Here is a 72,089-nt window from a genome sequence, read left to right as displayed (position 1 = left end):
TGCTGTGGTTATGATCAGTGGACCATAGTAGTAGGTAGGCACACGCCATGGCAATATTCTAATTCTTCTTAATAATTATGGTATGTTATTGAAACTGATATTATGATACTTTACAGATTGCCGAGGCGTTGTCTGCCGCTGCCCTATGGTTTATTGTCCCTTTTAGTTTAATATGGTTTTGTGTTTGTTTGATTTTTTGTTTATTGTTTAATTTGGCTGCTTCCCACCTGAGCACTGTTTCATCATAACAGAGCATTCCGTTATATTACATCAGTAGCCAATGTATACTGTACTACTATATGCAGCTTGCTGTGACCCAACTGAGTTCTGTGTATAAACTTTATCTAAAGGGTTCGCTGGACTGCCCAGGTTCCTAGTGTTGCTCAATAATTGTCTTGCTATTTTATCTATTGCTCTTCTAACCTCATAGCTTTTATTAAATAAAGATCAGTACTCTGTACTATGATTTTATACACTGTGTTTGTCATTCATTTGACAGCCTGACTGGGGAAACCTTATATGGTGTTTATTGAGTTCCCTTTAACTCAGCCTAACTAAAGGGTGGCGTAGTCTTATCTACCGCTGTGTTACATTTAGATCATTGGTTCTCAAAGTGGGGTACGGGGACCCCCAGGGGTACTTGAGGCGGTTCCAGGGGGTCCCCAGCTAAATGATGGATAGGAACCAAATGGACCCTTATGGTTCTGTCCATTTGGTTCCATTTGTACACTCAGAGTTAAATTAACATTGATTTTATAATATAAATTCGGGTCCCAGAGGTATAAATGCCATTAAATGGGGGTCCGTAGCTTAATACATGTCAAACTGGGGGTCCTTGACATTAAAATGGTTGAGAATCACTGCTAGAAAGCCGTATAAACCTTCTCTTATTGGGGTCCCTGGCTTATCTTTTCAAATGGGGGTCCGCGGGCTAATAAGTGTCAATTTGGGGGTCCTTGACATGAAAAAGTTTGAGAACCACTGCTTTAGATCAGTGGTTCTCAAACTTTTTCATGTCAAGGACCCTCAAATTGACACTCATTAGCCCGTGGAACCCCATTTGAAAAGTTATGCCAGGGACCCCCAGAGACGATCTTTATGGAAGTACAGCAGTGATTTGTGATTTTCAAACATTTTAATTTCAAGGACCCCATGATACCATATCATCAGTGTTAATGAAACTGTGAGTGTACAAATGGAACCAAATGGACCCGTTTGTACACTCTGAGTTACAGCTACATAACATAAGGGTCCATTTTTGTTCATATTCCTAACTATCAGTCATTTGGCTGGGACCCCCTGGAACCACCTCAAGGACCCCTGGGGTCCCTGGACTTTGAGAACCACTGCTTTAGATAACCATTGGCTAGCAATGCATGAGATAATGCAAATTGTCTGGTTGTGTAGCTGACATAAAGCCTTCAGTAACTCATATCATCCCTTTACAGCAGTGGTTCTCAAACTTTTTCATGTCAAGGACCCCCAAATTGACACTTATTAGCCCACGGACCCCCATTTGAAAAGATAGGGGACCCCCATAAGAGATAAGATTTTATGGCATTTATATATCTTGGACCCCAATTTATATTCTAAAATCAATGTTAATTTAACTCTGAGAGTGTACAAATGGAACCAAATGGACCCGTAAGGGTCCATTTGTACACTCTCAGAGTTACAGACCCTAAAGGGTTCATTTGGTTCCTAACCATCATTTAGCTGGGGACCCCCTGGAATCCCCCCAAGGACCCCACTTTGAGAACCAACGCTTTACAGCCATGGTTGTAGTGTTAAATACGTGACGTTTACCCCTCCACACGCCCTGATTGCAACTGTGTTGAGCAGAAAAAGCACCTAAAATGCACAATACATCTATCCTTGAGGCAGATGGTACTTTTGTAGCCGGTTGACTTAACAAAAAAAAAGAAATATCTGGCTAGTATGTACTGTATAACGTTGATACCGGTTAGCTAGTCTGCGCTAGTCAGCGCTAAACTTAGTTTTTCTAAGTATTTCTTCAAATTGAAACTTACCTTATTAACTGCAACCATTTCCTCTTCTTTTTGTCGTTGCATGGAAAGCGGTAGAATGAGACTTTAGTTGTTATTTTAGTCTCAGATCTGTTCAAACACCGAGGGACACAGCACTGTGGCATCTTAGCAAAACAGCACCGGGACCCGGAAGTAGTTCTGACGCGGCTGCATACGTCACGTCTGAATAACCGAATAGTGGGGCACTTGGGAGCTCAGGACGAGTGCTCATAGGCAGTTAAAGAGAATGGGGCTTGTCGGCCCCTGTGGTGGTAGTTCTAAGACCTCCACGTTGTACATCGCAATTCCAATATTCAAGTGTCCATCATCAAGTCCTCCACTCCCGCCTTAGCCCTGCCTCCGAGGGAGGAGGTGAGGAGGCAAGGAGCGTAATTTTTAAGTGACAGCAATCATAACGTGTCACACAGTTGGATTGCTGGACTATTTCGGAGCTCGGAGGGTTGTCATGTGGAGGAGGAGAAATTATACGCCACCACGCATTTCAACAAAGACAGTTCTGCAAACGATACATGAAAGATATACTTGTATCTTGCCATATTTCACTCCAAGTGGCTTAGGGAGCCTGCGCTCACCTGGTTCTCAGCAACTCCAAAAGCAAATTAGCATTTGGGATGCAAACAATTTCTAAGTCACGCTGGAGGACGGAGTGAGGAGGAGGCAGAAATTAAGCTTATGTGTTAGGCTGAGAGGAGTGTCCCTACAGTATGTCGCCTGGCTCACTGGATAGTCCCACTGGTCCCAAGTGGACATCCATGCTGGCTCCTATGCCCGAGATGGGCACTCGTGAGTGGCCATAGTTAGTGAGGAGGGACCCCCCATAGCGGTGGTTGTAAGACCATGTGGTGCATGACTGTGTGTCAGGCAGACAGGGGTGTCCCTATGTCGGACTGGCTCACAGGAGAGTCGGTGTCTGGTTGGTGGCTGACCATTAATATTCCCAGGGGCCCCCAGTGACTTATCATTATGGCTCAGAGCGTCCTTTCCCCTCTCCAGAACAAAAAAAATTGTCTGACCATTAGGTGTATACAGAAAGCAATGCTTGTTTGTTGGATAGCAGCAGGGACACAGCGTGGAGGCCGGTTAGATCGGGATTCTATGGGAGACTGGAGCCCAGGGCGTCATGGGCTGTCTCCTATGCCTTCTTGATGTTAAAAGTATCCAGAAAAAAAAAGATCAAGGTTCAAGGTTATTGCTATAGCAGTACCAATCACAAAATAAAAGACATATGAAATGAATTTTGCACAAAAACCCCACACAACTAGTACAATCTCAGGAATAAGAAGATGTGTGTGAAAAGCAAATCTGAACCCTCTCCGCACCACACTCCTCCACCACCCCTGCCTAGACACCCAAGACAGCAGACACTAGATACATGTTGTGATAGCTCTGTACTGTCTTGCACATCCTCTCCAGGCCCATAAGGGGCCATTTCTCTCCACTGTAATATTTGAGAATTTGGCCAATTTGCTATTAAAAAGGTCTTAAGAGTGATTAAGTTGTCACTTTAGAAATGTGCAGATACACTGTATACACTTATACTGTACTGTATGTTGGATTGTTTACTGTTGAGTGGGAAAACAATGATGCACATTAAGCTAATCATCTGGGGGGAGGGGGGGTGCTGACCCCCAGTTTGGGAACCATTGCCCTAGGGAACTAGGAGTATTATTATTTTTTTGGCAGACAAACAAACAAAATAGTGAAGAAACTTCTCTGTAAGGAATTTCTTCCAAGATTTGTGTAACATTCCCAGTCTGTCAGTTGCAGCCATGTTTTTACAAATGTCACAGTACCACCCAATAATAATGAATGTATTCCTTATTGTTATCAAAAGAAACCTCCTGAAAGCTTCAACAGAATGTGAATTACATGTATAGGTGATGAATTCACCAATCCTGGGCATTATGGCACGTAGAAAAGGGAGAAATGTCCAATTACATTGTTAAATATGCTTATAACCATGCTTATAACCAATTGCTTTATAATTGTATACTTGTAATTACTTGACTATAATTTATATTATGCTAATTAGATCCAAGATCACCAAAACATGGGGTTAGGCAATAAAAAATACTTGTCTAGGATGAATAATGAAGGAGTAATGGTATTTTAAGGATCTGGCGGCGGCCATTTTGAAAATCAGCTTTCTAGTGGTCCGATTTTGGTAAACTTTTGATATGTTATTAAGTACACCTGATACTACAATAAACCATTGAGAAACCTTTTGTTGCATTTTTTTTTGGGTCAAATCATAACTGCAGCCGCCTACTAAGGAAGAGTGGACACCTACTTAGTCATTTTTATGAAGTTTGAAATTAATTGAATGAATTTTTTTAGGAAATTAGAATTAGGCAGTGGTGGGAAAAGTACACATTTTCTACTAAAGTATCAATAATCTGTTAGGGGTCATCCCTATGTTCCCTGGGTTCTATGGGAAAAGTATGTGGGAAAACTGCACAGCATCAAACACAACCACCTGGATTAAAGCAATATGACACTTATGTTTGGGTCTTGTAAATGGTGCATTTATATAGCGCTTTTATCCAAAGCGCTTTACATAGATTGTGCATTACATTCACCCATTGACACACACATTCATACACCGATGGCGGAGGAAACCATGCAAGGCACCGACCTGCTCATCACTTCGACACTAACTCTGGGTGAGCCCCCCCAGCCCGGGATCGAACTCAGAAACCTTGCGGCTTCCAGTTCACTCTACTCTACCCACTCTACTACCCCTGAGCCACTGCCGCCCCTCTAATGTAGTGACTAAATGTAGTGATGTAACTAGTAAACCGGCGAAAAAGTCTGTCATTTGGTGTGCGATCGCTGTTCTAATGTCCAAATTTGCTTGTCTGTCATTACTCTTACTACTCCCGACAGTGTAGATAAAAAAGAAAGGCTAAACAAGATATTATGCGATTATGTTGTGGAACTCCATTGGCGCTAACCAATCACCTCCACATGTTAAGAAAAACTCACACACCTACTTGACTGGCACAGATGGGTGGAACTTCCTGCTGTTAACTGGTTACTGATTGGCTGGAACCAACACATCAATCTATTATGTAATATTACTTGGATATTAGATATGAACTATTAAAATGCTAAACAATAGTAATGTGTATAGTAGGGGACAAAAGTAACAGGGGGCAAAAGTAACTCAATAATTCCAATTAGAAATAAGCTAGAGGGGTGAGACTTCTTGTGCACATGCTCAGTAGGATCCTCTCTGCCTATGGAAGGATAGAATGATCATTTCATCTCAGCAGAAGTTTTCAACAAAAAAACAGATTTTTCAGGTGTAAACGTAATTTTTGGAGTGTGCGGTATTTTTTTGTATTTATGTTGTATCTCTATGTTATTGGTCACAAATTAACGTCATCAGCCTATGCTAGTATAGGTGTTTCTAGCTAGAATATGGGATTTTATCATGGTTGCCCCATCGGGCAATTGTAACACAGTGACCGGGGTCAATTGTTGTAACAATATGTTTTCAATGCAAGCAGATTTTTTTGTCTGGGATTACATACTTTTATGTTAGTAAATGAACACATTTCACTAAATGTCACTACATTTCAAGTCAAAATACATTTAAATAAGAAATAGACATACATTTGTAAAAACTAAATTTAAAAATAAAATAATTCGAATAAAATACAACATAATTGTAATTATGTATATAAAACATTCGTAAGTAAAAATGTTAAATTATAAAAAAATGTATTATTAATTAGGGCACATATATATGTTTCTTATAGCAAAAGATGACTAGGATATTTCAAGTAGTCTGTGAATTATGAAGGCAAATACAAAAAGTGTTACTTTTGTCCCCGGTCTTCCCTATACTTCTTTGGGTCTTCTAAAAAATAAATAAAATCTGCTTCAATTATGAACAATCATTGGAGCACTGGATCACTGTGGATGATCACTGTTACAATGATCAACATTTTGTTTTTTAAGTCTCTCCGACAACAGCATAAACACACACTGAACAACCACACTTGTGTATATACATAGACTTATGCAGTACTTACATAGACTTATGCAGTACCATTAATGAAATATTGAGACTAGTTCAAATAGTTACGGCTCATGGCTTTAATAGAGGTATGGGCCATAATGTTAAACAGATGAATACAAGATGTTGATGTTATTTAGTCATTTGAAATTGCAACATTGATTGTCAAAGAATGGCTAGAAGAAATGATCATTCTGTGCGATAACACCGGTCAGCAAAAAAAAACATTTGTTACTGTTCAATCAACAACTTTCTCCCTGCACGTATTGTCATGTTTCTCAAGCAGTTCAGTTTTACTGAAGTATTTAGCACAAACTGTAAATGCTTTTTTTCTATTGTATGAATCATCATGTTTTACAGATTATTGACCAAATTGTTCATTTGACCAAAACCTTCCCCAAAGTCTGCACAACTAAAGGGGCATCCCTTAAATTAATCCTCATGTGGCTTTTCAGGTGACCTGTTCGAATAAAACATTTGCCACAAACTATGCAACCATAGGGCTTTTCCCCTGTATGAATGATAATGGGTTTCATCAGATCACACGTTTGAACAAAGCCTTTGCTGCAAACTGTGCAACCATATGGATTTCCCCCGTATGACTCATAATGTGTTTCTTCAGATTACACTTATGAGCATTTAGGAGCATATTGTTAGTTCTGCAGTAAGTGAATAAAACATGTGAACCTGCTTGGTTTGGGTGGAGGCCATCCTGCTTAATATGTGAGTCATGTTCAGGAAAGTACTGACATTGTTCACATAGAGAATGTAGTATAGTATTACATAAAGAGTCAGTTGTGCTTCCAGTCGACACCAATCACATAACTGGCCTTGTCTTGGTGGACTATAATGACTGAGTACCTTTTTAGATTTTACATTTATGCAACTTAAAGTGGGGTCAATCATGCGCTTTTAAAAACAAATAGTAATGGTTACATTTTGAAAACTGCAAAAGTATTATGTAAAATATTATAGGAGGGCAGGAGAATTGAGGGAATTAAGACATTTTATGAAACAATATGTTACTCAAAATCTGTACAAAACATATGGTTCTGAATGTAATATAGTCAGTGATGCTATGCTCATTTGAGAAGTGGTTGCTCTCTATTTTAATGACGTGACGTGCACGTCGCTTAACACCTACAGTACAGGTCACACAATGGACAATTGATATGCATATAGGCTAATTCCTATGTTAATGTACCTGGCGTGAGTCGGGAGCCTTTGTAAACTTTGATGAAGTGTGAATTTAAAGTAGTTTTAAATCTATGCGTGTGCCTGCTCGTCCCCCTGGCCAAATAAGTGGTTGCTCGGCGTGCAACCCCGTCCACTGAGCATTGCACCCCTGAATATAGTTGTATACCAATGTAATAGTTTTTTTCTGAACATAATATTGTATTTAGAAAAAATAAATATATAGAGTATTTGTGTACGTTGTTTGTGCAACATGTTGTAGAGCATTATTGTAATGACTGGTACTGCAACACAACAGTAATCCATCATTCTGTACTAAGTTGTAGTACTTACTAACTGAATTGCATCTCAAGTAAACCTATACACGATTCCACAGACGCGCTGCCTGTAGGCAGCCATAGCTGCGGTGTCCGCGCGTCTGTGGATTCGTCTATAGACCAAGCATTCATTACACACTGCTGTTCCATACAGACAAACCCATGTAAACACAACTACAATTACTATGAGTCATCAACCCTTTGTGCCGATTGACTGAATTACATCTGGCACACCTAGCAGGCATACTATATTTACATTAAACATATATATTGTTTGAATTATTGTACCTGCAAATAGAAATGCAATTTGTCAATCTAATTTTATTTTGACCTCTGCTGTGATGTCTTAGAGTCATCTCAATATTCCTTGGTGATTCGATGAAATACCAGCTGAATCACAAACCCTTTCATGTATGGGAATGAGGGAACAGCACCTTTGGGTGATTGGTTGTTGATTTAATACTTTATTATTCAGAAATTAAACAGCACAAGGTACAGTCAGACATTAAGTATAACATAGCAACGCTATACCAATCAATGATGAGGTGTCACAACCCCTAACAATGAATAGGGGTAACTTGGGTCAAGCAATGGTGAAATGGTAGGCGTATACTTATAACACAAAAAAAGTCCTGGGGACGTGTTTCCATTGTGGTCCTGTTCAATTATAACATACTGTTCACAAAACACATGGTTCTGGATTTTCTTTTTAGAATGTTCTATTTATATTATTATTTATTATATCTGTCTATTTCAGTCTAGCAGGAGCATAGTGTTAGTTCTAAGTGAATAAAACATGTGAACCTGCTAGGTTTGGGTGGAGGCCATCCTGCTTAATATGTCAGTCATGTTCAGGAAAGTACTGACATTGTTCACATAGGGAATGTAGTATAGTATTACATAAAAAGTCAGTTGTGCTTACAGTCGACACCAATCACATAACTGGCCTTGTCTTGGTGGATTATAATGACTGAGTATCTTTTTAGATTTGACATTTATGCAACTTAAAGTGGGGTCAATCATGCGTTTTAAAACAAATAGCAATGGTTACATTTTGAAAACTACAAAAGTATTATGTAAAATACTATAGGAGGGCAGGAGGATTGAGGAGGGAAAGAAAATATTTTATGAAACAATATACTCATGTCATAATATAAGGAAGAATAAAACACAACATTTGTCTTGTTTTCAGTCTTTCCAGAGGCACATACAATATTTGAACCCCTTCTGGTATACTACAGAATCTTCACGTTTATTTCTAATGTACCTTGACATAATTGTTTACAACAAATCTGTACATAACATATGGTTCTGAATGTAGTATAGTTGTATACCAATGTAATAGTTTTTTCTGAACATAATATTGTATTTAGACAAAGAAAATATCTAGGGTCTATGTGTTTTTTTTGTGCAACATGCTGTGGAGTATTATTGTAATGATTGGTACTGCACCATAACAATGATCCATCATCACTACTGTTCCATACAGACAAACCCATGTAATACACACCTACAATTACTATGAGGCATCAACCCTTTGCGCCGATTGACTGAATTACATCTGAATTGCAAAGCTATCAAGGTTCAAGGTCTTTATTAATGTCCCAAGAGGGCAATTAGGTTTACATCAAGAGTTAGTGGTTTAAAACATACAAACAGTACAGGACAACAACAGACATGAAACACCATAGCATAAACAGAAACCTGGACACATCTAGTGCAAATATGGAATAGAAAAAAATATTAAAAAAGGCTCAGAAATTCAGAAAAAAGTGCTAGGATATAAAGTGCCGGCATAACGTGCTTGTTCTTTCAACATCGTCATCATCAGCAACATATCATCATCATTTACATGTTACTGCCAGCGTTGACTGTGACAACTGTGACACTGCCACATACATGTGTGAAAGGGTATATTTCCTGTCCACTCATGAGTGTTGAAGGAAGTAGTTTCCCTCTGGTAGACTACATAATCTTCAAGTTAATTTTTTAAGGCACTGTGCACAGAACATAAATAACACATTGTGATATCATCTGTCAAGCAAATATGTTCTCTTAAGAAATCAATTGTTCTGTTCAATTAATACATTTCTTCCTGCATTTATTGTCATGTTTTTTTTCTCTCTCGTATCAATCATCATGTTTTACAGATTTTTCATTTGACCAAAACCTTTGCCACAGTTTGCACAACTAAAGGGTGTATCCCTTGTATGAATCCTCATGTGTGTTTTTTTCAGGTGACCACGCTCCATACAGACAAACCCATGTAAAACGCACCTACAATTACTATGAGTCATCAACCAAATTTGTGCCGATTGACTGAATTACATCTGAATAGCAAAGCTATAGACCAATGAATAAGGTGTCACAACCCCCTAACAATAGACTATTAGCAGGGATACTATATTTACATTAAACATATTGTTTTAATTATTGTGCACTGCAAATACAAATGTAATTTGTCAATCTAAATTCCTTGTTACCTCTGCTGTGATGTCTTCGAGTCATCACAATATTCCTTGGTGATTTGATGAAATACCAGCTGAATCAAAAACCCTTTCATGTATGGGAATGAGGGAACAGCACCTTTGGGTGATTGGTTGTTGATTTAATACTTCATTAGTCAGAAATGCAACTCTATACCCAATCAATGATAAGGTGTCACAACCCCTAACAATGAATAGGGGTAACTTGGGTCAAGCAATGGTGAAATGGTAGGCGTATACTTACACAAAAAAGTCCTGGGGACATGTTTCCATTGTGGTCCTATTCAATTATAACATACTGTACTGTTCACAAAATATATATTTAAAAAACACGCTTCTGCGGTAACCGGTCAGGTGGGCACAAAAAAACAACTGGGCACACCGGACAACTGGGCACACAGCCGTCTGGGCACACAGGTCAACTGGGCACACAGTCAACTGGGCACACAAGACAGCTGGGCACACAGTCAACTGGGAACACTGTCAACTGGGCACACAAGACAACTGGGCACACAAGACAACTGGGCACACAGTCAAGTGGGCACACAAGACAGCTGGGCACTCTGCTTTGATGTGCCCCCCCCCTTTCTATGAAACCCAGAGATTAGTGAACCCCTGCTGTGAATTGTCTGCTCCTGAGTTCCTGAGCAGACGCTCCTGAGTTCCCCCCCTCAGACAGCGTCAGCAGTACTCACCCAGGCCTAGTGTGGACACACACACACACACACACACACACACACACACACACACACACACACACACACACACACACACACACACACACAGAGGATGCTCAATTTTCCTTGGTTTTATAACATTTAAAAATAGCAAATCTATAAGTTTGTGTCATTACACTGTTACTGCCACAATAAAGTTTATTTAATAGCCTCTATCAGTCTACCTACAGTTTACAGTGACTACATGGATTTTTCATGTTCACACATTTTCTGTAAAACATTCTTCCTCTTTTTTTTTGCATTTGTGGACATAGGCGAGACTTATCCACCCTGACATCATCCTTGAAGAATCTCTCTGCTATATATCCCTCGTCAAGCACAAAGTTCAAGTCCTTGGGGTCTTCAGGTCTTTCATTCTGCCGCAGGCGGTTAGCAGATCTGATTAGGTTGGCAGGGTTAACAATCGATGGTGTGTCTGCAGCCAATTCAGTTCTGACCACATCTTCCACTATGCATTGAGCTGACTTGAAGACGTTGTCCTTGGCCAGTGAGTGAACCTTTTTGGTGACCCGCACCTGTAAAATAGAAGTACAAATTAATATAAATATACATGGTGCGTGTGATTATATTAGCAATATCAGTTGGTCAGTTTGGTTTGTCTACACATTATACACACACAAAATCACTAGTTAATTTACCTTAGTGGCAATGCCAGGCGTTCCCCCGTGACTGTGGTCAATTGTGCCTTCAACGAAGGTCTCCCCAACTTGCTTAACTGTGGCTCTGCAAGCTGTACCTTTCTGGCCACGCACACGTACAGAGCAACGCCACACGGTGTATGCAGCATTCTTCCGCAAGCTTTTCTTGGTGTAGGTGTAGCCACGGTTGTCAACCAAAAGCTGCCCGCCACGCTGTGTGCCACCCTGGATAATGCTGTAAGAAACTGCATCTGCCTCTTCGGTGACACTCTCATCTGACTCTTCGCTATCACTTGCATCTATTTGCAGTGTTGGCATTTCAAACTGGTCCATATGGGCCTCTTCAACCAATGATATGTCATTGTTTTCCATTATAGCTTCAGCTATCATGGAAATGGAGTCAGCAGTAAGGGCTGGAATATGCTCTCTTTGGTTCATGTAGCAGCAGGGTTCGGAGGCTTCACTCAGCTGGTGAGACATGTTGACTCCAAACCAAAGTTAACCAAACTGTTTCTACATGACACTTTTTATACACATCTACAGAATGGCCTTGTTGTTGGCCACACCCACAGAGTTGATGGCCCTAGTGGTGGAAAACCCCACAAAGTTGATGGCCGTCGTATGGCCAAAGAGTCAGTGCAGTTGTTCTCAAACTAGGGTTCAAGTACCACCAGTGGTACTTAAGGAATCTCCAAAAAATAAAAAGTCAACTCATAGAATGAAGTAATATAAAAACATAGTTGGCTGCTATTGAAATACCATACATGGTATAGAAATTAAATTAAAATCAAAGTTTTGCTTTCCTGAAGGGTTAAAGTGACAGTTTTAGCCCTATATTCTTTTTTATATTCATATGTGTTGTTCAGAAAGGACACTAACACAATTAACAAAACCAACAACTAAAGAAGACAATAAAGTATGATAAAATAAGGTCTGTTCTTATATTCTTATATTATTAGGACATATTTGGTTCCTGTGTGAACTGCATAGCCAAATAGGGTGACAAATAGGCCCACATTAATGGTACTTGGAGAGACAAATATTTTCTGAGGTGGTAAACAGATTTCCTATAGATTTTCAAACATAAAGATGAAACGTTCCCATAGGAGTCACATACATTACACTCACAAAAGGGTTTAGGCTGAAGCATAGCTTATTACACCTACACTTTATGAAAAAAACAAAAACAAAAAAACAAACAATATGAAAGTCAAGATAGAGAGAAAAGCAACAACAACAAAAATAAAGAATACATAAAACAAAATAGGAGAAACAAACAAAAGCAATTGTCAAGGCACTTTGCTGTGTGACACCGCTGCATTTTACCATGTTTTCATGTCAATGGGGAAATTCATACTTTTAGGTAGAAACTCCGTTCCAACTAAAAAACATTCGGCCTATGTAGGACATCTCGGCTACCATTGGAATTCTTTAAATAATTTTTACTTTTAGAGATATTTCACTTTTAATTGTTTAAAAACTCCCATCACACCGGTGCGTTTTACCATGTTAACTGATTTTCTAGACTTCCAGTTCTGGCCAACAGAAAAGCAGGAGCATTTTTATTATTTCCACTCAACAACTCAAAGGTATATTAATGACTTAGTAAAATGTTGAAAATAAGTGGTTTTCCCCTGTAAGAAAATAAGAAAAAACCTACCTTGTAATTATTTCTTTTTACAAAAACATCAACAATGGCAAATGTGTGTGTGTGTGTGTGTGTGTGTGTGTGTGTGTGTGTGTGTGTGTGTGTGTGTGTGTGTGTGTGTGTGTGTGTGTGTGTGTGTGTGTGCGCGCGCGCCACCCCCCACTGCCCCATTAGCACCTTCCCTATTAGTGACCCATCATCAACACCTTCCTTGATGGTTGTTGAATGGAAGTCCATTTTTATTTAAAGCAACACTGCTATGAACATTAAAATCTCAGGTTTTGTCTTGGCTGTGTTGCCTTGAAGTTGGTTATTTTAGGATGATTAGCCACAAATGCAAAAAAGAAGAAGAATGTTTTACAGAAAATTTGTGAGCATGAAAACCTACCTGTATGTTCATTTTTTTTCCTTGACAAAGTGCTTTGCTTTTCATTTGTAGACTTGTGAATGTCCCATCAATAAGCCAAACCCAAATAGGGCTTGTTGGTAGGATTATTAAAAAAATATCAATAAAATACTAAACAAAACAGATTTATGGATTGTCAAACAAAACAAAATGTCCCAATAGGAGTCACATTCATTCCACTCATAAAAGGTTTAAACTCACATCAGACACAGACTAGCATGATTCACTCACTCTCACACACACACACACACACACACACACACACACACACACACACACACACACACACACACACACACACACACACACACACACACAGTATAGTATTTTATTGATATTTTTTAATAATCCTACCAACAAGCCCTATTTGGGTTTGGCTTATTGATGGGACATTCACAAGTCTACAAATGAAAAGTGGTGTCCACGTGCATCGGGCGGATTTATTTTCTTAATCCTCAAAGGGTATATTTTAAGATTCTGCTAGGTGCCAAGATAAAATAACCATATAATACCCATTAACAACCTATATGCAGGGAAAAAAAAGTTAAAAAAGTTTTTTTTCATGATTCTGAATCCATTAAGCGATCAATTAAGTTTGTTTTGCATGAAAAGCACCCCCCGGGCTAAAAAGTAAATCAGTAAGTAAATCAGTGTTGCAAGTGTCTTATTCCAAATAGTCCTTATGAGTATGAGATAGATTTCAAAACATTTCAATAGTTTAGAATAAAGTATGAATAAGGAAAAAGGCTAAGACCAATGATGAGGGTATAGTAGATAAGACTGGTAACTAACTGGTAACAAACAAAAGACATTTTAAAAGTATGTCTTTAAAAATGTCAATTATGTCCTTCCCTCTCTTAAAAGGTTGCCATAAATGTTCCACTTCCATTCAACAACCATCAAGGAAGGTGTTGATAAGGGAAGGTGCTAATGGGGCAGTGGGGGGTGGCGCGCACGCGCACGCACACACACACACACACACACACACACACACACACACACACACACACACACACACACACACACACACACACACACAGTCACATTTGCTGTTGATGTTTTTGTAAAAATAAATAATTACAAGGTAGGTTTTTTCTTATTTTCTTACAGGGGAAAACCACTCATTTTCAACATTTTACTATGTCATTAATATACCTTTGAGTTGTTGAGTGGAAATAATAAAAATGCTCCTGCTTTTCTGTTGGCCAGAACTGGAAGTCTAGAAAATCAGTTAACATGGTAAAACGCACTGGTGTGATGGGAGTTTTTAAGCAATTCAAAGTGAAATATCTCTAGAAGTATTTTTAAAGAATTCCAATGGTAGCCGAGATGTCCTAGGCCGAACGTTTTTTAGTTGGAACGGAGTTTCTACCTAAAAGTATGAATTTCCCCATTGACATGAAAACATGGTAAAATGCAGCGGTGTCACACCACTGCGTTGTTGATTTTCTAGACCTCCAGTTCTAGTCAACAGAAAAGCGTTGAAAATGTTGAAAATGGGTGGTTTTCCCCCTTTAACTAAGCTTTTAATCCAGTCATTATATGAAGTTATTTTTTTTCCACGCATGTGCACGCACACACACACACACACACACACACACACACACACACACACACACACACACACACACACACACACACACACACACACACACACACACACACACACACACACACACACATGGGAGAGGCAATACACAGCTCACAACAAATGGATGAGGATGCTGTCAGAACTGCAAGGACACACTGCAATACACTATCTCAGTAACAGACATTACACAATGTCTCCCACCGTCTCTCTCTCACAGTGGGGGGGCGGGGGGTACTTAAATATCAAAGAAACACAAAAGTCCTTGGTAGTCATACGGTGTGCCCAGATGTCCATGTGCCCAGTCATCTCGTGTGCCCAGATGTCCATGTGCCCAGTCATCTCGTGTGCCCATATCCATGTGTTATATCTGTCTATTTCAGTCTAGCAGGAGCATAGAGTTAGTTCTAAGTGAATAAAACATGTGAACCTGCTAGGTTTGGGTGGAGGCCATCCTGCTTAATATGTCAGTCATGTTCAGGAAAGTACTGACATTGTTCACATAAGGAATGTTGTATAGTGTTGTATAGTGTTACATATTAAAGAGTCAGTTGTGCTTACTGTCAACACAAATCAAATAACTGGCCTCGTCTTGGTGGACTATAATGACTGAGTACCTTTTTAGATTGTACATTTATGCAACTTAAAGTGGGGAAAATCATGTGCTTTAAAACAAATAGCAATGGTTACATTTTACAAAAGTATTATGTAAAATACTACATGTAGCCGCCCTTGGATACTGAATAATGACGATGATGGATGGTTTCAACAGGTGTATTTATTTTCTTCAACAATGGTGAAGCTCTGGTTCGAACACCGTGAAAACTATAAAAAAGAAATAAATACTGTCATTATCATATCAAATAATTTTCATAGTTTCACTCAACAATAAAATCAGTGCATTTCAAAGCATCACTTTCAAAGTACAATTCGACAATAAAATAGTTCATTTATAGTTGATATAATTCAGTGAATTAATAACCCATTTCAAATGCAAAGTCAAACGAAAAAGTACCATAACCAAATCAAAACACCAAACAAACAAAGAAAGAACCCATACTAAATCAGAAAGAAAATCCAAACAAACAACAAACAAAAGAACACTCCTGTACCTCACTCCGCTATCCAGGGGTGCTATACTGGGCTGGGCTGCTTACAAAGCCACCTTGACTTCAGGTGACATCAAACAATCATTTGTTTGATGTTCAATCGTTGCACCAAATGTCACAACGGGCACTGTGAACAATAAAACAACCTTACTCAAACTGCACAATTAAAGTGCATAATACAGGACTACAGAACGTTAAAGCAGATAAACAAACAAACAATTCGTACCGTGTCGCGCTGGTTAGAACACGTTGGTGCGTGCTACTGTGCGTCTCTGAATGAATGGGAGCTGTGTTCCGTGAGCAGAAATAACGGAGCAGAAATAAGACTTCCGGTTGACGATCTCTTCAGAATAAGAGTACCCTCTAGAGTAAAAATAAACTATTGAAAACCATTGAAAAACGGTTCATTTGCACATTAAAACTATAAATTAAGCATTTAAACGAAGCTATACAACACATATTATGTTTCTGTGTAACAAAAACGTTTTTTAAAATATAAAAAATGTATCTAAATGGATAAATGCTGTTCAAAGGAGTGCATAGCCTATAGAAATTGGACACTGGACCGGAGACGGACACGTGTGCCAACACTTGTGACATATTCACGCGTTCGGGGAGACCCCCTCTACAACGCCACACTCTCCGCTAAGCGGCACAGGTGTAAAAAAAAGTGTGGCGGACCGTCCAGTGAGGTCAGAGGTCGGAAAAGTGCCGTTTACAGTACATAGCCTATACAAATTGAACACTGGACCGGAGACGGACGCGTGTGCCAACACTTGTGACATACTCACGCGTTCGGGGAGACCCCCTCTACAACGCCACACTCTCCGCTAAGCGGCACAGGTGTAAAAAAAAGTGTGGCGGACCGTCCAGTGAGGTCAGAGGTCAGAAAAGTGCCGTTTTCAGTGCATAGCCTATACAAATTGGACACTGGACCGGAGACGGACACGTGTGCCAACACTTGTGACATACTCACGCGTTCGGGGAGACCCCCTCTACAACGCCACACTCTCCGCTAAGCGGCACAGGCGTAGAAAAAAGTGTGGCGGACCGTCCAGTGAGGTCAGAGGTCAGAAAAGTGCCGTTTACAGTGCATAGCCTATACAAATTGGACACTGGACCGGAGACGGACACGTGTGCCAACACTTGTGACATACTCACGCGTTCGGGGAGACCCCTCTACAACGCCACACTCTCCGCTAAGCGGCACAGGTGTAAAAAAAAGTGTGGCGGACCGTCCAGTGAGGTCAGAGGTCAGAAAAGTGCCGTTTTCAGTGCATAGCCTATACAAATTGGACACTGGACCGGAGACGGACACGTGTGCCAACACTTGTGACATACTCACGCGTTCGGGGAGACCCCCTCTACAACGCCACACTCTCCGCTAAGCGGCACAGGTGTAGAAAAAAGTGTGGCGGACCGTCCAGTGAGGTCAGAGGTCAGAAAAGTGCCGTTTACAGTGCATAGCCTATACAAATTGGACACTGGAGTTATTGATAGATATGTGTGGATACTCCCACAAAACAGACATGGCTATGGACAAGCCTTGCTTCTACTTCAGTTTCCCAGTTTGACATCAGTATAAAATTTCAATACCATTAATAAAGGCACACACCAACATCTCGTTCTGTGTCTCTCTCCGTTCCTGAGATATGACTGATGTAACATTGACTGTGACCATGATTGTGAACTTGAGCCATTTTTTTTTTTTAGGGCAGCCTAGAGATCATTTCTACCAAGTTCCATGAAAATCTGCAACTCTCTTCTACACTATTATTTTGTGTTATTGTGCTTGTCATAATTAGAAACAATTGCTGGCTGTATAGGCTATTAAACGCTGACTCAAGTAACAGTCTTGCTCACTCAGAGTCAAAGTCAAATGACGGTGATAGGTATTACTATATAAACTAATGCGAGAACTGCAGTATATTTAACACAACCCCAATTTGACTCCAGTAAACAACACTGTCATTTAACATTAAAGGGATAGTTCACCCCCAAAATGACTTTTTTTCTATTGATTATACACCCCATGGTGACTTGAATTCATGGAGATTTTTTTAGTTTTTGTTGCATTCCTAAGCCAATAATATGATGACCGGCGGCAGCTAATGGCGTCTCCTACCATTAGCATCTTTACGCCGGTTATCAAATTATTGGCTTAGGAATGCAACAAAAACAAAAAAATCTACATGAATTCAAGGCTTTATGGGGTGTGTAATTGATAGAAAATAAGTCATTTTTTGGGTGACCTATCCCTTTACAATAGTGTATACGTTTTGTAAGTGACTATGTAGTGACGTTAGGTAAGTGACTATAGCAGAACCCCACAATTTTTAACATTCACAATTATAAAGAATATAAATAATGAATGAAAATAAACTTTTTAAGTGCATACTTTTAGTGACATGTCTATTACATGTGTACCAGCTTAATATCAATCAGGTAATGGATGTGGAGCCATTTCAAAATGTGTGACATTTTCAAAGAGAACTCAAGAGGTATTTATTTGTCACTTACTCAATACAGGTACAAGCAGTGAAATGTTGGGACCTGTTTCTACAGAGATTGTGCTAACACAACCAATGTCTTTTTAAAATTATAGATAACAGAAATAAAATTAAAGTACAGATGGAATGGTATGTATGATAAACCTCTTAAAACATGTATGATAATCTGTAGCAGCAGTGCCAAATGTGCAAAAATAGAAGACAGCAACGCATTGCAGGCTTGCAGGCTTATGCAAAGGCTAAAATGTAATTAGATACCATGTTATGTAGACAGATGCCAGGCCATTGTTGACCTGCCATCCTATAGTTTGAATAGTTTCAATGTAGAGATTATAGATTTTTTGGGGGGATAGGAAGCTGTTCGACTGATGATTCTTGGTTTACATATGATCCTAGATTACTATTTCTATGCATTTGATGTATTACCTTGCTTACTGTAAATCGCTCTGGATTAAGAGCGTCTGCTAAATGCCTAAATGCCTAAATTGTAAATCGCATTGTGAGCTTGTATCGCCTATTTTAACTATTTTAAAATAGTCCCAGTCCCACACGTACAGTCCCAGTCGGCAAAGTGTCACCTGGTACTACCAGGTGACCAATTGACACTTATTTGCACAATGTGCACTGACAAGTGATTCTGACGTATATCTGTATGCAAATCGTCTATTTTCACTATTTCAAAAATGTTTTAGAGGGGGTCTGAAAATGACTGTTTTCTGACCCCTGACCTCACTGGACGGCCCGCCACTTTTCAAAATACACCTCTCCCGCTTAGCGGAGAGTGTGATGTTGTAGAGGGGGTCTCCCTGAACGCATGTCACAAGTGTTGGCACACGTGTCCGTCTCCAGTCCAGTGTCCACTATTGTCTGAAAACGGCACTTTTCTGACCTCTGACCTCACTGGACGGTCCGCCACACTTTTTTCTAAACCTGTGCCGCTTAGCGGAGAGTGTGGCGTTGTAGAGGGGGTCTCCCTGAACGCGTGAGTATGTCACAAGTGTTGGCACACGTGTCCGTCTCCGGTCCAGTGCCCAATTTGTGAAGTCTATGCACTGAAAAAGGCCCTTTTCTGACCCCTGACCTCACTGGACGGCCCGCCACTTTTCCAAATACACCTGTCTGGCTTAGCGGAGAGTGTGGCGTTGTAGAGGGGGTCTCCCTGAACGTGTGCGTATGTCAAAAATGCTGGCACCAACAGCCGTCTCCTGTCCAGTGTCCAGTATTGTCTGAAAATGGCACTTTTCTTACCTCAGGCCGCACTGGGCGGCCTGCAACTTTCCTTTTTTTACAAATTATCTCTCAAATGTTCACCAACATTCTGTACTGGTCTGTATCCATTTTCTATCAAGTTTAGGGGCGCTCAGTTATGGAGAAGTTCACACACACACACACACACACACACACACACACACACACACACACACACACACACACACACACACACACACACACACACACACACACACACACACACACACACACACACACACTACAAATCTACTAATATTTCTGTCCTCTATCTTTTTTTATGCTGTGTTTCCATGTTGTATATATGTTGTTAAATAATATACATTTTTAATGATTTTTTTCTGATTACATTTGTATTTGTATTGTATTTTAGTTTTTAAATAGGTGAGATCAACTTTATAAACCCCAAATCCTTATTTTTTTTTTAAATCTCACCTGCACTATCTACTATTATGATTTGTAGCATATTTTGTGGTCTCTTTTATCATTGTTTATTTGCTTCTGCAATAAACAATATTATATCATCATCATTTTCCAAGAGTGACCTGGCCTAGAGTCAGCATTATTACAACAATGGACAAACAAAACAAAAACAATACATATATGTAACACACACAAATCAATATCCAGTTAAAGTGCAAAACAGTGCTAAGTGCACATTTAATGGGGGTCAATAGCCAATTTCAAACTGGAACAACCTGGCACTTAGAAGTGATCTAGTATAAGCCATTTAAAAAGACATACTGTACATCATAAATGTATTTTTTAAATACAATTGTGTCTTTTTAAAAAAAAAACTTGCCACTTAGAAGTGTTTTAGTATGAGCCATTTAAAAGGCATACATCATAAATGTATTTTTAAAATAGATTTGTGTCTTTTAAAAAACGTAAAAAATTCACGGTCTTATTTTGAAGGCAGCCGGAAACCTTATTTCTGCTAGCTCGAAAACCGGAAGTCCAATTTCTGCTCACGGAACGGAGCTATGAATGGGTCTGTCTGTGTGTGAAGCTAGCATGTCTCAATAAGACCGCAGGAGTAACCGGAAGTGTCAGAATAAAGGTAGCCCAAAACACACAGGAAGTGTCAAAATAAAGTAAACCAAAATAAGCAAAGTAAATAACTAATTAACTTAAGCAAACTAAAGAAAACAATTAAAGTTAAAAGGAACAAGTGTCACAGACACTTACACTACAGGAGGGCAGGAGGATTGAGGAGGGAATTACTGTTCAATTAACAACTTTCTCCCTGCACGTTTTGTCATGTTTCTTAAGCAGTTCATTTTTACTGAAGTATTTAGCACAATCTGTTTTTTGTTAGTGTTAATTTTGACGACTAAGACTAAAGGTCCTTACACACCCGGGCGATTTTTTCGTGCGAATAATGCGTTTTTAAAAAAAAAAACTTAGAAAGTCAATGGCTCCATACATGGAGCGAAAAGGCGAATAAGCGTCTTTTAATTATTCGGAACGAGTCCGAATTTTGCGTATATTCGCTATATTCGCCGGTATGTAAGGACCTTTAGACTAAAAGTAACGTTTTTTATATTTAGTCGACTAAGAGTAGACTAAACCATTTCAGAAGACTACAATAGGACTAAAACTATACGGTGTGTTATTCAAAGGACTACGACTACATCAGAATGTCCTGCAGTGTAATTGTTTTGACTAAGACTAAAATACTAAGGTTTTTACATTTAGTCGACTAAGACTGGACAAAGACTAAACTAAACTAAAGACTAAAATGGGACTAAAACTAAATGGTGTGTTATTCAAAAAACTAAGACTAAATCATAATTTGCTGTCAAAATGAACACTGATCTTCATGTTTTAAAGATTATTCATTTGACCAAATTGTTCATTTGACCAAAACCTTTCCCACAGTCTGCACAACTAAAGGGGTATCCCTTAAATGAATCCTCATGTGGCTTTTCAGGTGACCTGTTCGAATAAAACATTTGCCACAAACTGTGCAACCATATGGCTTTTCCTCTGTATGAATCATAATGTGTTTCTTCAGATCACACTTTTGAGCATAGCCTTTGCTGCAAACTGTGCAGCTATATGGCTTTTCCCCTGTATGACTCATCATGTGTTTCTTCAGATCACACTTTTGAGCATAGCCTTTGCTGCAAACTGTGCAACTATATGGCTTTTCCCCTGTATGCGTCATAATGTGTTTCTTCAGATCACACTTTTGAACAAAGCCTCTGCTGCAAATTGTGCAGCTATATGGCTTTTCCCCTGTATGAATAAGCATGTGTCGCTTCAACCTACCCAGCTAGCAGATCGGCGTTGCAACCGACGTCAGGCCGGCCTATTAAAGCCCTTGCCACACTCTTTACAACTAAAGGGATCCTCCCCAGTGTGACTCCTCATGGATGTTGTTTGTTTTGACAGTGTATTTGACAATTTGTGGCTCAAAGGCAATATGTCCTCTTCTACGTGTGTTTTGTTTGATTGCAGTGTGTTTAAATCGGGCTGGTCTTCCCTATTCTCCTCCCACTCGTCCCTGTCTTCAGTGTCAGATTCAGAACAATGTGAAGAGAGGAAGTTTACATTAATAGATGGCTGTAATACTCCACTGTTCTCTACATCAGCTTGTCTTTTCATGTGTTCAATCGAAGTGCTGGCTAGGGGCACTGTTTCTTTGGAGATGTTTTCATCTTCATATTCACTTTTCACTGCTAGTAATGTCTGTGGTGACCCATCAGCATCCTCTGGTCTTTGGTGTACGTCCTCCCGTTCCTCTTTAATCTGTGGAGGCTCTGGTACCTCCTGCACCACACTGGAACTCCAGTCTTGTTGTTCAGGGGAAACCTCTTGTTTTACCACAGAGAGGTTCAAGAAATCTAGACAAAAGATGTTATGAGAGTATGGCAAGTGTTTGTATCTTCAAATCATCCAGTTTCAGTCCCCCTAACCTGAATGCTGGCCACTAGTATGGACAGACGTACAATACTTTTGACTTTCAACCTCAATGCATTTACGCAATCAATGTAAATGTATGAGAAACACATGTTATATAATAAACTCAGTTGTAACAGTTTGAAATGTAGTGGATTACCAACCTGATCTGTGTAATTTGATGTGTGGTTTTAAAACCATATCCAGTAGTCTGCGTTGCCTGTCAATTTCCTGTTTGACACAGCTTCGTCCTCGTACTCTGCTATGATTCTTCCAACGATCTCAAATATCTCTTCAGCAGCAGCTGCAGAGAGTCTCTTGTTGAGTCGCTTGTTGACCAGAGACTGCAGTGTTTGTAGTAAAGCCATGTCTCAAAGCTAGCTCACTACAGAAGGAGAACGGGAAAATATTCTATAGCTGAGTGAATAGATGAATAGATGGGAGCTCTTCATTTAGCTCTTAACCAACTCAAGTACAGATTGAGGTGATGGTACCAAACTAAATAGAGCCCTGCTATATACTCACAGAGGATGTGTGCGGTGGCCAATCAGTGTGTGTGTGTGTGTGTGTGTGTGGGGGGGGGGGTGGACACACAAGCTGCAACCTTGTAGATCAGCCATTTTCATCGTTCCTCATACACGAAGTTCACAGGGCTTTAAAGGTTAACTTGTTTGACTCTATGCATTCCATGGCTGTTGGAATGGAATAGAAGACGTTGAAAAATGGGATAAACAGTGATTAACAGGTTATAGTGTATCATTACAGACTGGCCCTATTGGACATCAGTCTTGCAGGAGCAAATTGTTAGTTCTACAGTAAGTGAATAAAACATGTGAACCTGCTTGGTTTGGGTGGAGGCCATCCTGCTTAACATGTCAGTCATGCTCAGGAAAGTACTGACATTGTTCACATAGGGAATGTTACATAAAGAGTCAGTTGTGCTTCCAGTCAACACCAATCACAAAACTAGCATAGTCTTGGTGGACTATAATGAACAAGTACCTTTTTAGATTTTACATTTATGCAACTTAAAGTGGGGTCAATCATGCGCTTTTAAAAACAATAGCAATGGTTACATTTTGAAAACAACAAAAAACATTGACTACATAAAAATTGTACACAACATATGGTTCTGAATGTAGTATAATTGTTTACCAATGTAGTTTTTTTTTCTGAACATAATTTTGTATTGGCAGGCATATACTTATATTAACATTAAACAGATTCCACTACCTCTAGGCTAGGCCTCGAGGCTTAGACCCCTGCCCGACCACTTCGGTCTGCCGCCTCGGGCGACTGGTTGCCTCTTCGCTCAGTGGTCCTTCTGACCGATCTACATGGTCACAGCTTTTTTCTGTTCTAGCCCTACAGTGGTGGAATTAACTCCCCACTGATGTCAGGACAGCAGAGTCACTGCCCATCTGTCTTTTGTCGCAGGCTGAAAACCCACCTCTTCAGGAAAAATTACCCTTCCTCTTCGCCTTGCCTACTTGTTGTTAACTAGTTGTACGAGCTCTTGTTTTATTGTTTTATTTGATCTTGTTTATTCTATACACTTATTTGTTTTAGCTCTTGCTCATTTGATTTTCCTATTTGTCTAGCGCTAGGTATACTCTTAGTTGCTTGTTTTAGAAGATGATGCACTTAAGACTTCTGATGATTAGAAGTTTCCTACCTATAATGAATGCAACTTATTGTAAGTCGCTTTGGATAAAAGCGTCTGCTGAATCACTGTAATGTAAAAAATCACACCCAGTGTGAAGAGAGGGGTGCAATACGTTAGTCCGACAGACCATTCCTCCGACAGCGCATGCCTCCGACGTTTACTATACTAACCCTATACCTAACCCGAACCCTAACCCTAACCGCACGCGGATGCCACATAGTCGGAGAAATGGGATGTCGGACTTACGTATGCCTCCCGAAGAGAGTGGTGCCTTTGAAAGTGCTGGTTGCATCCTTGTGTTGCAATCAGCAACAATATGTTGTCACGTGACACGTGACAACATATTGTCACGTGAAGCTTGACCAATCAGCCGTGCTCAAACATACGGACGGACATACGGACGGACGGACATACGGACAAAGTCAAATGTAGGAGTGGTTGGCACCACTCAAAAATGTAATGTTCTCAGAAGCGTCAAAGCTGAAAAGACTAAGCTATTTTCAAGACTAAGTACTTTTCTAATATTTATTAAGTAATTGTCCCTCTCCCTCGACATGTGAAGAAACACTCCCACACTAACATATCAATCTATTCTGTAAGATTACTTGGATATTAGATATGAACCATTGTTTATTGTATATGAACCTCAAATGATTATGTATTGGGTAACACAATATCTGCTTCAATGATGAATAATCATTGGAACACTGGATCACTGTAACGTGTATTACTAATGTAACCAAAATAACTAATAGAGTTTGCTAAATAAAGCAACGCCAGTTGGAATTGCACCAAAAAAACATTTAAGGCTTTAACTAGAAGTTTTGCTTTACAGAGCTTTAAAACTATATTATTATGAGCTACACTATTATTGAACTGGGTGTAAGTCACACATACAAGGGTGGATGCTAGATTAAAACGTATTTTTGAATGACAAAACACAATATGACTATCAGGCTGACAGGCCATCAATCTGATGGGTCTGTTAGAAAACAAGGCCGTCTGCCTTGTTTCCACACACACACACACACACACACACACACACACACACACACACACACACACACACACACACACACACACACACACACACACACACACACACACACACACACACACACACACACACACTGATTGGCCATCACACAAACCCTCTGTGATTATATAGCAGGGCTCTGTTTAGTTTCAAACCACTTAAATCTCTGCTTGAGCTGGTTAAGAGCTAAACACCTCTCATTTAGAGTAGCTGAAGTTATTCACTGAGCTATAGATTTTTGTTTAGGTGCTCCTTCTGCAGTGAGCTAGCTTTGACACATGGCTGTACTACAAACACTGAAGTATCTGGTCAACAAGCGACTCAACAAGCAACTCTCTGCAGCTGCTGCTGAAGAGATTTTTGAGATCGTTGGAAGAATCATAACAGAGTATGAGGACCAAGCTTTCTGTGCCAAGCAAGACATTGACAGGCAACGCAGACTACTGGATATGCTTTTAAAACCACACATCAAATTACACAGATCAGGTTGGTAATACACAACATTACAACTGTTAAAACTGAGTTTAAACATGTTTTATAAGCACATTGATTTTAAACATATTGAGGTATGTCCATACTAGTGGCCACCATTCAGATTAGGGGGACTATTAATGAATGATTTGATGACCAAGAACATAAAGTGCTGATCATGTATTGTGAGACAGATGATTCTAGCATTACAGGCCAAACATGCTGAGCTGACTGTTGTAATATGTTTAAACGTAGTTGCAGCGAATACCATTTATAAATGGGTGAGATAGATGTGGGTGAATTACATCAATGACTTGAGTCAAAGTTCCACTACCCATGTGCAGGTAAATTGGAATGGTTGCAGCTGGTAACTGTTACCTGTGGTTGAAAGCTAAAAGTCCAACGTATTGAGGTATGTCCATACTAGTGGCCAGGGGGACTTTTAATGAATTCTTTGAAGATCAAGAACATAAAGTCCTGACACAGATGATTGTAGCATTACAGGTCAAACATGCTGAGCTGACTTGTAAGATGTTTAAACATGTTGCAGCGGATACCATTTATAAATGGGTGAGATGAGGGTGAATTACATCAATGACTTGAAAAAAGTTCCACTACCCATGTGTAGGTACATTGGAATGGTTGCAGCTGGTAACTGTCACCAAATGTCTCTGATAAACCATAAACAAGGCATGGTCTTTATAATCTAACATTAGTATGGCATCTTACGCTCTTATCAAAACATTGACCAACGCAATGATTGATGTAAACACTTGCATTTCAAACATTCATGTCTTACTCTTGTGTCATCTTTTGTCTAGATTTATTCCACCTTTATGTGGTAAAACAGGAGGTCTCCCCAGAACAGCGGGACTGGAGCTCCAGTCTGGTGCAGGAGGTATCAGAGCCTCCACAGATTAAAGAGGAATGGGAGGACGTACACCAAAGACCAGAGGATGTTGATGGGTCACCACAGATACTACTAGCAGTGAAAAGTGAAGATGATGATGAAAACATCTCAAAAGAAACAGTGCCCCTAGCCAGCACTTCAACTGAACACATGAAAAGACAAGCTGATGTAGAGAACAGTGGAGTATTACAGTCATTTACTGGTGTAAATGTCCTACCTTCACATTTTTCTGAATCTGACACCGAAGACAGTGATGAGTGGGAGGAGAATAGGGAAGACCAGCCAGATTTAAACACACTGCAATCAAACAAAACACACATGGAAGAGGAAAGTATGCCTTTGAGACATGAACCGTCAAAGACATTCTCAAAACAAACAACATCCACAAGGAGTCACAATGGGGAGGATCCCTTTAGTTGTAAAGTGTGTGGCAAGGGCTTTAATCGTAATAGTTAGTTGAAGCGACATATGCTTAGTCATACAGGGGAAAAGCCCTACAGTTGTACAGTCTGTGGTAAAGGCTTTCGTGACATGTATGTTCTGAAGCAACACATGAGGATTCATACAGGAGTAAAGCCATATAGTTGCAAAGTGTGTGGCAAATGCTTTACTTGTAATGGAAATCTGAAGCAACACATGGTGATTCATACAGGAGAAAAGCCCTACAGTTGTACAGTCTGTGGTAAAGGCTTTTGTGACATGTGTAATCTGAAGCGACACATGATAATTCATACAGGAGTAAAGCCATATAGTTGCACAGTTTGTGGCAAATGTTTTATTCGAACGGGTCACCTGAATAGGCACATGAGGATTCATACAATAGAAACCCCTTAAATTTTGTAGACTGTGATAAAAGGTTATAGGGATAAAACGATTTGTGTACCTTAGGCAAAGTATAGAAAACAGGAATGACAGGAAAATCGTTTTTCATAAATGCATATTCACTTTTACTGATTTCACCATTTTCAAACCACATTTGTAATTGCTCGTGTACAGTTGCCTTGAAGTGACTGGTGGGATCAGATGGGAGTTTTCTGTAAAAAGTGTCATCATTTAATTGTCTCTTAATTTCTAAGTCGTAATCGGAGAAATTTTGGATGACAATGGCCCCGCCTTTGTCTGCAGGGCGAATTATAATGGTGGAGTCTTTCTGTAATTCAGTTACTACGTCTCTTTCCGACTTAGACATATTATTGAACACTTTATACTCCCTTTTTCTCTTCAAGGCAGCCTGTACGTCAAACTCAACTAAACGACAGTAGGTATCGAGAGAGGCATTCCTATTTCTTGGAGGGATGAAGGTAGATTTTTTTCTGAATGGAGTCGGTTTAGCTACAATGGCATTGTTAGTGGGTGGAGCCACGTCTAGTTCATTCACAATTTCATTCACATTATGATTGTCCATTGACTGTCACTGGGGACACAGTTGTACTGGAATGAAATAGTTCTTTGAGTCTCAATGTGCGAAAAAACGTATGCAAATCTATATGCGTCTCAAAGTCATTCGTATTGGAAGTGGGTGCAAACGATAGGCCTTTGCTGAGAGCAGTTGTACACAGTTCTGATAGGGGTTTGGTTGAAAAGTTCAATACCGTGTGTATGTTTTGCTCCTGGTGTGATACTCGTTTGCGTGAGCCTCTCCTGCACCGTTTGGTGCGCGTCGGTGGTTGTTCCATCCGCGTCCTCGCCCGCCTCCTCGCCGGGGACGTTGTGTGGCGTTCCCTAAAAAAGGCACCCCTTGTTTGGACCGGTTGCTGGAGTCGGAGTCCAGTGATGAAAAGGAGGGCCAACTCTGAGGTGGAGGGCTCTGTGTCGGTTGAATCTGTTGGTCATCTTGAGAAGATGGGGGTGGCTCCGTTGTAGATTTTCTCCAGAAATAGACATTCTGCGTATTGTAATCCTTTGTGTCTCTCGCAAACTTTTTCCGTTTGATGAGCTTGGTGTCAGCCAGGCACTTCTCTTTAATTTGTTCACATTCTTTTTTTATATTTAAAAACATAGTCTTGTCTATATGTTCAGCATCAAGGCGACTTGTAGTCAGCTGCAACTCTTCCCTTGTTTTCATCAGTAATTCTGAAGTCTCTTGAGTGACTAGTGCCATGAGATCCATAGAACATTTGTTAAGGATTTCGCACCAGCGATCGCAAAAAGTAGGATTGTTTATACCGATCGCTGGAACCTTTTGTATTCTCAGGCCTCTTGGAATCAGCTTGTTCCGTAGGTAGTCACTCAGCGACACAGCGTGCAGGTATTGTTTAGCCTCTCGTATATGGAGGGTCTTTAGTAATCTGACTAGAGAGTTAGTATCCATTTGCGCACTGGGTGTTGTGCCGTCAAATAGGGAGTCCTTCAGAATGATGCGTGTGTAGTCTTCGGGGGTGAATTCAAAAGTGTTTTGAAGCCCCTCTGGGATAGAGTTGAGCTGGTCGTCCATGATGCACCGCTACTATTCGTAGTGGAGGGAGTCAAGCAGAGTGCCGTGCAGAAAAGATAATATAAAGCAGTTAGGTGATGCACGCACATCTAAATATTTCAACGGGTGCTGGATCCAACTAAACAAATAAACAAAGAAAAAGAGTCCGCACACCGTCTTAATGCTCCCGATGATTTATTGAACAGCGGTCTGGTACAACGTTTCGGCCGATGTGGCCTTCGTCAGGTATACTGAGCAGTGTGAGGGGACTGGTATATAAAGACACAAGGGAGGGCAGGATACACTGATCACTAAGTGCAGGCACCCGGGGACAACACCCCAATTTGAGAGTCTATGACTCACAAGTAAACACATGACCTATGACAGTTACATAGAATAGCCATTATTCTTTGGTGGCCATCAGGACAGAGGAAAACATTTGTAGTAAATATTAGTCTATACCCATACAAAATACCAGTCTACCACTATGTATAAACAGAGCTCTCTGTACAATAAACAGAGACCACACAGTCAGATATATATATGAACATTAAACATTAAAAAAGGACAATTAAAATACAAGACTAGTATACATGTTACAGAAAAGGTTTGATGTCGAATTCCTCGTTTAACCCATGAGGCACCATAGTATTTAGAGTATAAATATGAAACATTTCACGTTGTAGCAGGCGGCGTTCTAAGTTGCCTCCTCTAGGAGGTTGCGACACCTTTGCAATGCCTGTATAACGGAACGTACTAATACTTTAGCCTTCTTGTTTAAAGTGTAGAGCCACAGGATTGCGTTCGTCCCCGCATCTAATGTTAGAGCGGTGTTCGCTGATGCGAGTACGTAGGGGTCTGTTGGTCTTTCCTACATACCCCAAGCCACAGGGACATTTAATAAGATACACCACATTTTTGGTACTACAGGTAATTACACCGCGTATCTTGACGGTTTTACCACTGTGGGGATGTGTATAAGTTTTACACTTAGACGTAAAGCCACATTGGGCACAACTCCCACACCTGTAGTTCCCATCGGGAATATCATCCAAAAATGTGTTTCGTTTTAGTTCGGGCGTATAGGATCTCACCAACTGGTCCCTTAAATTAGGAGGGCGTTTAAAAACAACAGCTGGGGCTTCTTTAAAGACAGTATTGAGTCTGTGGTCCTTATTGTGGCAAATGACTTATAGAACAGGTGCTTGGACCCACTAACAGATGGACCACGACTAAAGTGAATACATTTCATAACATCCTCTAAAACTCTGTGAGCTAATCCATGTTTGACTGTCTTCTATCCATCGCTCTACCGGCTCCTCAGGTGGTGAGCTTGGGACAGGTGGTTGGTTCATCTGTGAATTTGAAACAGTACATTAGCGCTCTCAGTGCAAGACTGCACAGCATCAAACAAATGTACTCGTTTTGGTGGTAGGAAACCACCTGGACTAAAGCAATAGGACACTTGGTAGATGTTTGGGTTGTGTAATTACCTTGAGATGGTGAAACTAGTAAACCGAAGAAAAAGTCAGGAATTCGATGTGCGGTCGCTGTTCTAATGTCCAAATGTGCTTTTCTGTCAGTATTCTTCATACTCCAGACAGTGTAGATAACAAAGAAAGTTAAAAAAGCAACACATGAGGATTCATACAGGAGTAAAGCCCTATAGTTTTTTCACAGTTTGTGGCAAATGTTTTATTCAACGGGTCACCTGAATAGGCACAGGCAATCTGTAAAACATGATGATTCATACAAGTAATAATCATTTACAGTTTGTGGCAGATACTTAAGATATAATGACAGCTGAAGAAACATGACAATGCATTCAGGAAGAAAGTTGTTCATTGAACAGTAACATTTTTTTAAATAGCATCTTTGCTGACATAATCATCATTTGTTTTATCCATTCTAAGGCACATTAATCACTCAAAGTGACAATTTTAAAATGACTAAATAAAATCAACAACTTTAACTATTCATCACACCACTCTCGAGCGCTGCATTTACATTTGGATGGATATCAGCACAATTTACATTGCATGAGAACGTTAAATTAACCCATTAAGAACTGGAACTGTGCCATTTTTAGATTTGAGCTAAAAAGCATTATTTTACACTGTGGCTATTCAAAATAGCAGATATACAAGCTCATAGCGCGGCACCGAGTGCCGCGCTATGAGCTTGTAGATCTGCTATTTTTGAAAAATTGTGAAAACGTGTGAAAATCTCTGAATATATGTATTTTTAAAGCGAACATTTAACTCAAATCTTTGCTTCTGGGGGTCCCTGGAACAAAATATTTTGATGGGGGTCCGCGGCCAAATACATATAATTTTGGGGGTCCTTGACATGAAAAAGATTGAGCACCACTGATATAGAAACATACGTTTTTCAGAAAACTGTTGGGATTTAGGAGACATGTAGAATCGGCTTCAGGTCTTAATGGGTCAAGACCCCCCCCCTCTCTCTCTCTCTCTCTATTCAATTAAATTCAAATGAGCTTTATTGGCATGAGGAAACCTGTTTTCATCGCCAAAGCAAAAGTTGAACAAAACAATCAAAACTGTAGCTGAAACCTGAGAACAATAGCCACACATTAGCCAACAGAAACTTCAGATGGCTTTGACATGGTAATGTGTGTTTCACTTCAAATTGAATTGTTCTACTTTCAAAGGTTTATTGGGGCTCATTAAAATTGCATTGTTTGTTTTTAATGTCAATAATGAAAGTAGCTATTCTTCTTTATAATAACATTTAAGTGATATACTGTAAATAGCATGTGACTGAGACAACAGCCTGCAAAACAATGCTTTATAACTGAGTGACACTATTGGAGAGAAAGTCAGAGAATGATACAGCAATAATATTTGATGTTATTTAATGTCATAACAATTCACTATAAATATAAATCCTAATGAAGTAGTGAGATTGGATTGGTAAAGTTATTGGCCAATTAAGTAATTGTCCCTCTTCCTCCACATGTGAAGAAAAACTCACACACTAGCTTGACTGGCACAGGTGGGTGGAACTTCCTGCTGTTAACTGGTTACTGATTGGCTGGAACCAACATATCAATCTATTCTGTCATAGTACTTGGATATTAGATATGAACCATTGTTTATTGTATATGAACCTCAAATGATTATGTATTGGGTAAAACAATACTGAAATATAGTATTGCATACAGTATACTTATTTTATTTTATTCAGACAGACCTAACTCTAAATGTTCTATCTATTACAACATTACAATAAAATAGAACAGACCCAATCTGCATCAATAATGAACAATCATTGGAGCACTGGATCACTGTAACGCATGTTACTAATGTAACCAAATGGACTAATAGAGGTTACTAAATAAAGCACAGACACTACTGACTACGCATGTTGGAATTGCACAAACAACTATTTGAGTCTTTAAGTTTAGGAGGTTTGTTTTACATAGCTTTAAAACTATATCGTTATGAGCTATACTATTATTGAACTGAGTGTAAGTCACACATACAAGGGTGGATGCTAGATTAAAACATATTTTTGAATGACAAAACACAATATGACTGACGGCCTATCAGGCTGACAGGCCATCAATCTGATGGGTCTGTTAGTAGACGGCCTGCTTTCGGGGGAACATTTTAAAAAACAAAATGTGTTCACCCCCCCCCACACACACACACACACACTGATTGGCCATCACACAAACCCTCTGTGAGTATATAGCAGGGCTTTGTTTAGTTTCAAACCACTTAAATCTCTGCTTGAGCTGGTTAAGAGCTAAACACCTCTCATTTGGAGTAGCTGAAGTTATTCACTCAGCTATAGATTTTCGTTTAGGTGATCCTTCTGCAGTGAGCTAGCTTTGAGTCATGGCTTTACTACAAACACTGAAGTCTCTGGTCAACAAGCGAATCAACAAAAGACTCTCTGCAGCTGCTGCTGAAGAGATTTTTGAGATTGTTGGAAGAATCATAACAGAGTACGAGGACCGAGCTTTCTGTTCCAAGCAGGAGATTGACAGGCAACGCAGACTACTGGACATGGCTTTAAAACCACACATCAAATTACACATATCAGGTTGGTAATAATATTAATGAATGATTTGATGACCAAGAACATAAAGTGCTGATCATGTATTGTGAGACAGATGATTCTAGCATTACAGGTCAAACATGCTGACCTGACTGTTGTAATATGTTTAAATATAGTTGCAACGAATACCATTTATAAATGGGTGAGATAAATGTGGGTGAATTACATCAACGACTTTACTTGAGTCAAAGTTCCACTACCCATATATAGGTAAATTGGAATGGTTGCAGCTGAACTGTTAACAAATGTCTTTGATAAACCATAACAAAATGCATGGTCTTTATAATATAACATTAGCATGGCATCTTACACTCTTATCAAAACATTGGCCAAAACAATGATTGATGCAAACACTTACATTTCAAACTCTCATGTCTTACTCTCGTGTCATCTTTTGTCTAGATTTCTTCCATCTCACTGTGCTAAAACAGGAGGTTTCTCCTGAACAGCAGGAGTGGAGCTTTAGCCTGGTGCAGGAGGTACCAGAGCCTCCACAGATTAAAGAGGAAAAGGAAGATATACACCAAAGACCAGAGGATGCTGATGGGTCACCACAGACATTACTAGCAGTGAAAAGTGAAGATGATGATGAATATGTCTCCAGAGAGACAGAGCCTCTAACCAGCTTCCCAATTGAACACATGAAAAGACAAGCTGATGTAGAGAACAGTGGAGTATTACAGCCATTTACTGGTGTAAATGTCCTCTCTTCACATTGTTCTGAATCTGACACTGAAGACAGCGACGAGTGGGAGGAGAATAGGGAAGGCCAGACAGATTTAAACACACTGCAATCACAGAAAACACACATGGAGAAAGAAAGTATGTCTTTGACACATAAACTGTCAAACAAATTCTCAAAACAAACAACATCCATGAGGAGTCACAATGGGGAGGGACCCTTTAGTTGTAAAGTGTGTGGCAAGGGCTTTAATTGTAATAGTAAGTTGAATCGACATATGCTTAGTCATACAGGGGAAAGGCCATATAGCTGCACAGTTTGCAGCAAAGGTTTTGTTCAAAAGTGTGATCTGAAGAAACACGTTATGATTCATACAGGGGAAAAGCCATATAGTTGCAAAGTGTGTGGCAAATGCTTTAATCTTAATGGAAATCTGAAGCAACACATGGTGATTCATACAGGGGAAAAGCCATACAGTTGTGCAGTCTGTGGTAAAGGCTTTCGTGACATGTGTGATCTGAAGCGACACATGAGGATTCATACAGGAGTAAAGCCATATAGTTGCACAGTTTGTGGCAAATGTTTTATTCGAACGGGTCACCTGAATAGCCACATGAAGATTCATACATTGGAAACCCTTTAAATTATGTAGACTGTGGTAAAAGGTATTGACCAAATGAATCATTTGGTAAAATTAATAATCTGTAAAACATGATGATTCATACAAGTATAATCATTTACAGTGTGTGGTAAATACTTAAGTTATAATAACAGCTGAAGAAACATGACAAGAAAGTTGATAATTGAACAGTAACAAATGCTTTTTTTTTTTTTAAATAACATCTTTGCTGACATAATTATCATTTGTTTTATCCATTCTAAGGAACATTAATCATTCAATGATATATTTCAAAATGACTAAATAAACAACTATAGTTAACAACTTTAACTATTCTCAATATTTTATTCAAGGTTATAAATACTGCAACAGTCTATGTAAATAAACAAGTATGGTTGTTCAGTGTGTGTATACTGTTAGATTGGAGAGACTTAAAAACAAAATGAAGCTGATCATTGTAACACGTAATACAGTGATCCAGTGCGCCAATCTGACCAAACGTCAACACGTGAAGGGGTGGGGGACAAAAAAGTCAGAATGACTTTCGAGGAATAGGCCTATACGAGGTATGGTCTATACGAGGTAGTATTATGTACCTATGGTGACATAACTCCGACGGTGCTGAGTCGGCTCAAGGCGGAATTCAAAGCGAGCTTGGCAGGGCGACAAGCTCGCTTAAGCTCGCATAGTGTACTTCCAATACGTCTTTAACTTTATCAAATGACTTATGGACCACGACTAAAGTGAATACGTTTCATAACATCCTCTAAAGCTCTGAGCTTGTGGAGCATTATTGAAATGACTGGTACTGCAACACACCAGTGATCCATCATTCTGTACAAGTTCTAGTACTTACTAACTGAATTGCATCTCAATGGTAAACCTATAGACCAAGCAATTGCAAATGACCTGTGGAAGAGTATATTTCCTGTCCATGTATGAGTATTGAAATAAGTAGTTTCCCTCTGGTAGACTACTTAATCATCAAGTTTATTTTTTAACGTACTGTGCACAAAACATATATATATAACACATGGTTCTGGATTATTCTTTTTATAATGTTCTATGTTCTATTGATATTATTATTTATTACATCTGTCTATTTCAATGTAAAAAAAGACTCCAATAATTGTTTGCTATGCAAGAGGTTGTGGGGTAGTATGCATATTGGGGATATTATTGTAATGACTGGTACTGCAATACAACAGTGATCCATCATTATGTACAAGATACTTACTGACTGAATTGCATCTCAATGGTAAATCTACAGACCAAGCAATTGCAAATGACCCGCCATCCTTATACACTTCTGTTCCATACAGACAAAACCACCTTCAATTACAATGCGTTTCTGCTGATTGTCTGACTGAATTACATCTGTATAGCAAAGCTATAGACCAATCAATAATAAGGTGTCACAACCCCCTAACAAGGAATAGGGGTAACTTGGATCAAGCAATGGTGAAATGGCAGGCATATACTTATATTAACATTAAACAGATTAAACAGATTCCACATCTTACCTCTAGGCTATGGTCAATGCTTAGACCCCTGCCCGACCACTTCGGTCTGCCGCCTCGGGCGACTGGTTGCTCTTCGCTCAGTGGTCCTTCTGGCCGATCTACATGGTCACAGCTTTTTTCTGTTCTAGCCCCACAGTGGTGGAATTAACTCCCCACTGATGTCAGGACAGCAGAGTCACTGCCCATCTGTCTTTTGTCGCAGGCTGAAAACCCACCTCTTCAGGAAACATTACCCTTCCTCTTCGCCTTGCCTACTTGTTGTTAACTAGTTGTACGAGCTCTTGTTTTATTGTTTTATTTGATCTTGTTTATTCGATACACTTATTTGTTTTAGCTCTTGCTCATTTGATTTTCCTATTTGTCTCATCTGTTTAAGAAAGTAGGTAGCTGATATATTGCACTTTTATCTTAGCGCTAGGTATACTCTTAGTTGCTTGTTTTAGAAGATGATGCACTTAAGACTTCTGATGATTAGAAGTTTCCTACCTATAATGAATGCAACTTATTGTAAGTCGCTTTGGATAAAAGCGTCTGCTGAATGACTGTAATGTAAAAAATCACACCCAGTGTGAAGAGAGTGGTGCCTTTGAAAGTGCTGGTTGCATCCTTGTGTTGCAATCAGCAACAATATGGTGACACGTGACAACATATTGTCATGTGAAGCTTGACCAATCAGCCGTGCTCAAACATACGGACGGACATACGGACGGACGGACATACGGACAAAGTCAAATGTAGGAGTGGTTGGCACCACTCAAAAAGCGTCAAAGCTGAAAAGACTAAGCTATTTTCAAGACTAAGTACTTTTCTAATATTTATTGAGTAATTGTCCCTCTCCCTCGATATGTGAAGAAACACTCCCACACTAACTTGACTGGCACAGGTGGGTGGAACTTCCTGCTGTTAAAACTGGCTACTGATTGGCTGGAACCAACATATCAATCTATTCTGTAAGATTACTTGGATATTAGATATGAACCATTGTTTATTGTCTCCGCCAGGCCGAAAGGCATGGCGAGAGAGTATGTTTTACCCTCCGTCCGTCCTTCCGTCCGTCCGTCCGTGTGTGTGTCCTGTCTGTGTGTTACCAGCTAATCTCCGGCACCGTTGGCCCGGTCGCTGCGAAACTGTGCACACCCACTCCCTGGATGCCAATTCAGAACCTCTGCCCCGCATTTTTCACATGGGCCTGTTATAGCGCCACCAGGAGGCCGATTTGTGCAAAACCCATTTTTTCCCATTACACCTACAGCTTTTAACCAAACGTCATGCAAATCGGTACACAGTATCTCTATAGTCATGTGATCAACCCGGATCTGATTCCGATTTCCCATATTGCATCCTCATTGGCTAAGGTTGGCTTCCAAAGTTTGCAGGATTGGTCCGTTTTGAACAAACTGCCTCCAATCATGAACGCAGCTTGCCATTTCCATAAAATTGCACACGCACATTCCCACTAGGCTGAGGAAGAAATGCCACTTGAACATTTTCAAATCAGCCTCATGGTGGCGCTATAACTGGCCGATTTGCATTTTTAACTATAACTGCACCAATCTGCGTGAAACTTTGCACGCACACTCCCTAGAGGCCAAGGAAAAACATTGGACTGCATTTTTCACATCTGCTTTTTACAGCGCCACCAGGAGGCCGACTTATGTAAAATACATTTTTGGAGATTATTCCTTCAGATTCTGTCCAAAAAACACGCAAATTGGTACATTGCATCTCCATAGTCATGTGATTCTGATGGATCTGTCCGATATTTCATATTCCATCCTATTTGGCTTACAGTGGCTTCCAAAGTTTGCAGGATTGGTCAGTTTTAAACAAAATGCCTCAAAACATGAATGCAGTGTGCAATTTCCGTGAAAGTTTGCATGCAGATTCCCACTAGGCCGAGGAAGAAATGCCCCCCTTTTCACATTCACATTGGGCTTTATAGCGCCACCAGCAGGTCTAATTTAGCAAAACACATTTTTGGAACAAAATGCCTCAAATCCACCCTTTTCACATTGGCCTATTATAGCGCCACCAGGAGGCCACAATAACCTACCTGACCTGGCGGAGACCTGAGCTCCGAGGAAAACCTTTTCTAGTTGTATATGAACCTCAAATGATTATGTATTGGGTAACACAATATCTGCTTCAATGATGAACAATCATTGGAACACTGGATCACTGTAACGTGTATTACTAATGTAACCAAAGGAACTAATAGAGAGTCAGTATCCATTTGCGCACTGGGTGTTGTGCCGTCAAATAGGGAGTCCTTCAGAATGATGCGTGTGTAGTCTTCGGGGGTGAATTCAAAAGTGTTTTGAAGCCCCTCTGGGATAGAGTTGAGCTGGTCGTCCATGATGCACCGCTACTATTCGTAGTGGAGGGAGTCAAGCAGAGTGCCGTGCAGAAAAGATAATATAAAGCAGTTAGGTGATGCACGCACATCTAAATATTTCAACGGGTGCTGGATCCAACTAAACAAATAAACAAAGAAAAAGAGTCCGCACACCGTCTTAATGCTCCCGATGATTTATTGAACAGCGGTCTGGTACAACGTTTCGGCCGATGTGGCCTTCGTCAGGTATACTGAGCAGTGTGAGGGGACTGGTATATAAAGACACAAGGGAGGGCAGGATACACTGATCACTAAGTGCAGGCACCCGGGGACAACACCCCAATTTGAGAGTCTATGACTCACAAGTAAACACAGACCTATGACAGTTACATAGAATAGCCATTATTCTTTGGTGGCCATCAGGACAGAGGAAAACATTTGTAGTAAATATTAGTCTATACCCATACAAAATACCAGTCTACCACTATGTATAAACAGAGCTCTCTGTACAATAAACAGAGACCACACAGTCAGATATATATATGAACATTAAACATTAAAAAAGGACAATTAAAATACAAGACTAGTATACATGTTACAGAAAAGGTTTGATGTCGAATTCCTCGTTTAACCCATGAGGCACCATAGTATTTAGAGTATAAATATGAAACATTTCACGTTGTAGCAGGCGGCGTTCTAAGTTGCCTCCTCTAGGAGGTTGCGACACCTTTTCAATGCCTGTATAACGGAACGTACTAATACTGTGGCCTGCTTGTTTAAAGTGTAGAGCCACAGGATTGCGTTCGTCCCCGCATCTAATGTTAGAGCGGTGTTCGCTGATGCGAGTACGTAGGGGTCTGTTGGTCTTTCCTACATACCCCAAGCCACAGGGACATTTAATAAGATACACCACATTTTTGGTACTACAGGTAATTACACCGCGTATCTTGACGGTTTTACCACTGTGGGGATGTGTATAAGTTTTACACTTAGACGTAAAGCCACATTGGGCACAACTCCCACACCTGTAGTTCCCATGGAATATCGGGAATATCATCCAAATATGTGTTTCGTTTTAGTTCGGGCGTATAGGATCTCACCAACTGGTCCCTCAAATTAGGAGGGCGTTTAAAAACAACAGCTGGGGCTTCTTTAAAGACAGTATTGAGTCTGTGGTCCTTATTGTGGCAAATGACTTATAGAACAGGTGCTTGGACCCACTAACAGATGGACCACGACTAAAGTGAATACATTTCATAACATCCTCTAAAACTCTGTGAGCTAATCCATGTTTGACTGTCTTCTATCCATCGCTCTACCGGCTCCTCAGGTGGTGAGCTTGGGACAGGTGGTTGGTTCATCTGTGAATTTGAAACAGTACATTAGCACTCTCAGTGCAAGACTGCACAGCATCAAACAAATGTACTCGTTTTGGTGGTAGGAAACCACCTGGACTAAAGCAATAGGACACTTGGTAGATGTTTGGGTTGTGTAATTACCTTGAGATGGTGAAACTAGTAAACCGAAGAAAAAGTCAGGAATTCGATGTGCGGTCGCTGTTCTAATGTCCAAATGTGCTTTTCTGTCAGTATTCTTCATACTCCAGACAGTGTAGATAACAAAGAAAGTTAAAAAAGCAACACATGAGGATTCATACAGGAGTAAAGCCCTATAGTTTTTTCACAGTTTGTGGCAAATGTTTTATTCAACGGGTCACCTGAATAGGCACAGGCAATCTGTAAAACATGATGATTCATACAAGTAATAATCATTTACAGTTTGTGGCAGATACTTAAGATATAATGACAGCTGAAGAAACATGACAATGCATTCAGGAAGAAAGTTGTTCATTGAACAGTAACATTTTTTTTAAATAGCATCTTTGCTGACATAATCATCATTTGTTTTATCCATTCTAAGGCACATTAATCACTCAAAGTGACAATTTTAAAATGACTAAATAAAATCAACAACTTTAACTATTCATTACACCACTCTCGAGCGCTGCATTTACATTTGGATGGATATCAGCACAATTTACATTGCTCATAGCGCGGCACCGAGTGCCGCGCTATGAGCTTGTAGATCTGCTATTTTTGAAAAATTGTGAAAACGTGTGAAAATCTCTGAATATATGTATTTTTAAAGCGAACATTTAACTCAAATCTTTGCTTCTGGGGGTCCCTGGAACAAAATATTTTGATGGGGGTCCGCGGCCAAATACATATCATTTTGGGGGTCCTTGACATGAAAAAGATTGAGCACCACTGATATAGAAACATACGTTTTTCAGAAAACTGTTGGGATTTAGGAGACATGTAGAATCGGCTTCAGGTCTTAATGGGTCAAGACCCCCCCCCCCCCCCCCCCTCTCTCTCTCTCTCTCTCTCTCTATTCAATTAAATTCAAATGAGCTTTATTGGCATGAGGAAACCTGTTTTCATCGCCAAAGCAAAAGTTGAACAAAACAATCAAAACTGTAGCTGAAACCTGAGAACAATAGCCACACATTAGCCAACAGAAACTTCAGATGGCTTTGACATGGTAATGTGTGTTTCACTTCAAATTGAATTGTTCTACTTTCAAATGTTTATTGGGGCTCATTAAAATTGCATTGTTTGTTTTTAATGTCAATAATGAAAGTAGCTATTCTTCTTTATAATAACATTTAAGTGATATACTGTAAATAGCATGTGACTGAGACAACAGCCTGCAAAACAATGCTTTATAACTGAGTGACACTATTGGAGAGAAAGTCAGAGAATGATACAGCAATAATATTTGATGTTATTTAATTTCATAACAATTCACTATAAATATAAATCCTAATGAAGTAGTGAGATTGGATTGGTAAAGTTATTGGCCAATTAAGTAATTGTCCCTCTTCCTCCACATGTGAAGAAAAACTCACACACTAACTTGACTGGCACAGGTGGGTGGAACTTCCTGCTGTTAACTGGTTACTGATTGGCTGGAACCAACATATCAATCTATTCTGTCATAGTACTTGGATATTAGATATGAACCATTGTTTATTGTATATGAACCTCAAATGATTATGTATTGGGTAAAACAATACTGAAATATAGTATTGCATACAGTATACTTATTTTATTTTATTCAGACAGACCTAACTCTAAATGTTCTATCTATTACAACATTACAATAAAATAGAACAGACCCAATCTGCATCAATAATGAACAATCATTGGAGCACTGGGTCACTGTAACGCATGTTACTAATGTAACCAAATGGACTAATAGAGGTTACTAAATAAAGCACAGACACTACTGACTACGCATGTTGGAATTGCACAAACAACTATTTGAGTCTTTAAGTTTAGGAGGTTTGTTTTACATAGCTTTAAAACTATATTGTTATGAGCTATACTATTATTGAACTGAGTGTAAGTCACACATACAAGGGTGGATGCTAGATTAAAACATATTTTTGAATGACAAAACACAATATGACTGACGGCCTATCAGGCTGACAGGCCATCAATCTGATGGGTCTGTTAGTAGACGGCCTGCTTTCGGGGGAACATTTTAAAAAACAAAATGTGTTCACCCCCCCCCACACACACACACACACACTGATTGGCCATCACACAAACCCTCTGTGAGTATATAGCAGGGCTCTGTTTAGTTTCAAACCACTTAAATCTCTGCTTGAGCTGGTTAAGAGCTAAACACCTCTCATTTGGAGTAGCTGAAGTTATTCACTCAGCTATAGATTTTCGTTTAGGTGATCCTTCTGCAGTGAGCTAGCTTTGAGACATGGCTTTACTACAAACACTGAAGTCTCTGGTCAACAAGCGAATCAACAAAAGACTCTCTGCAGCTGCTGCTGAAGAGATTTTTGAGATTGTTGGAAGAATCATAACAGAGTACGAGGACCGAGCTTTCTGTTCCAAGCAGGAGATTGACAGGCAACGCAGACTACTGGACATGGCTTTAAAACCACACATCAAATTACACATATCAGGTTGGTAATAATATTAATGAATGATTTGATGACCAAGAACATAAAGTGCTGATCATGTATTGTGAGACAGATGATTCTAGCATTACAGGTCAAACATGCTGACCTGACTGTTGTAATATGTTTAAATATAGTTGCAACGAATACCATTTATAAATGGGTGAGATAAATGTGGGTGAATTACATCAACGACTTTACTTGAGTCAAAGTTCCACTACCCATATATAGGTAAATTGGAATGGTTGCAGCTGAACTGTTAACAAATGTCTTTGATAAACCATAACAAAATGCATGGTCTTTATAATATAACATTAGCATGGCATCTTACACTCTTATCAAAACATTGGCCAAAACAATGATTGATGCAAACACTTACATTTCAAACTCTCATGTCTTACTCTCGTGTCATCTTTTGTCTAGATTTCTTCCATCTCACTGTGCTAAAACAGGAGGTTTCTCCTGAACAGCAGGAGTGGAGCTTTAGCCTGGTGCAGGAGGTACCAGAGCCTCCACAGATTAAAGAGGAAAAGGAGGGCGTACATCAAAGACCAGAGGATGCTGATGGGTCACCACAGACATTACTAGCAGTGAAAAGTGAAGATGATGATGAAGATGTCTCCAGAGAGACAGAGCCTCTAAACAGCTTCCCAATTGAACACATGAAAAGACAAGCTGATGTAGAGAACAGTGGAGTATTACAGCCATTTACTGGTGTAAATGTCCTCTCTTCACATTGTTCTGAATCTGACACTGAAGACAGCGACGAGTGGGAGGAGAATAGGGAAGGCCAGACAGATTTAAACACACTGCAATCACAGAAAACACACATGGAGAAAGAAAGTATGTCTTTGACACATAAACTGTCAAACAAATTCTCAAAACAAACAACATCCATGAGGAGTCACAATGGGGAGGGACCCTTTAGTTGTAAAGTGTGTGGCAAGGGCTTTAATTGTAATAGTAAGTTGAATCGACATATGCTTAGTCATACAGGGGAAAGGCCATATAGCTGCACAGTTTGCAGCAAAGGTTTTGTTCAAAAGTGTGATCTGAAGAAACACGTTATGATTCATACAGGGGAAAAGCCATATAGTTGCAAAGTGTGTGGCAAATGCTTTAATCTTAATGGAAATCTGAAGCAACACATGGTGATTCATACAGGAGAAAAGCCCTACAGTTGTACAGTCTGTGGTAAAGGCTTTCGTGACATGTGTGATCTGAAGCGACACATGAGGATTCATACAGGAGTAAAGCCATATAGTTGCACAGTTTGTGGCAAATGTTTTATTCGAACGGGTCACCTGAATAGCCACATGATGATTCATACATTGGAAACCCTTTAAATTATGTAGACTGTGGTAAAAGGTATTGACCAAATGAATAATTTGGTAAAATTAATAATCTGTAAAACATGATGATTCATACAAGTATAATCATTTACAGTGTGTGGTAAATACTTAAGTTATAATAACAGCTGAAGAAACATGACAAGAAAGTTGATAATTGAACAGTAACAAATGCTTTTTTTTTTTTTAAATAACATCTTTGATGACATAATTATCATTTGTTTTATCCATTCTAAGGAACATTAATCATTCAATGATATATTTCAAAATGACTAAATAAACAACTATAGTTAACAACTTTAACTATTCTCAATATTTTATTCAAGGTTATAAATACTGCAACAGTCTATGTAAATAAACAAGTATGGTTGTTCAGTGTGTGTATACTGTTAGATTGGAGAGACTTAAAAACAAAATGAAGCTGATCATTGTAACACGTAATACAGTGATCCAGTGCGCCAATCTGACCAAACGTCAACACGTGAAGGGGTGGGGGACAAAAAAGTCAGAATGACTTTCGAGGAATAGGCCTATACGAGGTATGGTCTATACGAGGTAGTATTATGTACCTATGGTGACATAACTCCGACGGTGCTGAGTCGGCTCAAGGCGGAATTCAAAGCGAGCTTGGCAGGGCGACAAGCTCGCTTAAGCTCGCATAGTGTACTTCCAATACGTCTTTAACTTTATCAAATGACTTATGGACCACGACTAAAGTGAATACGTTTCATAACATCCTCTAAAGCTCTGAGCTTGTGGAGCATTATTGAAATGACTGGTACTGCAACACACCAGTGATCCATCATTCTGTACAAGTTCTAGTACTTACTAACTGAATTGCATCTCAATGGTAAACCTATAGACCAAGCAATTGCAAATGACCTGTGGAAGAGTATATTTCCTGTCCATGTATGAGTATTGAAATAAGTAGTTTCCCTCTGGTAGACTACTTAATCATCAACTTTATTTTTTAACGTACTGTGCACAAAACATATATATATAACACATGGTTCTGGATTATTCTTTTTATAATGTTCTATGTTCTATTGATATTATTATTTATTACATCTGTCTATTTCAATGTAAAAAAAGACTCCAATAATTGTTTGCTATGCAACAGGTTGTGGGGTACGCATATTGGGGACATTATTGTAATGACTGGTACTGCAATACAACAGTGATCCATCATTATGTACAAGATACTTACTGACTGAATTGCATCTCAATGGTAAATCTACAGACCAAGCAATTGCAAATGACCCGCCATCCTTATACACTTCTGTTCCATACAGACAAAACCACCTTCAATTACAATGCGTTTCTGCTGATTGTCTGACTGAATTACATCTGTATAGCAAAGCTATAGACCAATCAATAATAAGGTGTCACAACCCCCTAACAAGGAATAGGGGTAACTTGGATCAAGCAATGGTGAAATGGCAGGCATATACTTATATTAACATTAAACAGATTAAACAGATTCCACATCTTACCTCTAGGCTATGGTCAATGCTTAGACCCCTGCCCGACCACTTCGGTCTGCCGCCTCGGGCGACTGGTTGCTCTTCGCTCAGTGGTCCTTCTGGCCGATCTACATGGTCACAGCTTTTTTCTGTTCTAGCCCCACAGTGGTGGAATTAACTCCCCACTGATGTCAGGACAGCAGAGTCACTGCCCATCTGTCTTTTGTCGCAGGCTGAAAACCCACCTCTTCAGGAAACATTACCCTTCCTCTTCGCCTTGCCTACTTGTTGTTAACTACTTGTACGAGCTCTTGTTTTATTGTTTTATTTGATCTTGTTTATTCGATACACTTATTTGTTTTAGCTCTTGCTCATTTGATTTTCCTATTTGTCTCATCTGTTTAAGAAAGTAGGTAGCTGATATATTGCACTTTTATCTTAGCGCTAGGTATACTCTTAGTTGCTTGTTTTAGAAGATGATGCACTTAAGACTTCTGATGATTAGAAGTTTCCTACCTATAATGAATGCAACTTATTGTAAGTCGCTTTGGATAAAAGCGTCTGCTGAATGACTGTAATGTAAAAAATCACACCCAGTGTGAAGAGAGTGGTGCCTTTGAAAGTGCTGGTTGCATCCTTGTGTTGCAATCAGCAACAAACAACATATTGTCATGTGAAGCTTGACCAATCAGCCGTGCTCAAACATACGGACGGACATACGGACGGACGGACATACGGACAAAGTCAAATGTAGGAGTGGTTGGCACCACTCAAAAAGCGTCAAAGCTGAAAAGACCAAGCTATTTTCAAGTACTTTTCTAATATTTATTAAGTAATTGTCCCTCTCCCTCGATATGTGAAGAAACACTCCCACACTAACTTGACTGGCACAGGTGGGTGGAACTTCCTGCTGTTAAAACTGGCTACTGATTGGCTGGAACCAACATATCAATCTATTCTGTAAGATTACTTGGATATTAGATATGAACCATTGTTTATTGTCTCCGCCAGGCCGAAAGGCATGGCGAGAGAGTATGTTTTACCCTCCGTCCGTCCTTCCGTCCGTCCGTGTGTGTGTGTGTGTGTGTGTGTCCTGTCTGTGTGTTACCAGCTAATCTCCGGCACCGTTGGCCCGGTCACTGCGAAACTGTGCACACCCACTCCCTGGATGCCAATTCAGAACCTCTGCCCCGCATTTTTCACATGGGCCTGTTATAGCGCCACCAGGAGGCCGATTTGTGCAAAACCCATTTTTTCCCATTACACCTACAGCTTTTAACCAAACGTCATGCAAATCGGTACACAGTATCTCTATAGTCATGTGATCAACCCGGATCTGATTCCGATTTCCCATATTGCATCCTCATTGGCTAAGGTTGGCTTCCAAAGTTTGCAGGATTGGTCCGTTTTGAACAAACTGCCTCCAATCATGAACGCAGCTTGCCATTTCCATAAAATTGCACACGCACATTCCCACTAGGCTGAGGAAGAAATGCCACTTGAACATTTTCAAATCAGCCTCATGGTGGCGCTATAACTGGCCGATTTGCATTTTTAACTATAACTGCACCAATCTGCGTGAAACTTTGCACGCACACTCCCTAGAGGCCAAGGAAAAACATTGGACTGCATTTTCACATCTGCTTTTTACAGCGCCACCAGGAGGCCGACTTATGTAAAATACATTTTTGGAGATTATTCCTTCAGATTCTGTCCAAAAAACACGCAAATTGGTACATTGCATCTCCATAGTCATGTGATTCTGATGGATCTGTCCGATATTTCATATTCCATCCTATTTGGCTTACAGTGGCTTCCAAAGTTTGCAGGATTGGTCAGTTTTAAACAAAATGCCTCAAAACATGAATGCAGTGTGCAATTTCCGTGAAAGTTTGCATGCAGATTCCCACTAGGCCGAGGAAGAAATGCCCCCCTTTTCACATTCACATTGGGCTTTATAGCGCCACCAGCAGGTCTAATTTAGCAAAACACATTTTTGGAACAAAATGCCTCAAATCCACCCTTTTCACATTGGCCTATTATAGCGCCACCAGGAGGCCACAATAACCTACCTGACCTGGCGGAGACCTGAGCTCCGAGGAGCACCTTTTCTAGTTGTATATGAACCTCAAATGATTATGTATTGGGTAACACAATATCTGCTTCAATGATGAACAATCATTGGAACACTGGATCACTGTAACGTGTATTACTAATGTAACCAAAGGAACTAATAGAGTTTGCTAAATAAAGCAACGCCAGTTGGAATTGCACCAAAAAAACATTTAAGGCTTTAACTAGGAGTTTTGCTTTACAGAGCTTTAAAACTATATTGTTATGAGCTACACTATTATTGAACTGGTTGTAAGTCACACATACAAGGGTGGATGCTAGATTAAAACGTATTTTTGAATGACAAAACACAATATGACTATCAGGCTGACAGGCCATCAATCTGATGGGTCTGTTAGAAAACAAGGCCGTCTGCCTTGTTTTCGGGGGAACATTTTAAAAGACAAAATGTGTTCAACACCCCCCCCCCACACACACACACTGATTGGCCATCACACAAACATCTGTGAGTAGGCCTATATAGCAGGGCTCTGTTTAGTTTCAAACCACTTAAATCTCTGCTTGAGCTGGTTAAGAGCTAAACACCTCTCATTTGGAGTAGCTGAAGTTATTCACTCAGCTATAGATTTTCGTTTAGGTGCTACTTCTGCAGTGAGCTAGCTTTGACACATGGCTGTACTACAAACACTGAAGTCTCTGGTCAACAAGCGACTCAACAAGCGACTCTCTGCAGCTGCTGCTGAAGAGATTTTTGAGATCGTTGGAAGAATCATAACAGAGTATGAGGACCAAGCTTTCTGTGCCAAGCAAGAAATTGACAGGCAACGCAGACTACTGGATATGGTTTTAAAACCACACATCAAATTACACAGATCAGGTTGGTAATACACAACATTACAACTGTTAAAACTGAGTTTAAACATGTTTTATAAGCACATTGATTTTAAACATATTGAGGTATGTCCATACTAGTGGCCACCATTCAGATTAGGGGGAATATTAATGAATGAATTTTTGACCAAGAACATAAAGTGCTGATCATGTATTGTGAGACAGATGATTCTAGCATTACAGGCCAAACATGCTGAGCTGACTGTTGTAATATGTTTAAACGTAGTTGCAGCGAATACCATTTATAAATGGGTGAGATAGATGTGGGTGAATTACATCAATGACTTGAGTCAAAGTTCCACTACCCATGTGCAGGTAAATTGGAATGGTTGCAGCTGGTAACTGTTACCTGTGGTTGAAAGCTAAAAGTCCAACGTATTGAGGTATGTCCATACTAGTGGCCACCATTCAGGTTAGGGGGACTTTTAATGAATTCTTTGAAGATCAAGAACATAAAGTCCTGACACAGATGATTGTAGCATTACAGGTCAAACATGCTGAGCTGACTTGTAAGATTTTTAAACATGTTGCAGCGGATACCATTTATAAATGGGTGAGATGAGGGTGAATTACATCAATGACTTGAAAAAAGTTCCACTACCCATGTGTAGGTACATTGGAATGGTTGCAGCTGGTAACTGTCACCAAATGTCTCTGATAAACCATAAACAAGGCATGGTCTTTATAATCTAACATTAGTATGGCATCTTACGCTCTTATCAAAACATTGACCAACGCAATGATTGATGTAAACACTTGCATTTCAAACATTCATGTCTTACTCTTGTGTCATCATTTGTTTAGTTTTATTCCACCTTTCTGTGGTAAAACAGGAGGTGTCCCCTGAACAGCGGGACTGGAGCTCCAGTCTGGTGCAGGAGGTACCAGAGCCTCCACAGATTAAAGAGGAATGGGAGGACGTACACCAAAGACCAGAGGATGTTGATGGGTCACCACAGATACTACTAGCAGTGAAAAGTGAAGATGAACCTCCACAGATGAAAGAGAAACAGGAAGGCGTACATACAAGACCAGAGGGTGGTGATGGGTCAACACTTACATTACTAGCAGTGAAAAGTGAAGATGATGATGAAAACATCTCAAAAGAAACAGTGCCCCTAGCCAGCACTTCAACTGAACACATGAAAAGACAAGCTGATGGAGAGAACAGTGGAGTATTACAGTCATTTACTGGTGTAAATGTCCTACCTTCACATTTTTCTTACCTGTGGTTGAAAGCTAAAAGTCCAACGTATTGAGGTATGTCCATACTAGTGGCCACCATTCAGGTTAGGGGGACTTTTAATGAATTCTTTGAAGATCAAGAACATAAAGTCCTGACACAGATGATTGTAGCATTACAGGTCAAACATGCCGAGCTGACTTGTAAGATTTTTAAACATGTTGCAGCGGATACCATTTATAAATGGGTGAGATGAGGGTGAATTACATCAATGACTTGAAAAAAGTTCCACTACCCATGTGTAGGTACATTGGAATGGTTGCAGCTGGTAACTGTCACCAAATGTCTCTGATAAACCATAAACAAGGCATGGTCTTTATAATCTAACATTAGTATGGCATCTTACGCTCTTATCAAAACATTGACCAACGCAATGATTGATGTAAACACTTGCATTTCAAACATTCATGTCTTACTCTTGTGTCATCATTTGTTTAGTTTTATTCCACCTTTCTGTGGTAAAACAGGAGGTGTCCCCTGAACAGCGGGACTGGAGCTCCAGTCTGGTGCAGGAGGTACCAGAGCCTCCACAGATTAAAGAGGAATGGGAGGACGTACACCAAAGACCAGAGGATGTTGATGGGTCACCACAGATACTACTAGCAGTGAAAAGTGAAGATGAACCTCCACAGATGAAAGAGAAACAGGAAGGCGTACATACAAGACCAGAGGGTGGTGATGGGTCAACACTTACATTACTAGCAGTGAAAAGTGAAGATGATGATGAAAACATCTCAAAAGAAACAGTGCCCCTAGCCAGCACTTCAACTGAACACATGAAAAGACAAGCTGATGGAGAGAACAGTGGAGTATTACAGTCATTTACTGGTGTAAATGTCCTACCTTCACATTTTTCTTACCTGTGGTTGAAAGCTAAAAGTCCAACGTATTGAGGTATGTCCATACTAGTGGCCACCATTCAGGTTAGGGGGACTTTTAATGAATTCTTTGAAGATCAAGAACATAAAGTCCTGACACAGATGATTGTAGCATTACAGGTCAAACATGCCGAGCTGACTTGTAAGATTTTTAAACATGTTGCAGCGGATACCATTTATAAATGGGTGAGATGAGGGTGAATTACATCAATGACTTGAAAAAAGTTCCACTACCCATGTGTAGGTACATTGGAATGGTTGCAGCTGGTAACTGTCACCAAATGTCTCTGATAAACCATAAACAAGGCATGGTCTTTATAATCTAACATTAGTATGGCATCTTACGCTCTTATCAAAACATTGACCAACGCAATGATTGATGTAAACACTTGCATTTCAAACATTCATGTCTTACTCTTGTGTCATCATTTGTTTAGTTTTATTCCACCTTTCTGTGGTAAAACAGGAGGTGTCCCCTGAACAGCGGGACTGGAGCTCCAGTCTGGTGCAGGAGGTACCAGAGCCTCCACAGATTAAAGAGGAATGGGAGGACGTACACCAAAGACCAGAGGATGTTGATGGGTCACCACAGATACTACTAGCAGTGAAAAGTGAAGATGAACCTCCACAGATGAAAGAGAAACAGGAAGGCGTACATACAAGACCAGAGGGTGGTGATGGGTCAACACTTACATTACTAGCAGTGAAAAGTGAAGATGATGATGAAAACATCTCAAAAGAAACAGTGCCCCTAGCCAGCACTTCAACTGAACACATGAAAAGACAAGCTGATGGAGAGAACAGTGGAGTATTACAGTCATTTACTGGTGTAAATGTCCTACCTTCACATTTTTCTTACCTGTGGTTGAAAGCTAAAAGTCCAACGTATTGAGGTATGTCCATACTAGTGGCCACCATTCAGGTTAGGGGGACTTTTAATGAATTCTTTGAAGATCAAGAACATAAAGTCCTGACACAGATGATTGTAGCATTACAGGTCAAACATGCCGAGCTGACTTGTAAGATTTTTAAACATGTTGCAGCGGATACCATTTATAAATGGGTGAGATGAGGGTGAATTACATCAATGACTTGAAAAAAGTTCCACTACCCATGTGTAGGTACATTGGAATGGTTGCAGCTGGTAACTGTCACCAAATGTCTCTGATAAACCATAAACAAGGCATGGTCTTTATAATCTAACATTAGTATGGCATCTTACGCTCTTATCAAAACATTGACCAACGCAATGATTGATGTAAACACTTGCATTTCAAACATTCATGTCTTACTCTTGTGTCATCATTTGTTTAGTTTTATTCCACCTTTCTGTGGTAAAACAGGAGGTGTCCCCTGAACAGCGGGACTGGAGCTCCAGTCTGGTGCAGGAGGTACCAGAGCCTCCACAGATTAAAGAGGAATGGGAGGACGTACACCAAAGACCAGAGGATGTTGATGGGTCACCACAGATACTACTAGCAGTGAAAAGTGAAGATGAACCTCCACAGATGAAAGAGAAACAGGAAGGCGTACATACAAGACCAGAGGGTGGTGATGGGTCAACACTTACATTACTAGCAGTGAAAAGTGAAGATGATGATGAAAACATCTCAAAAGAAACAGTGCCCCTAGCCAGCACTTCAACTGAACACATGAAAAGACAAGCTGATGGAGAGAACAGTGGAGTATTACAGTCATTTACTGGTGTAAATGTCCTACCTTCACATTTTTCTTACCTGTGGTTGAAAGCTAAAAGTCCAACGTATTGAGGTATGTCCATACTAGTGGCCACCATTCAGGTTAGGGGGACTTTTAATGAATTCTTTGAAGATCAAGAACATAAAGTCCTGACACAGATGATTGTAGCATTACAGGTCAAACATGCCGAGCTGACTTGTAAGATTTTTAAACATGTTGCAGCGGATACCATTTATAAATGGGTGAGATGAGGGTGAATTACATCAATGACTTGAAAAAAGTTCCACTACCCATGTGTAGGTACATTGGAATGGTTGCAGCTGGTAACTGTCACCAAATGTCTCTGATAAACCATAAACAAGGCATGGTCTTTATAATCTAACATTAGTATGGCATCTTACGCTCTTATCAAAACATTGACCAACGCAATGATTGATGTAAACACTTGCATTTCAAACATTCATGTCTTACTCTTGTGTCATCATTTGTTTAGTTTTATTCCACCTTTCTGTGGTAAAACAGGAGGTGTCCCCTGAACAGCGGGACTGGAGCTCCAGTCTGGTGCAGGAGGTACCAGAGCCTCCACAGATTAAAGAGGAATGGGAGGACGTACACCAAAGACCAGAGGATGTTGATGGGTCACCACAGATACTACTAGCAGTGAAAAGTGAAGATGAACCTCCACAGATGAAAGAGAAACAGGAAGGCGTACATACAAGACCAGAGGGTGGTGATGGGTCAACACTTACATTACTAGCAGTGAAAAGTGAAGATGATGATGAAAACATCTCAAAAGAAACAGTGCCCCTAGCCAGCACTTCAACTGAACACATGAAAAGACAAGCTGATGGAGAGAACAGTGGAGTATTACAGTCATTTACTGGTGTAAATGTCCTACCTTCACATTTTTCTTACCTGTGGTTGAAAGCTAAAAGTCCAACGTATTGAGGTATGTCCATACTAGTGGCCACCATTCAGGTTAGGGGGACTTTTAATGAATTCTTTGAAGATCAAGAACATAAAGTCCTGACACAGATGATTGTAGCATTACAGGTCAAACATGCCGAGCTGACTTGTAAGATTTTTAAACATGTTGCAGCGGATACCATTTATAAATGGGTGAGATGAGGGTGAATTACATCAATGACTTGAAAAAAGTTCCACTACCCATGTGTAGGTACATTGGAATGGTTGCAGCTGGTAACTGTCACCAAATGTCTCTGATAAACCATAAACAAGGCATGGTCTTTATAATCTAACATTAGTATGGCATCTTACGCTCTTATCAAAACATTGACCAACGCAATGATTGATGTAAACACTTGCATTTCAAACATTCATGTCTTACTCTTGTGTCATCATTTGTTTAGTTTTATTCCACCTTTCTGTGGTAAAACAGGAGGTGTCCCCTGAACAGCGGGACTGGAGCTCCAGTCTGGTGCAGGAGGTACCAGAGCCTCCACAGATTAAAGAGGAATGGGAGGACGTACACCAAAGACCAGAGGATGTTGATGGGTCACCACAGATACTACTAGCAGTGAAAAGTGAAGATGAACCTCCACAGATGAAAGAGAAACAGGAAGGCGTACATACAAGACCAGAGGGTGGTGATGGGTCAACACTTACATTACTAGCAGTGAAAAGTGAAGATGATGATGAAAACATCTCAAAAGAAACAGTGCCCCTAGCCAGCACTTCAACTGAACACATGAAAAGACAAGCTGATGGAGAGAACAGTGGAGTATTACAGTCATTTACTGGTGTAAATGTCCTACCTTCACATTTTTCTTACCTGTGGTTGAAAGCTAAAAGTCCAACGTATTGAGGTATGTCCATACTAGTGGCCACCATTCAGGTTAGGGGGACTTTTAATGAATTCTTTGAAGATCAAGAACATAAAGTCCTGACACAGATGATTGTAGCATTACAGGTCAAACATGCCGAGCTGACTTGTAAGATTTTTAAACATGTTGCAGCGGATACCATTTATAAATGGGTGAGATGAGGGTGAATTACATCAATGACTTGAAAAAAGTTCCACTACCCATGTGTAGGTACATTGGAATGGTTGCAGCTGGTAACTGTCACCAAATGTCTCTGATAAACCATAAACAAGGCATGGTCTTTATAATCTAACATTAGTATGGCATCTTACGCTCTTATCAAAACATTGACCAACGCAATGATTGATGTAAACACTTGCATTTCAAACATTCATGTCTTACTCTTGTGTCATCATTTGTTTAGTTTTATTCCACCTTTCTGTGGTAAAACAGGAGGTGTCCCCTGAACAGCGGGACTGGAGCTCCAGTCTGGTGCAGGAGGTACCAGAGCCTCCACAGATTAAAGAGGAATGGGAGGACGTACACCAAAGACCAGAGGATGTTGATGGGTCACCACAGATACTACTAGCAGTGAAAAGTGAAGATGAACCTCCACAGATGAAAGAGAAACAGGAAGGCGTACATACAAGACCAGAGGGTGGTGATGGGTCAACACTTACATTACTAGCAGTGAAAAGTGAAGATGATGATGAAAACATCTCAAAAGAAACAGTGCCCCTAGCCAGCACTTCAACTGAACACATGAAAAGACAAGCTGATGGAGAGAACAGTGGAGTATTACAGTCATTTACTGGTGTAAATGTCCTACCTTCACATTTTTCTTACCTGTGGTTGAAAGCTAAAAGTCCAACGTATTGAGGTATGTCCATACTAGTGGCCACCATTCAGGTTAGGGGGACTTTTAATGAATTCTTTGAAGATCAAGAACATAAAGTCCTGACACAGATGATTGTAGCATTACAGGTCAAACATGCCGAGCTGACTTGTAAGATTTTTAAACATGTTGCAGCGGATACCATTTATAAATGGGTGAGATGAGGGTGAATTACATCAATGACTTGAAAAAAGTTCCACTACCCATGTGTAGGTACATTGGAATGGTTGCAGCTGGTAACTGTCACCAAATGTCTCTGATAAACCATAAACAAGGCATGGTCTTTATAATCTAACATTAGTATGGCATCTTACGCTCTTATCAAAACATTGACCAACGCAATGATTGATGTAAACACTTGCATTTCAAACATTCATGTCTTACTCTTGTGTCATCATTTGTTTAGTTTTATTCCACCTTTCTGTGGTAAAACAGGAGGTGTCCCCTGAACAGCGGGACTGGAGCTCCAGTCTGGTGCAGGAGGTACCAGAGCCTCCACAGATTAAAGAGGAATGGGAGGACGTACACCAAAGACCAGAGGATGTTGATGGGTCACCACAGATACTACTAGCAGTGAAAAGTGAAGATGAACCTCCACAGATGAAAGAGAAACAGGAAGGCGTACATACAAGACCAGAGGGTGGTGATGGGTCAACACTTACATTACTAGCAGTGAAAAGTGAAGATGATGATGAAAACATCTCAAAAGAAACAGTGCCCCTAGCCAGCACTTCAACTGAACACATGAAAAGACAAGCTGATGGAGAGAACAGTGGAGTATTACAGTCATTTACTGGTGTAAATGTCCTACCTTCACATTTTTCTTACCTGTGGTTGAAAGCTAAAAGTCCAACGTATTGAGGTATGTCCATACTAGTGGCCACCATTCAGGTTAGGGGGACTTTTAATGAATTCTTTGAAGATCAAGAACATAAAGTCCTGACACAGATGATTGTAGCATTACAGGTCAAACATGCCGAGCTGACTTGTAAGATTTTTAAACATGTTGCAGCGGATACCATTTATAAATGGGTGAGATGAGGGTGAATTACATCAATGACTTGAAAAAAGTTCCACTACCCATGTGTAGGTACATTGGAATGGTTGCAGCTGGTAACTGTCACCAAATGTCTCTGATAAACCATAAACAAGGCATGGTCTTTATAATCTAACATTAGTATGGCATCTTACGCTCTTATCAAAACATTGACCAACGCAATGATTGATGTAAACACTTGCATTTCAAACATTCATGTCTTACTCTTGTGTCATCATTTGTTTAGTTTTATTCCACCTTTCTGTGGTAAAACAGGAGGTGTCCCCTGAACAGCGGGACTGGAGCTCCAGTCTGGTGCAGGAGGTACCAGAGCCTCCACAGATTAAAGAGGAATGGGAGGACGTACACCAAAGACCAGAGGATGTTGATGGGTCACCACAGATACTACTAGCAGTGAAAAGTGAAGATGAACCTCCACAGATGAAAGAGAAACAGGAAGGCGTACATACAAGACCAGAGGGTGGTGATGGGTCAACACTTACATTACTAGCAGTGAAAAGTGAAGATGATGATGAAAACATCTCAAAAGAAACAGTGCCCCTAGCCAGCACTTCAACTGAACACATGAAAAGACAAGCTGATGGAGAGAACAGTGGAGTATTACAGTCATTTACTGGTGTAAATGTCCTACCTTCACATTTTTCTGAATCTGACACCGAAGACAGTGATGAGTGGGAGGAGAATAGGGAAGACCAGCCAGATTTAAACACACTGCAATCAAACAAAACACACATGGAAGAGGAAAGTATGCCTTTGAGACATGAACCGTCAAAGACATTCTCAAAACAAACAACATCCACAAGGAGTCACAATGGGGAGGATCCCTTTAGTTGTAAAGTGTGTGGCAAGGGCTTTAATCGTAATAGTAAGTTGAAACGACATATGCTTAGTCATACAGGGGAAAAGCCCTACAGTTGTACAGTCTGTGGTAAAGGCTTTCGTGACATGTATGTTCTGAAGCAACACATGAGGATTCATACAGGAGTAAAGCCATATAGTTGCAAAGTGTGTGGTAAATGCTTTACTTGTAATGGAAATCTGAAGCAACACATGGTGATTCATACAGGAGAAAAGCCCTACAGTTGTACAGTCTGTGGTAAAGGCTTTCGTGACATGTGTAATCTGAAGCGACACATGATAATTCATACAGGAGTAAAGCCATATAATTGCACAGTTTGTGGCAAATGTTTTATTCGAACGGGTCACCTGAATAGGCACATGAGGATTCATACAATGGAAACCCCTTAAATTGTGTAGATGTGACGGTGGCCAGGTTGTCACATGTGACTTGCCACTTCTTTCTAAAATGCTGGCACTCTTTACTCTTTCTCAATAAATAAATAAATAACAATACACATTAAACTCACAATAATAAAATATCAGTTGCACAATAAAGTGCGGGGTGCGTAATTACTGTGAGAATAATAATGATTGTCAAATACTGCAAGACTACGCCACCCTTTTGTTTAAGAGGTAGGGTCCTCTGTAACACTTTCTTAGGCTATTCACAGGTTCGAGTTTACCCAGGTAAGTATAACACTTTTGAATGAGAACAACACTTTATAAAATATCCCTCGGAGAAAACTGGACGGAAACAGGTTTGTATAAAAAGGTAATTAATTTTATTGTCCTAATACAACGGCATCTATAGGCCATAAAACAATGAAAAGCATAAACAAAAATATAACACTAAACACTAAAACCCTCAACCTCCTATGGCGCCCGCTAACTAACTAAAATACACAATCACAGGAACTCAACAACAAGGCTTAAACCACACAGCTTGTGCAAATTTAGCAAACAAATATAAATCTAGCATAAAGTGCCTACTTACCTACTACTGAACCAGTGAAGTGACAGGTGCTGATTTAAAGTGCTAAATACTCATCACGGTTTGAATGCAAAAGGTGGGGAATGTCCTTATATGGGTGTAATGGATCGGGGGTTTAGGCCAGGAATCTCTGCCTCTTCAGTTCTTCGTATGCGCTGCCTGCAATTATAGAAACTAGAACCAGTTCATCTGTTCAATGTAACTTCACATGGGAGGTTTAGGACCGTGGTTTTATAAAGGTAACGTTGCATAGGAAGGTACTTACACGCACGCCAGACTTAACGTCTGGCTATGAGTGTGTAGAGCGCGCAACGTTATCGCCACTGGCCGTCTCCTCTGCTCCTTGGTTCGGTTCGTCTCCTTTTCCTCCCCGTCGCTCTCGTCTACCGCTGCGGCTTCTTGTCACTGGAAGCGGGCACGTCTCAGCTCACCGTCCGCTGCTTGTGGCTTGGTGCGTCTCGCTGTATCCTTGTTCTCCACCTTTGCTCCGTGGCTCTCCTATACCTGTGCACAACCTGCTCCCTCGGCTGTCACCTTCACACTGCCCTGTGTGCCTGTCTCTCTGCTGTCCAAATGCCCGCGCCCACTTTTGAACAGTGTGGACCACACCCTATCCTACTCCCATTCGCTCTGCCAACAGCGTGACCTGGGGACATTGGCTGGCTGGAGTCACACGGTCAAAGTCATGCAGCCTATCATGGGGTTCATTGTCAAGTGCCTCAGGGACCGTGGGGAAATATATTGCCAGGTTAAAACGTTCAGTGAGAGATTACATAGGATACATTTAAGATTATGGTTATTTTCAGTGCATTATACAGGTTTTTACGCATCAATAAAATAGTACAAAATGTATTTTCATCACTGGTTTTTGACCCTGTCACATAGACTGTGGTAAAAGGTTTTGCCAAATGAATGATTTGGTCAAAATAATAATCGGTAATACATGATGATTCATACAATAATCATTTATAATGTGTGGCAAATGCTTAAGTTATACTAACAGCTGAAGAAACATGACAAGAACGTCAACATGTGACGTGAAGGGGGGTGGGGGCAAAAAAGTCAGAATATGACTTTCGAGGAATAGGCCTATACGAGGTATGGCCTATACAAGGTATTCTGTACCTATGGTGACATAACTCGGGAAGGTGCTGAGTCTGCTCAAGGCGGAATTCAAAGCGCTCGGCAGGGCGACAAGCTTGCTTAAGCTCACATAGTGTACTTCCAATATGTCTTTAACTTTATCAAATGACTTATAGAACAGGTGCTTGGACCCACTAACAGATGGACCACGACTAAAGTGAATACATTTCATAACATCCTCTAAAACTCTGTGAGCTAATCCATGTTTGACTGTCTTCTATCCATCGCTCTACCGGCTCCTCAGGTGGTGAGCTTGGGACAGGTGGTTGGTTCATCTGTGAATTTGAAACAGTACATTAGCGCTCTCAGTGCAAGACTGCACAGCATCAAACAAATGTACTATTTTTGGTGGTAGGAAACCACCTGGACTAAAGAAATAGGACACTTGGTAGATGTTTGGGTTGTGTAATTACCTTGAGATGGTGAAACTAGTAAACCGAAGAAAAAGTCAGGAATTCGATGTGCGGTCGCTGTTCTAATGTCCAAATGTGCTTTTCTGTCAGTATTCTTCATACTCCAGACAGTGTAGATAACAAAGAAAGTTAAAAAAGCAACACATGAGGATTCATACAGGAGTAAAGCCCTATAGTTTTTTCACAGTTTGTGGCAAATGTTTTATTCAACGGGTCACCTGAATAGGCACAGGCAATCTGTAAAACATGATGATTCATACAAGTAATAATCATTTACAGTTTGTGGCAGATACTTAAGATATAATGACAGCTGAAGAAACATGACAATGCATTCAGGAAGAAAGTTGTTCATTGAACAGTATTTTTTTTTTTAAATAACATCTTTGCTGACATAATCATCATTTGTTTTATCCATTCTAAGGCACATTAATCACTCAATGTGACAATTTTAAAATGACTAAATAAAATCAACAACTTTAACTATTCGTCACTCCACTCTCGAGCGCTGCATTTACATTTGGATGGATATCAGCACAATTTACATTGCATGAGAACGTTAAGTTAACCCATTAAGACCTGGAACTGTGCCATTTTTAGATTTGAGCTAAAAAGCATTATTTTACACTTTGGCTATTCAAAATAGCAGATATACAAGCTCATAGCGCGGCACCGAGTGCCGCGCTACGAGCTTGTAGATCTGCTATTTTTGAAAAATTGAAAAATCTCTGAATATATGTATTTTTAAAGCGAACATTTAACTCAAATCTTTGCTTCTGGGGGTCCCTGGAACAAAATATTTTGATGGGGGTCCGCGGCCAAATACATATAATTTTGGGGGTCCTTGACATGAAAAAGATTGAGCACCACTGATATAGAAACATACGTTTTTCAGAAAACTGTTGGGATTTAGGAGACATGTAGAATCGGCTTCAGGTCTTAATGGGTCAAGACCCCCCCCCCCCCCCCCTCTCTCTCTCTCTCTCTCTCTCTATTCAATTAAATTCAAATGAGCTTTATTGGAATGAGGAAACCTGTTTTCATCGCCAAAGCAAAAGTTGAACAAAACAATCAAAACTGTAGCTGAAACCTGAGAACAATAGCCACACATTAGCCAACAGAAACTTCAGATGGCTTTGACATGGTAATGTGTGTTTCACTTCAAATTGAATTGTTCTACTTTCAAAGGTTTATTGGGGCTCATTAAAATTGCATTGTTTTTTCTTAATGTCAATAATGAAAGTAGCTATTCTTCTTTATAATAACAGTTAAGTGATATACTGTAAATAGCATGTGACTGAGACAACAGCCTGAAAAACAATGCTTTATAACTGAGTGACACTATTGGAGAGAAAGTCAGAGAATGATACAGCAATAATATTTGATGTTATTTCATTTCTTAACAATTCACTATAAATATAAATCCTAATGAAGTAGTGAGATTGGATTGGTAAAGTTATTGGCCAATTAAGTAATTGTCCCTCTTCCTCCACATGTGAAGAAAAACTCACACCCTAACTTGACTGGCACAGGTGGGTGGAACTTCCTGCTGTTAACTGGTTACTGATTGGCTGGAACCAACATATCAATCTATTCTGTCATAGTACTTGGATATTAGATATGAACCATTGTTTATTGTATATGAACCTCAAATGATTATGTATTGGGTAAAACAATACTGAAATATAGTATTGCATACAGCATACTTATTTTATTTTATTCAGACAGACCTAACTCTAAATGTTCTATCTATTACAACATTACAATAAAATAGAACAGACCCAATCTGCATCAATAATGAACAATCATTGGAGCACTGGATCACTGTAACGCATGTTACTAATGTAACCAAATGGACTAATAGAGGTTACTAAATAAAGCACAGACACTACTGACTACGCATGTTGGAATTGCACAAACAACTATTTGAGTCTTTAAGTTTAGGAGGTTTGTTTTACATAGCTTTAAAACTATATTGTTATGAGCTATACTATTATTGAACTGAGTGTAAGTCACACATACAAGGGTGGATGCTAGATTAAAACATATTTTTGAATGACAAAACACAATATGACTGACGGCCTATCAGGCTGACAGGCCATCAATCTGATGGGTCTGTTAGTAGACGGCCTGCTTTCGGGGGAAGATTTTAAAAGACAAAATGTGTTCACCCCCCCCCCCCCACACACACACACACACACACACACTGATTGGCCATCACACAAACCCTCTGTGAGTATATAGCAGGGCTCTGTTTAGTTTCAAACCACTTAAATCTCTGCTTGAGCTGGTTAAGAGCTAAACACCTCTCATTTGGAGTAGCTGAAGTTATTCACTCAGCTATAGATTTTCGTTTAGGTGATCCTTCTGCAGTGAGCTAGCTTTGAGACATGGCTTTACTACAAACACTGAAGTCTCTGGTCAACAAGCGAATCAACAAAAGACTCTCTGCAGCTGCTGCTGAAGAGATTTTTGAGATTGTTGGAAGAATCATAACAAAGTACGAGGACCAAGCTTTCTGTTCCAAGCAGGAAATTGACAGGCAACGCAGACTACTGGACATGTCTTTAAAACCACACATCAAATTACACATATCAGGTTGGTAATAATATTAATGAATGATTTGATAACCAAGAACATAAAGTGCTGATCATGTATTGTGAGACAGATGATTCTAGCATTACAGGTCAAACATGCTGACCTGACTGTTGTAATATGTTTAAATATAGTTGCAACGAATACCATTTATAAATGGGTGAGATAAATGTGGGTGAATTACATCAATGACTTTACTTGAGTCAAAGTTCCACTACCCATATATAGGTAAATTGGAATGGTTGCAGCTGAACTGTTAACAAATGTCTTTGATAAACCATAACAAAATGCATGGTCTTTATAATATAACATTAGCATGGCATCTTACACTCTTATCAAAACATTGGCCAAAACAATGATTGATGCAAACACTTACATTTCAAACTCTCATGTCTTACTCTCGTGTCATCTTTTGTCTAGATTTCTTCCATCTCACTGTGCTAAAACAGGAGGTTTCTCCTGAACAGCAGGAGTGGAGCTTTAGCCTGGTGCAGGAGGTACCAGAGCCTCCACAGATTAAAGAGGAAAAGGAAGATATACACCAAAGACCAGATGATGCTGATGGGTCACCACAGACTTTACAAGCAGTGAAAAGTGAAGCTGAGCCTCCACAGGTTAAAAAGGAACAGGAGGGCGTACATCAAAGAACAGAGGATGCTGATGGGTCACCACAGACATTACTAGCAGTGAAAAGTGAAGATGATGATGAAGATGTCTCCAGAGAGACAGAGCCTCTAAACAGCTTCCCAATTGAACACATGAAAAGACAAGCTGATGTAGAGAACAGTGGAGTATTACAGCCATTTACTGGTGTAAATGTCCTCTCTTCACATTGTTCCGAATCTGACACTGAAGACAGCGACGAGTGGGAGGAAAATAGGGAAGGCCAGACAGATTTAAACACACTGCAATCACAGAAAACACACATGGAGAAAGAAAGTATGTCTTTGACACATAAACTGTCAAACAAATTCTCAAAACAAACAACATCCATGAGGAGTCACAATGGGGAGGGACCCTTTAGTTGTAAAGTGTGTGGCAAGGGCTTTAATTGTAATAGTAAGTTGAATCGACATATGCTTAGTCATACAGGGGAAAGGCCATATAGCTGCACAGTTTGCAGCAAAGGTTTTGTTCAAAAGTGTGATCTGAAGAAACACGTTATGATTCATACAGGGGAAAAGCCATATAGTTGCAAAGTGTGTGGCAAATGCTTTAATCTTAATGGAAATCTGAAGCAACACATGGTGATTCATACAGGGGAAAAGCCATACAGTTGTGCAGTCTGTGGTAAAGGCTTTCGTGACATGTGTGATCTGAAGCGACACATGAGGATTCATACAGGAGTAAAGCCATATAGTTGCACAGTTTGTGTTAAATGTTTTATTCGAACGGGTCACCTGAATAGCCACATGATGATTCATACATTGGAAACCCTTTAAATTATGTAGACTGTGGTAAAAGGTATTGACCAAATGGATAATTTGGTAAAATTAATAATCTGTAAAACATGATGATTCATACAAGTATAATCATTTACAGTGTGTGGTAAATACTTAAGTTATAATAACAGCTGAAGAAACATGACAAGAAAGTTGATAATTGAACAGTAACAAATGCTTTTTAAAAAAAAATAACATCTTTGCTGACATAATTATCATTTGTTTTATCCATTCTAAGGAACATTAATCATTCAATGATATATTTCAAAATGACTAAATAAACAACTATAGTTAACAACTTTAACTATTCTCAATATTTTATTCAAGGTTATAAATACTGCAACAGTCTATGTAAATAAACAAGTATGGTTGTTCAGTGTGTGTATACTGTTAGATTGGAGAGACTTAAAAACAAAATGAAGCTGATCATTGTAACACGTAATACAGTGATCCAGTGCGCCAATCTGACCAAACGTCAACACGTGAAGGGGTGGGGGACAAAAAAGTCAGAATGACTTTCGAGGAATAGGCCTATACGAGGTATGGTCTATACGAGGTAGTATTATGTACCTATGGTGACATAACTCCGACGGTGCTGAGTCGGCTCAAGGCGGAATTCAAAGCGAGCTTGGCAGGGCGACAAGCTCGCTTAAGCTCGCATAGTGTACTTCCAATACGTCTTTAACTTTATCAAATGACTTATGGACCACGACTAAAGTGAATACGTTTCATAACATCCTCTAAAGCTCTGAGCTTGTGGAGCATTATTGAAATGACTGGTACTGCAACACACCAGTGATCCATCATTCTGTACAAGTTCTAGTACTTACTAACTGAATTGCATCTCAATGGTAAACCTATAGACCAAGCAATTGCAAATGACCTGTGGAAGAGTATATTTCCTGTCCATGTATGAGTATTGAAATAAGTAGTTTCCCTCTGGTAGACTACTTAATCATCAAGTTTATTTTTTAACGTACTGTGCACAAAACATATATATATAACACATGGTTCTGGATTATTCTTTTTATAATGTTCTATGTTCTATTGATATTATTATTTATTACATCTGTCTATTTCAATGTAAAAAAAGACTCCAATAATTGTTTGCTATGCAACAGGTTGTGGGGTAGTATGCATATTGGGGACATTATTGTAATGACTGGTACTGCAATACAACAGTGATCCATCATTATGTACAAGATCCTTATACACTTCTGTTCCATACAGACAAAACCACCTTCAATTACAATGCGTTTCTGCTGATTGTCTGACTGAATTACATCTGTATAGCAAAGCTATAGACCAATCAATAATAAGGTGTCACAACCCCCTAACAAGGAATAGGGGTAACTTGGGTCAAGCAATGGTGAAATGGCAGGCATATACTTATATTAACATTAAACAGATTAAACAGATTCCACAAAAAAAAATGTATTTTACATAAGTCGGCCTCCTGGTGGCGCTGTAAAAAGCAGATGTGAAAAATGCAGTCCAATGTTTTTCCTTGGCCTCTAGGGAGTGTGCGTGCAAAGTTTCACGCAGATTGGTGCAGTTATAGTTAAAAATGCAAATCGGCCAGTTATAGCGCCACCATGAGGCTGATTTGAAAATGTTCAAGTGGCATTTCTTCCTCAGCCTAGTGGGAATGTGCGTGTGCAATTTTATGGAAATGGCAAGCTGCGTTCATGATTGGAGGCAGTTTGTTCAAAACGGACCAATCCTGCAAACTTTGGAAGCCAACCTTAGCCAATGAGGATGCAATATGGGAAATCGGAATCAGATCCGGGTTGATCACATGACTATAGAGATACTGTGCAGGCGCGCGGGAAGTACTTAATAGCCAGGGGGGCTGAGCGTCGGGGGAATCCGACGCTCACATGACTATAGAGATACTGTGCAGGCGCGCGGGAAGTACTTAATAGCCAGGGGGGCTGAGCGTCGGGGGAATCCGACGCTCAGAATGTTTCACTGTCTTCTATCCATCGCTCTACCGGCTCCTCAGGTGGTGAGCTTGGGACAGGTGGTTGGTTCATCTGTGAATTTGAAACAGTACATTAGCGCTCTCAGTGCAAGACTGCACAGCATCAAACAAATGTACTCGTTTTGGTGGTAGGAAACCACCTGGACTAAAGCAATAGGACACTTCGTAGATGTTTGGGTTGTGTAATTACCTTGAGATGGTGAAACTAGTAAACCGAAGAAAAAGTCAGGAATTCGATGTGCGGTCGCTGTTCTAATGTCCAAATGTGCTTTTCTGTCAGTATTCTTCATACTCCAGACAGTGTAGATAACAAAGAAAGTTAAAAAAGCAACACATGAGGATTCATACAGGAGTAAAGCCCTATAGTTTTTTCACAGTTTGTGGCAAATGTTTTATTCAACGGGTCACCTGAATAGGCACAGGCAATCTGTAAAACATGATGATTCATACAAGTAATAATCATTTACAGTTTGTGGCAGATATTTAAGATATAATGACAGCTGAAGAAACATGACAATGCATTCAGGAAGAAAGTTGTTAATTGAACAGTTTTTTTTTTTAAATAACATCTTTGCTGACATAATCATCATTTGTTTTATCCATTCTAAGGCACATTAATCACTCAATGTGACAATTTTAAAATGACTAAATAAAATCAACAACTTTAACTATTCGTCACACCACTCTCGAGCGCTGCATTTACATTTGGATGGATATCAGCACAATTTACATTGCATGAGAACGTCAAGTTAGTTCAGATTTTTTGAGTATTTTCTGTAGGAAATACTTACCATTAATGTAGTGGTTGCAAAGGTATTAATTGATTGCCCGAGTCCCGTGGTCAGAGTTATGGTCCGTTTCTGATAAATATGAAGTAGTTCCGGTAGATTAGTAGATTTGGTGGGGGCCGCTCATTAAAAATAAATAAATTTAAAAAAATAACGTCATTTGTATTGTTGACCTATTTCTACCATATAGAGCAGGTTTCGTTCAATTTCGACCCCTCTGTCACATGGTACTAATGTTTGTGTCCAGAATCACTGCGCCGCGGCAGCCTACTCACGCACAAAATATATGACACAAAAAATAGTACCATGTGACAGAGGGGTCGAAATTGAACGAAACCTGCTCTATATGGTAGAAATAGGTCAACAATACAAATGACGCTAGTTTTTTTAATTTATTTATTTTTAATGAGCGGCCCCCACCAAATCTACTAATCTACCGGAACTACATGCATATTTATCAGAAACGGACCATAACTCTGACCACGGGACTCGGGCAATCAATTAATACCTTTGCAACCACTACATTAATGGTAAGTATTTCCTACAGAAAATACTCAAAAAATCTGAACTATCCCTTTAATGGGTCAAGACCCCCCCCCCCCTCTCTCTCTCTCTCTCTCTCTCTCTCTCTCTCTATTCAATTAAATTCAAAGGAGCTTTATTGGCATGAGGAAACCTGTTTTCATCGCCAAAGCAAAAGTTGAACAAAACAATCAAAACTGTAGCTGAAACCTGAGAACAATAGCCACACATTAGCCAACAGAAACTTCAGATGGCTTTGACATGGTAATGTGTGTTTCACTTCAAATTGAATTTTTCTACTTTCAATGGTTTATTGGGGCTCATTAAAATTGCATTGTTTGTTTTTAATGTCAATAATGAAAGTAGCTACTCTTCTTTATAATAACATTTAAGTGATATACTGTAAATAGTGACTGAGACAACATACTGAAAAACAATGCTTTATAACTGAATTCCACCATTGGAGAGAAAGAAAGAGAATGAGACAGCAATAATATGCGATCTTATTTAATTTCATAACAATTCACTATGAATATAAATTCTAATGAAGTAGTGAGATTGGATTGGTAAAGTTATTGGCCAATTAAGTGTGGAAAAAGCATGCAAGCAAACTACACAGGAAAAATTATATTCTTAAAGAAAGCTGGTGCCGTTATCAGAAGCTTGTCAAAGCTGAAGCTATTTTCAAGACAAAGTATGTTACTAAGTAACTTTAGTGATCAGGTTCTGATAATAACTGCACAGGAGTCAGGAATCATTCTTAGCTTGGTTAACACTAACAAAGTACATTCTGATATGTATTAAGTAATTGTCCCTCTTCCTCCACATGTGAAGAAAAACTCACACACTAACTTGACTGGCACAGGTGGGTGGAACTTCCTTCTGTTAACTTTGGCTGGAACCAACATATCAATCTGTTCTGTGATAGTACTTGGATATTAGATATATGAACCATTGTTTATTGTATATGCACCTCAAATGATTATGTATTGGGTAAAACAATACTGAAATATAGTATTGCATACAGTATACTTATTTTATTTAGACAATTTAGATTTAGACAATCTAAATGTTCTATCTATTACAACATTACAATAAGATAGAACAGACCCAATCTGCTTCAATAATGAACAATCATTGGAGCACTGGATCACTGTAACGCATGTTACTAATGTAACCAAATGGACTAATAGAGGTTACTAAATAAAGCACAGACACTACTGACTATGCACGTTGGAAGTGAACCAACAACCATTTAAGTCATTAAGTTTAGGAGGTTAGTTTTACAGAGCTTTAAAACTATATTGTTATGAGCTATACTATTATTGAACTGGGTGTAAGTCACACATACAAGAGTGGATGCTAGATTAAAGCGAAATCAAAAGCATAATCAACAAGTGACGGATCCTGGCCTGGAAGAAGGCAATCTGGTTTATGTGCGAAATCACCAAGTGAGAGGGCGGAACAAGATTCAAGACCTCTGGAATCCCCGTCTTTACAGAGTGGTGAGCCGACCCCATGGCCAGGGTACAGTTTACACCATCGTTCCCGTTGACCAAGAGGGTCCAACCCGCCGAGTGCATCGGACTGAGCTACGGCGTGCACCAGGGAGAGAGGGGCTCGAAGGTCAGCAGACACCTCCAACACTGGAGGTCGAAGACGTGCCCCCGGCAGTTGCGGCCACCAGCGACTCGGAGGAATCGATGATTCTGGTCCTGGAGGATGAGTGGGGAAGAGATCAAGGTGTACAAACACCGGAACCGGAGGAGTATGGAAGTCCACAGCAACATGGCAGTCCTTGGGAAGACCATGGAAGTGACCCAGGATCAACTGGAAGAGGAGAACCACCACCACCTTCCCCAGGCCTGCGGCGCAGCGGCCGACGCAACGCGGGTTTCCATCCAAAGCCACATCGGCTGCCATACCGCCACCAGCACAATGGGGGAAATTAAGAGGCTGCTAGTCCCAGTACCATTATGTTTCTGTTGGTACATCGGCGGGACGCCGATTCCTTTTGGTGGGGGCGAATGTAAGTGGTGTGACGTGTGTAGCACCACCCCTTTAGATCAGCTTATTAGGAAATGGGAAACAGCCTGAGTCAGAAGGTGTTTGCCACGGGTGCTGCCGTTTCACTTCCCTGTCTCACTCTCGCATTGTGTGGCGACGGGTGCGTTCCCTATGTGTTTGTGCTGTGGTGATCACGGTAAGCTGACGTTTTAATGATGTAGTGCTCTGTCTCTAGTTTGATTTATGTAGACACCCTCCGAGTTACTGACATACCTTTTTCTTTGTTATATGTTGGTACAGGAGCTCCGAACTAGTACTGAGTCAGAGCACAGAGCCATGCCAAACATATGTGTGTGTGTGTGTGTGTGTGTGTGTAGCAGTGTTTACACACAGGCTTAGCGAAACACAGGTAGGCTGCCTTGTATTCCACAGCACAAACGTTAAGGTTCTGAATGCTTCACTGACACTCTTTAGAATATTTATTTACAGTCTTATCTCTTTAATAGACGAGGAAAGAACCACTGATTAGCAGCAGTCCTGCCGTGCGGGGGTGTGCGTGTTGACACGCTGATCTGGAGGTACGCTATGTTTAGTTTTACAATCGCAACAGTTTTATGAATGAAATGGTTGCGCAATACTCACGCTGGTGCATCTCATTATACAGGCGGTGTGACAAGGACCGTTTGTACAACCTGGGCAGCAGGCACTGCTCGCTTTGACGCCGGGTATGTTGTGTTCATGCAAAAGCATTTGTAATACTACTTGGGCTGTAAGGATGAATGCCAAGGTAGTAATCAGTATTTTGTTCTTGTTTTACAGACTCCAATCTGTTGAACCGCTGTTCTTTTTACCTGTTTTTTTTGTATATTTTATTTTACTCTATGCTGCTGTGTTGCTCTAGTGTTACATGAATGAGGTGACAGTCACTGTGACTTTAAAGGAGTATTTCAATATCATATTGATTTAGTGGATGGTTATTTGGGGCTATACCTTAAGACAGAACCACTCTGGTTTGCTAAAGTTACGCTGCAGTTTTGCACATCATTGAATACACCCTTTTGTTTTATAGTGTGATGTGCATGACTTTTATGGTTCCAGTATATTTGCAGTGATCTTTTGCAGTGTGTTTCAAGACCAAGCGTGCTTGGTATTATTCCTTGCTTTTCTACGTTTGCAGTGTTTTTATAGATGTGATTGGGGTTAAACCAATGATTATTAACTCAGTACAACAAATCCATTCCAGACTGAACTGTCTAGCCTCATTAGCCCTAATGCGATCTATTTGATATGACCATGTGTTTTTACACATGGATATACCAATGCTTTGTACGATTCTCCATTATCGTGAATAAAACTACTTTTTTACTTCAAAACTGACCTTTATTGTTCAGTCAAACTGAACACTTACCAAGTATTCCGGGTCTCTCACCTTGTAATTGAGAGTGGCGTTGTCTACAGTGTAATTGGAGTATTTGATCACTCGTGTATGATTACACTATGATCATATTTTTTGTGTCATATATTTTGTGCGTGAGTAGGCTGCCGCGGCGCAGTGATTCTGGACACAAACATTAGTACCATGTGACAGAGGGGTCGAAATTGAACGAAACCTGCTCTATATGGTAGAAATTGGTCAACAATACAAATGACATTAGTTTTTTTAACGTATTTATTTTTAATGAGCGGCCCCCACCAAATCTACCGGAACTACTTCATATTTATCAGAAACGGACCATAACTCTGACCACGGGACTCGGGCAATCAATTAATACCTTTGCAACCACTACATTAATGGTAAGTATTTCCTACAGAAAATACTCAAAAAATCTGAACTAACCCTTTAATGGGTCAAAACTGTGGCTGAAACCTGAGAACAATAGCCACACGAAACTTCAGATGGCTTTGACATGGTAATGTGTGTTTCACACAGAATAATACAGCAATAATATGTAATGTTATTTAATTTCATAACAATTCACTATAAATATAAATTCTAATGAAGTAGTGAGTTTGGATTGGTAAAGTTATTGGTCAATTAAGTAATTGTCCCTATTCCTCCACATGTGAAGAAAAACTCACACACTAACTTGACTGGCACAGGTGGGTGGAACTTCCTGCTGTTAACTGGTTACTCATTGGCTGGAACCAACATATCAATCTATTCTGTCATAGTACTTGGATATTAGATATGAACCATTGTTTATTGTATATGAACCTCAAATGATTATGTATTGGGTAAAACAATACTGAAATATAGTATTGCATACAGTATACTTATTTTATTTTATTTAGACAGACCTAAATCATAGTGAATTGTTATGAAATTAGACATTACTAGCAGTGAAAAGTGAAGATGATGATGAAGATGTCTCCAGAGAGACAGAGCCTCTAACCAGCTTCCCAATTGAACACATGAAAAGACAAGCTGATGTAGAGACAGTGGAGTATTACAACCATTTACTGGTGTAAATGTCCTCTCTTCACATTGTTCTGAATCTGACACTGAAGAAAGTGACGAGTGGGAGGAGAATAGGGAAGGCCAGCCAGATTTTAACACACTGCAATCACACAAAACACACATGGAGGAAGAAAGTATGCCTTTGAGACATGACCTGTCAAAGAAATTCTCAAAACAAACAACATCCATGAGGAGTCACAATGGGGAGGGACCCTTTAGTTGTAAAGTGTGTGGCAAGGGCTTTACTTGTAATAGTAAGTTGAATCGACACATGCTTAGTCATACAGGGGAAAGGCCATATAGCTGCACAGTTTGCAGCAAAGGTTTTGTTCAAAAGTGTGATCTGAAGAAACACGTTATGATTCATACAGGGGAAAAGCCATATAGTTGCATAGTGTGTGGCAAATGCTTTAATCTTAATGGAAATCTGAAGCAACACATGGTGATTCATACAGGGGAAAAGCCCTACAGATGTACAGTCTGTGGTAAAGGCTTTCGTGACATGTGTAATCTGAAGCGACACACGAGGATTCATACAGGAGTAAAGCCATATAGTTGCACAGTCTGTGGCAAATGTTTTATTCGAACGGGTCACCTGAATACGCACATGATGATTCATAAATTGGTAACCCCTTAAATTGTGTAGACTGTGGTAAAAGGTATTGCCAAATGAATGATTTGGTCAAAATAATAATCGCTAAAACATGATGATTCATACATTAATCATTTACAAGGTGTGGCAAATGCTTAAGTTGTAATAACAGCCGAAGAAACATGACAAGAAAGTTGATAATTGAACAGTAACAAATGATTCTTTTTTTTAATAACATCTTTGCTGACATAATTATCATTTATTTTATCCATTCTAAGGAACATTAATCATTCAATGTTACAATTTCAAAATGACTAAATAAACAACTATAGTTAACAACTTTAACTATTCTCAATATTTTATT

The sequence above is a fragment of the Gymnoscopelus microlampas genome (assembly GCF_963454915.1).
Source record: "Gymnoscopelus microlampas genome assembly, chromosome: 9".
Lineage (NCBI taxonomy): Eukaryota > Metazoa > Chordata > Actinopteri > Myctophiformes > Myctophidae > Gymnoscopelus > Gymnoscopelus microlampas.
Note: the sequence above shows the minus strand (reverse complement) of the source record.